Source organism: Mirounga leonina, unplaced genomic scaffold (assembly GCF_011800145.1).
Source record: "Mirounga leonina isolate KUSES-001 unplaced genomic scaffold, KU_Mleo_1.0 Mir_94, whole genome shotgun sequence".
NCBI lineage: Eukaryota > Metazoa > Chordata > Mammalia > Carnivora > Phocidae > Mirounga > Mirounga leonina.
In genome coordinates this window covers 39,009,564-39,066,826 of record NW_023270855.1, presented here as the reverse complement: position 1 = coordinate 39,066,826, position 57,263 = coordinate 39,009,564, and the positions used below count along the sequence as shown (strand labels likewise).

The 57,263-nt window shown below is 58.0% G+C and overlaps 5 protein-coding genes across 11 annotated transcripts; 2 read left to right on the top strand and 3 right to left on the bottom strand.

The window, feature by feature from the left end:
* Positions 1-4,253: 4,253 nt before the first annotated feature.
* Positions 4,254-5,737, top strand: GPR62 (G protein-coupled receptor 62). The gene has a single exon (XM_034998571.1). It carries the CDS (start codon positions 4,254-4,256, stop codon positions 5,343-5,345), a length of 1,092 nt encoding a protein of 363 aa, XP_034854462.1. The 3' UTR covers positions 5,346-5,737.
* Positions 5,738-6,067: 330 nt separating this feature from the next.
* Positions 6,068-17,894, bottom strand: PCBP4 (poly(rC) binding protein 4). 2 transcript variants are annotated; one of them, XM_034998570.1, is made up of 15 exons: positions 17,869-17,894; positions 17,364-17,401; positions 15,998-16,106; positions 9,814-9,954; positions 9,646-9,669; positions 9,505-9,537; positions 9,160-9,276; positions 8,810-8,941; positions 8,516-8,644; positions 8,196-8,270; positions 7,990-8,034; positions 7,849-7,912; positions 7,668-7,720; positions 7,410-7,579; positions 6,068-6,961 (listed from the first exon to the last, which is right to left on the bottom strand). In XM_034998570.1, exons 4-15 carry the CDS (start codon positions 9,892-9,894, stop codon positions 6,673-6,675), a joined length of 1,212 nt encoding a protein of 403 aa, XP_034854461.1. In that variant the 5' UTR covers positions 9,895-9,954; positions 15,998-16,106; positions 17,364-17,401; positions 17,869-17,894; the 3' UTR covers positions 6,068-6,672. The 2 variants fall into 2 exon arrangements, with proteins under 2 accessions (XP_034854461.1, XP_034854460.1); XM_034998569.1 differs by lacking the exons at positions 17,364-17,401; positions 17,869-17,894 and having other exon boundaries at positions 15,998-16,188.
* On the bottom strand, positions 17,179-21,394 carry ABHD14B (abhydrolase domain containing 14B). Its single transcript, XM_034998572.1, has 4 exons — positions 21,294-21,394; positions 20,133-20,368; positions 18,669-18,910; positions 17,179-18,282 (listed from the first exon to the last, which is right to left on the bottom strand). Exons 2-4 carry the CDS (start codon positions 20,341-20,343, stop codon positions 18,103-18,105), a joined length of 633 nt encoding a protein of 210 aa, XP_034854463.1. The 5' UTR covers positions 20,344-20,368; positions 21,294-21,394; the 3' UTR covers positions 17,179-18,102.
* Positions 21,055-33,888, top strand: LOC118006024 (aminoacylase-1). 5 transcript variants are annotated; one of them, XM_034998564.1, is made up of 18 exons: positions 21,055-21,143; positions 24,692-24,903; positions 25,081-25,196; positions 26,322-26,557; positions 29,286-29,397; positions 30,058-30,122; positions 30,194-30,298; positions 30,648-30,742; positions 31,037-31,113; positions 31,207-31,296; positions 31,394-31,450; positions 31,783-31,856; positions 31,942-31,991; positions 32,106-32,250; positions 32,352-32,420; positions 33,272-33,351; positions 33,489-33,549; positions 33,636-33,888. In XM_034998564.1, exons 2-18 carry the CDS (start codon positions 24,710-24,712, stop codon positions 33,798-33,800), a joined length of 1,791 nt encoding a protein of 596 aa, XP_034854455.1. In that variant the 5' UTR covers positions 21,055-21,143; positions 24,692-24,709; the 3' UTR covers positions 33,801-33,888. The 5 variants fall into 5 exon arrangements, with proteins under 5 accessions (XP_034854455.1, XP_034854458.1, XP_034854459.1 ...); XM_034998563.1 differs by lacking the exon at positions 21,055-21,143 and adding an exon at positions 22,336-22,460; XM_034998567.1 differs by lacking the exons at positions 24,692-24,903; positions 25,081-25,196; positions 26,322-26,557.
* A 2,161-nt stretch (positions 33,889-36,049) lies between these two features.
* On the bottom strand, positions 36,050-38,394 carry RPL29 (ribosomal protein L29). Of its 2 annotated transcripts, none has more exons than XM_034996619.1 (4): positions 38,328-38,394; positions 37,917-37,961; positions 37,560-37,624; positions 36,050-36,555 (listed from the first exon to the last, which is right to left on the bottom strand). In XM_034996619.1, the coding sequence occupies exons 2-4, from the start codon at positions 37,951-37,953 to the stop codon at positions 36,166-36,168; spliced, it is 492 nt and encodes a 163-aa protein (XP_034852510.1). In that variant the 5' UTR covers positions 37,954-37,961; positions 38,328-38,394; the 3' UTR covers positions 36,050-36,165. The 2 variants fall into 2 exon arrangements, with proteins under 2 accessions (XP_034852510.1, XP_034852511.1); XM_034996620.1 differs by having other exon boundaries at positions 37,917-38,032; positions 38,328-38,392.
* Positions 38,395-57,263: the final 18,869 nt, after the last annotated feature.

The following is a 57,263-nucleotide window of genomic DNA, read 5'->3' as shown; positions in this document are numbered from 1 at the left end:
GGGGTGCGGGTTCTAGAGAGCAGGTCTGGGTCCGGTCCAGGGTCACACATTGCATTTAGTTGTCATGCCTCATGTGTCTCCTTCAGTCTGCAACCATTCCTCGGCCCTTCTTTTCCCTTCATAACTTTGACATTCTTGATACGGGAGGGGACAGGCCAGTTGTTGTACAGAATATCTCGATTTGGGTTTGTCTGATGCTGTGTCATGATCAGCTTCAGGCATTGCAGTTTGGGCAGGAATATGACCTATGTGATGTGTCCTCCGTGCATTATATCCACAGGGATATGTCTCATTCTCGGTGATGTTAATTTCAATCTCTTGTGTCCACCAGGGGTCTCCACCTGAAAGTCACCATTTTTCCTGTTTGTAATTAATCAGTGAACTGTGGGAAAATATCTTGAGGTGTAAGCGTCCCATCCTTCCTGGACTTTTACCCACTAGCTTTAATATCCATTGATGATTTTTACCTGAAATCAATGACTTAAATCAATTTTTTCTAAGATGGTTGCAAACGACAGTTACCTAATTCTCTCATTTCTTTTATATTTATTAATCACTAGTCCCCTTTCTTTATTATCCGTATGGACTTGTAGATTCTTATCTTATGTGATGGGTTATAATCCATTACTGTAATTATTCTGATCTTCAAAATGTCCCAGATTTTGCCAGCAGAAGGTCTTTCAAGCCAACTCTCAGATCTACATCATTTTTTGAGCACTTCTTTCCTTTCTGGCATCACAAAATGTTCCAAGCTCATCTCGTGCAAACCTGGAATCAGCCATTTCTCCAAGGAGCCCTGGTTCCCTAGAGCAGGAAATGGTATTTAACATCCAAGATTTGGGCAGTAGGTGTGCTCCTTGGTACCGGGGTACCATTGTTTTTAAGTCCTTATAGCAAAGAGAGCCAGAAAATATGTATATGTAAATAAACGAACACATCTATCCATGTCTATTTCTCCAATTCCAATCCAACACCACAGGGTTCTTCCATTCTCCCCCAAATGTATAGTTAAAATGCCTCCTTTCTCTAATGGGAAGAACCTTGGTTTCCATCAACCTTAATATATTTACTTACTGCTTAATCCCACACACAAAGGAGTTTCAGAGTTGCTACACCCATACCATTGTGAAAACCAAACTTTGTAAGTTGAGCTCAAGATGTACTGAATCTTTTTCAAGACTTATCTTTTAGGCTGAGGGTCAATGGTCAAAGGAGCAGTTTGGACAAAGGTTCAAATATCACTTGGTTGAGCTATTTATTTCTCTTCCGCATGGTTGTTATACATTTGAAGTATAGGGAGGTTCATTTGTTTCTGTTTATAATTAACTTTTAGGGGGTTTTCCTCATCTTCGTTGGTTGATTTTTTCAATACATAGAACACTGACATCGTTCCAAAAAGTCCAGTCTTTTGGACAGAAATGTGTGCTCAGAAGAGCCTTTCACTCCATTCCCACCCATTTGCTATAGTTTCTGCTTTATCCTTCCTGTATTTCTTTGTGCAAATTAAGACAAAACAAGACACCAAACCAAACAAAAACCCAAGAAAGATAAGCCACAAAGTGTTCCATTATCCCTCCATTTTTATTTTAGTTGGACTATTTTGGAGGGAGCGTGCACTCTCGGTGATGTTATCATCTCCATCCCTGCCTATCACCTTCCCCCAGTCCACTTTTCTCATTTGCTATTCCCACTTGGCCCTGCTGAGCCTTCCTCAGGCCCAGGTGGCTCAGGCACTGCCCCTGGCGTGCAGGCACAGCTGGGCAGAGAGAAGAGGAGAAGGGAAGGCATTGGACTTCCTCTTATTCTGAACTAAGACCTCAAAAATCCAGCTTCACCTCCTAGAGGCAAAGGCCCATGTTTAAGCTGTGGCCAAGCACAGGAAGTGGTGCCTGTGTAGACCTGGGTTCCAGGCACAATTCAGCTGTGTGATCTGGGACACATTCCTTACTTCTCTGGGCGCCAGTTTTCTCACGTGAATAATGGAGAGTTGGACCAGGCTCTTCAAATTCCAGCAGGAAATGAGTCAACTCAGGAAGCTCATGCTATTGTGGCTACCACCTAGTTCTGTACATTGCTGATCATGTGCCTGGGGTGGGTTCTAGGGGCCCAGACGAAGACAAAATCCCGGGTCTCCTGGAGCTTACAGGCTAGGACAACAGGCTCTGAACAAGCATGTGCAGAGATCTGAAATATATCGAGTAGGAAAAGTGCCAGGAAGAAAAAGAAGGCAGGGTAAAGAATTAGTGATGAAGCAGGGGGATTTTAGGAAAAATGGTCACCAAAGTCCTCTCTCAAGCAGTGCCCAGACTTAGGTGAGGGACCAAGTCCTGGACAGATCCGAGGGAAGTGTGTTCTGACAGAGGAAACAGCACATGAGAAGATCTTGAAGTGGAAACCAGTTTGACATGTTGGAGGACCAGCAAGATGACGGCTATGGTTGGAAGTACGGTCAGCAAGGAGTGTGAGGTCAGAGAGGTGGAGAGAAGGCCACCTGGGCACCAAGGAGCTGAGAGTCTAATCTGATGATGGGAAGCTCTTAGAGGGGGGACAGCAGGGTCATGACATGATGGGATTTGTTTTTAGACCACTTCAGCTGCTGTGTAGAGAGTGGACTGGAGAGTGTGTCAATCAAGATCCAGTCAGTGGGGAGGTGGGTGGGGTGATGGGGTAACTGGATGATGGGCATGAAGGAGGGCACGTGATGTAATAGCACTGGGTGTTATATGCAAACGATGAATCACTGAATTCTACCTCTGAAATTAATAATACACTATATGTTAATTAATTGAATTTAAATAAAGGACATTTAAAAAAAAATCCAGTCAGCAAAGCTGAAATCACCCTCGGGATTCCAGACAAGGAAAATTTTATAGAGAGAAACTGAACTATCAAAGGGGATAGTGAGGCAATCCAAAGATTAGCAACAGTAGGAAGTTGCTACCACCGTTGGGCCGGAGGGATAATGGAAGGAAATAGTATTCCACTGCATAGAGGCCACGATCTCCCTGCAGGCACCCAACCACAGAGGGGGCTGTCCTCCACAGAGGTAGACCCAGAGCCCCAGGCTGAGCATGAGAGAGAAAATACCTTCAGCTTCCTCCCTCCCTCCACCCTCCAGTCTTCCGCTGCTGACTTCTTTTAGCTGAATATACCCCAAAACCAACTGGCAAAGGAGTCTGGGAAGTACAGAATTGTCGAATCACTACATTGTACACCTGAAGTTCTGTAGTATTGTATGTCAACTCTACTTCAATTAAAACAAAAACAGTGGCATGTCTGGGTGGCTCAGTCAGTTAAGCATCTGCCTTCAACTCAGGCCATGGTCCCGGGGTCCTGGGATAGAGCCCCGCGTCGGGCTCCCTGCTCAGCGGGGAGCCTGCTTCTCCCTCTGCCTCTGCCCCTCACCGCTCCCCCACCTCATGTTCAAGCTCTCTCTCAAATAAATCAATAACATCTTTAAAAAATCGAACAAAAACAGTAGTTTCCCCAAGGCCTCCTCTCATTAATTCTACCCACTATCATGAAGCACCTATTCTGCGCCAAGCTAAGCCCAGTCGAGAGCCTACTAAGCGCCAAGTCCTATGATTTTCCCCTCACCTTACCTAGCCTCGTCTGAAAGAACTAGTCCTCCTGGAGCCCTCGCTGCTCCAGCTCTTGTATCACTGGTACCTCAGTTTCCCCTCAGGACAAAGGCTGAATGATCTGATTACCCCCACTAATGGAGATGAGAGGGGAGAGCATGTGGGGGGCTACTTCCCGCCCCAGGGAAAGGCAGAGCAGGGTCGGGCTGACTCCAAAGCCCACATTCTGATGTCCTCAGTCTAGACTCCAGCCTGCGCCTGCTCTGGGCCTCCCTCCAGAGGCACCCGCAGCACGTCCCAGGCACAGCCTCCAGCCGGCAGCCGGCAGCTGCTAGGACCCAGGGGGCTGGTGCCAGGCCCTGCTCCTCCCTTGCCAGCTCTGTGTGTCTCTAAAGGGCAACATCAGAGTGTCAGCCGGTACCATCTCCAGCAGAGGCTGAGTTGCCGGGGCAGAGGAGAGAGCTGAAGTCGCAGCCTTGCACCTCTCCATGGGGCCGGCCAAGCCCCTGTGACAGGATGGCAGCCTGGGCAACGGAGCCGGCGCCAGGGCAGCCTCGGAGGCGAAGGGCCAGAGGAGCAAGGGACAGGTGATGGGAAGGGGGGTGGGGGTGGGGAGAGATGCTCCGTTCCGCTCTCTGCAGCCCAGCACAGGGTGAGGCCTGAAGCGCTCGAATGGCCAACACCACAGGGCCGAACACCTCAGAAGTCGCGGGCTCGGTGGGGTTGATCCTGGCGGCCGTCGTGGAGGCAGCAGCACTGCTGGGCAACGGCGCGCTGCTGGTCGTGGTGCTGCGCACGCCGGGACTGCGCGACGCGCTCTACCTGGTGCACCTGTGCGTCGTGGACCTGCTGGCGGCCGCCTCCATCATGCCGCTGGGCCTGCTGGCCGCGCCGCCGCCGGGCCTGGGCCGCGTGCGCCTGGGCCCCGCCCCGTGCCGCGCGGCGCGCTTCCTGTCGGCGGCGCTGCTGCCCGCCTGCACGCTCGGGGTGGCCGCGCTCGGCCTGGCGCGCTGCCGCCTCATAGTGCACCCGCTGCGGCCCGGCGCGCGGCCTCCGCCCGGCCTGGTGCTCACGGCCGTGTGGGCCGCCGCGGGGCTGCTGGGCGCGCTCTCCCTGCTCGGGCCGCCGCCCGCGCCGCCCCCTGCCCCGGCGCGCTGCTCCGTCCTGGCCGGCGGCCTCGGGCCCTTCCGGCCGCTCTGGGCGCTGCTGGCCTTCGCGCTGCCCGCCCTCCTGCTGCTCGGCGCCTACAGCGGCATCTTCCTCGTGGCGCGCCGCGCGGCCCTGCGGCCCCCGCGGCCCGCGCGCGGCTCCCGGCCGCGCTCCGACTCTCTGGACAGCCGCCTCTCCATCTTGCCGCCCCTCCGGCCTCGCCTGCCTGGGGGCAAAGCAGCCCTGGCCCCAGCGCTGGCCGTGGGCCAGTTTGCCGCCTGCTGGCTGCCTTACGGTTGTGCGTGCCTGGCGCCCGCCGCGCAGGCTGCCCTGGCCGAGGCGCCGGTCACCTGGGTGGCCTACTCGGCCTTCGCGGCTCACCCCTTCCTGTATGGCCTGCTGCAGCGCCCCGTGCGCCGGGCACTGGGTCGCCTCGCCCGCCAGGCGCTGCCCCGGCCCCCGAGGGCGTGCACTCCACGGGCCTGGCACCTGCCCGCACTTCTGCAGCACCTCCAGGGACGTTCAGAGAGCCCTGCCCTAGGCCCTTCTGAGGCACCAGAACAAGCCCCAGATTTGCCAAGAAGGCAGAGCCTGAGTATGCCAGGGGCCACCTGAGAGGAGATCTGTGTCCCATGCTGAGCTGAGACTGGAGAAGGGATGGTGGTATCAGGAGCCCATCCAACCTCCTACACAGTTCCGGGCAGGTGCCCTGCCTGGATTTCTGGCTCTGGAACAGGAGAAGGGGGGCCTGCAGGCTAGTGAGACCAAGAGGATTCTGGGAGCTAGGAATCTTGGGTTCTGGGTCCTACCCTGCATAGTCTTGTATACAGACCTACCCTTCCCTAGGCCCGTTTTCCCATCTGTATCCTGGACCATCTCTAAGGGTTCCTTGGACACTCATGGATAGTCCCCAGACCAAAGAAGGCAAGGAGGTGGCCCAGATCACCAAGAAGAGGGCCCTCAGGGCTTACAGCCAAAGGAATGGACCAAGCAGGGCAAGGCCTAGGTAACAGCCACAGCAGGAGGAACCAGCGGAGAGACACTCAGAAGGACTTCCCTGATATCTGCACCGATATGGAACAACCTACTGGAGGTGGAACAACCTACTGGAACGCCTCTGCCAGCTTCTAAAATGCCCAGAAAGCAACTGGATCAGTGTGGTGCCGGAGGCAGGAGGCTCAACAACATGACCCCAAAGGGCCCTGGAGCCCCAGAACTGGCATGTGGAAGGGCCCAAGACCCAATGGGGACTGTGTGGATTCACAGATGGGGTCCTGCGGGGACTTGGCCACACCCGTTCTCCGGAGGTTTTGCCAACACCCACAATGTTTCACAGCTTCCTGGTCTCTGAGAATATTTATTCAAAAACAGGGATTGAAAAAACTGTACAGAGTGTCTGCTGCTGAGAATTCGGCCCCTGCCTCCATGCCACTCCCCCAGCTGCCCAGCAGGGTCCCCTCTTTGGGTTGCCCTCTGCCAAGCCCAGCCAGTCCATTCCAGTCAAAAGGGTATCAGTGGAAGCAGCGGGAATCTGCAGGGAGGTGGGGAGAGAAGCATGGCCCCCAGCCACCCCCCAGCCCTTCTCCCTGATCCCCATGGGGGGGGGAGGCAGTAGGCTGCAAAGCCCTAAGGGATGGGGAGTACATGAGTGACCCTCTGAAGTGGGGGCACTAAGGATGCTCCCTGCATCCAAGCATAGAGCTAGAGGGGGTGGAGCCCCCTACCCTGGGGCAGCTGCAGCTCCCAGTCCCTGGGCCAGAAACTGCTCCCACTCCGAGAGGAGGAACTCCCACAGACCCGGGTTGGGGGGGGGGTGCATCCATGCGTCTGGGCATTAGTGGCGTTTGGGAGCCCAGGGTGGAGCCTCCTTGGGCAGGTAGGGTGCAGAGGCAGCCCCCTACCGGTGGTCCTGCCTGCCCCTGCGCCTGTGCCTCAGCCGGCCTCAGTAGGGGGAGAATTTCTGCCGCTCAGCTTTCTTGCTCCCATTGGCTGCTGCCATCTTGGCAGTGTAGGCTGCCAAACCCGGCGGCGGCCCTGGGGAGGCAGGTGGTAGGGCCAAGAAGGGCACAGGCTTGAGGCCGATGAAGTTGGAGAGGGAGATGGCATAGGGTGTACCCAGCAGGCCTGGGGGAGCTGTGGGCAGGGCCGTCAGGGGCGGCGAGAAGGGGGCAGGCAGGTCTGTGGGGGCCGAGCCGGGCGTCCCCCCAGAGGTAGACTTGGCCGTTTCTAGACTGGAGAGAGGGATATGGGGGGAGATGAAGGGAACGGTGCAGGTAAGACAAGGGGAAGTGAGGGCAAATATGGGGAGGGGAGATTAGATGAAAGAGAGGAATCGAGAATAATGACATGAGGTGGATATTGGGGAGAGGATGGGAATGGCAGAAGAGTGGGGATAAACAGGGGAAGAATAGATAAGCAGGTATAGTACTCGGTGAGGGGAGATACAGGGAGGCCGAAACCCGGGGGAAAGAGACAGGGAAGGGATAAGGGAAAAGAGGACACAAGGGATGGATGTGGAGGGGAAGATGGGGCCCCATGGAGTGAGTAAGGCAGGGTTCGGGAAGGCAGAGGACACACCCAGACAGAGACAGAGAAGGGAGATCAGCTCTCCCCACCCCAAGTGTGCCTTTCACAGGCACGTAAGCCCTGTGACCTGGGCCACCCCCACCCCACACTCACCAGGCAGTGATGAGGTACTGGGCCAGGGCGATGGAGACAGGGGAACCAGTGATGGTCACGTGCCTCTCGCCAGCACCTTCTGCTTGGTTCCCAATCTTGATATGTGCCCCTGACATCTGCCGAATCTCACTGATCTTGCTGCCCTGGCGCCCGATCACACAGCCAATCAGCTGCAGGGAGAGTGGAATTCAACCCTGGGCCAGGCCCAGACCCCAGGAAGCACCCCCCCACCCTCAAACCACCCCATCCTCCGCTCACGTCATTGGGAACCAAGAACTCCTGTGAGCTGGTCTGCGTGCCAGGATCCAGTCCTGGGAAGGAGGAGAAGAGGAATTGGACATGGTTCCGGGCCTTTCCTGCCTCCCCATGTACATTCCAGGGGGGTGCTGCCTGGCCCCCCAGGGGTGTCGCCCCTGCCTCCTTCTGCAGGGTCTCTCACCTGGCACCATGCTGGGGGAGGCGAAGGGGACCGTGTGGCCTGAAAGCTGCTGGAGCTTGGTGACCTGTGCCAAAGAAGAGGGGTCAGAAGTCAGAGGAGGCCTGGTTTTAGGAAGGGGTCCCTGGGGCTATGGTCACTCACCTCGGCAGGGGTCACAGCCCCATACTGACCCTGGACAGAAAAACCCTGTGGGGACAAAGTGGGGGGAAAGGGGGCTACTGTGACAAGTCAGAGCAATTTGGCCAGTCCTCCCCCCTGCCAGCCCCCAAGTCCTTCTTCCATCCGTCCCCCATCTCAACCCCCCTTCTCCAGGAATGCTTTTTAGCCCTCCTACTGTTTCACCTCACCTGGTTGGCAGAGAGAAGGACGGTACCTAAGGAGAGGCTCGGATGATATGGGATAGTAGCTCCTTTAGGTGGGGACTGGAAGGCACAAGTGGGGGAGGCTCTATCAGACCCCTCTAGGCCCCTCTGACCTCCCCAAGGGCCCTGTGTTCCCAAGGCCCTCCCTATGACCCCCAGGTAAATGCATCCGAGCATCCAGAGCTCCCCGTCCATCCCTGTGGCCCTGCCCTGCCTCCACCTGGTGCCACATGCATAGGGTTAGGGGGCCTGACAAGGAGGCCCAGGGCCCATCCCCATCCCTTCTCCCTGCACCAAGGCATCACCTCCAGGATAACAGCGCAGATCTGGCGCACACACAGGATGATGGCATCAGGCACCCCGGACACGGTGACAGCACGCTCTGTAGAGTTGGGGAGCAGGTCTCCGGCTACCTGCACCTGGGCACCCGTGGTCTGCAAGCAGAGAACAGGGGCCACTTCTGGCTGCCCTCATAACCCAGACTAGAGCTGCCCAGACTCCAAGCTCTCCAGGGGGACAGGAAGCCATAAGCCCAGGTCCCCTCTCTAAAGTGAAGGGTAGGTAGGACTCCCTGCGGGTGATATCCCCCTTCTCCTCACCTCTCGAATCTCCTTGATCTTGGTGCCGGCCTTCCCAATCAGTGAGCCACACTGGCTTGCAGGGATGACGAGGCGCAGGGTCACCGGGGGCCTGGAGACATTTCCACCATTTGCAGGAGCAGCGCAAAGGTCCTGGGCAGGAAGACCGTGGTTTGGCTGTGCATGCGCCTGCTGCTCCCCCACCCCTGGGAGCACCTTGCTGCTGGGGTTTGAAGGAAAGAAGCCCTCCCCAGGTCCTACCCTAATGAAAGAACCCTGCCTCGCCAGGCTTGGCCTTCCTTGCCACCTGCAGCCACTGTGTGGAGTCAGAGCCCTGTTCCCCCGGCCTCCCAGCCCAGCCAGCCACGGACCTCATCCAGCTTGAAGGCAATCATGGAGACCGCATGGAAGACAGCAGCTGTAGACCCGGTGATGGTGGTGATGCGCTCAGGGCAGGAGCCCTCAGAGATGGTGATCCGGGCACTGCTCTGCGGGGACACACAAGGCCGGGCAGTGGGGCTCCTTCTCCACTTCCTTGCCAGGAACCTGTCTGCCTACCCACCCACCAGGCCCCAGCCCACCGCCAGAAACAGCTACCTTCCAAGGGCACTCATTGGTCATCCCAAATGGTGGGGTTCAGGGAAAAGGTGGGGCAGGGATCTCCCCTCCCCTCCAAACCAGATGCCCTGGGCAGCTCTCCCAAACTCCATCCTCACCTGCTCCCGGATTCGCTTTACAGTCTCTCCTTTCTGTGGGACAAAAAATATGGAATGGCTCTTAGCCTGAGCCGTCACTACCTCCTGACCTGGCCTGAGGCCTCAGGTTGAGGTCCACACAGAACAGAACTGGGCACCTACCTTCCCAATTATGCTGCCAACCTCCTGCAAACAAGACAAGAGTGGAGTCAGGGGGGACCAATGCCCCAGGCCCAGCCCGTCCACCAGGACAGGGGAGCTAACAGAGACAGGACACAGGAGCTCAAACTCCTGGCCGGCCACACCAGACCGTGCCCCCCACCCACTCACCTTCCCATGCATCAGCATCCGCAGTGTGAGGGTGATGCTGAGCTCCGGCTCCTCCTCCAGCCCCGCGTCTGAGCCACTCATCCTGTCAAGCGGGGCTGGGGCCACAGCGGCCTAGGAGTGCGCCCACGGTGCCTGGCGGCTCTGGCGGGGGCAGCAAAAGGGGGATTAGAGGGGAGCTCCCGTCTCTTTTGGGTCCCCTGCCCTTACATGGGGACCTCAGAGTCAGACTGACCAAATTCCCACAGAAGAGAGACAGCGTAGACCCCCAGTTTCAAGTGCCACACTGATGGGTACGCTTGTGTGCCACTCACTTGCTGTGTGACCCTGGACAGCTCATTTCACCCACCGGAGCCTCCGCTTCCCCATCGGTAAGAAGAGAGTACCAGGTCCTACCCCCAAAGAGTTATGAGAATTAGAATGAGCTAAGCACATATGTGGTAGGCAGCCAGTCTCCATGGACATCTTTCCCTTTCCCGCGTACATTAGAAGAATTAACCAGGAGACCTATGGGAGTCCAGGGAAGGGGAGCCTCCTCTCTGGCCTCTTAGAAGAGGGGACCCCTGGGGATTGGGCCTTGAAAGTGTGGTTAAGGTTGAAAAGTTACTTCAAATGAGAAGCACTTGCATTCAGGGACCAGAGCCTCCCCACCCCCACACCCCCCGCCCTACGCTGCTGACGAGAGCATGGGGTTGCAGCTGGAGCGGAGGCTGGAGCAGCCATGGGGAGCCGTGGGGAGGCCTCAAAAGGAGGGTAGCAGTGAAAATAGCAAGGGTCCTCTTGCCCCAGCCTTCCCCCTGCCTGGCAAAGGCTTGTGGGGATGGGGCGGCACATGGGCTGGGAGCCCCATGTCCAGAGGTCACTAAAGCAGAGGCTCCCTGCAGACAGCTCTGAGCAGTGTTCATTCAGCACGTGGGGCGAGGGGGGTGGTGTCGGGAGACCAGCAGTCTGCTCTCCTGTGTGCTGCGGAGGTAAGAAGTGGCCACATTCCCAGCCTGGAACGCTTTCTACTGTACCAGAAACAAGTCACTGGGCCCCCAGTCTCAATTTCCTCACCTATAAAATGGGAGAGAATGCTTCCCCTAGGGACTGGGTGATGGGTAAGAAAGGGATTTGGGGGCTGGGAAATGTCAAGGCCGTTAACTGACAGAGGAAGGAGGAGCCAGAGATTAGCTTCTGGGATTAGCCCGGCCGCCAGCCAGCCCTCCCTACCCGACCCCTTTTCATGCCCCAATTTAATCCTGAACCTTAATCCTGCTTGGAAATCCCTCTCCTCCAGCGGCTGTCTCCCACCAAGGCTCAGCTTTGATGGGGAGCTAACTGGGGGGACCAGAACCCAAGAAGGAAAATGGAGTGGGACCAACTGGTGCCAAAACTAAGCGAAGGCCAAGCCCTAATCCTGCAAATTCCTTCTGCCCAGGAGGGTGTGGGAGCCAAGGATGTGTGTGCCTGCCTAGAGCACTCTGGAGACCTCTGGGCACCTTCTTCCTCAGCCCCCTGCCCTATCCTGAAATGAAGGTGAAGGGCATGGAGCACTGTCCAATCCCCTCTTTGGAAGCCCCTTGCTAGCCACAGCTTGGGCATGGAGTAGGAAGGGGGTGCTCCCGGGCTGGCCTTCTCAGGAAGCCCAAGGAAGCCACTGTATGGCATGAAGCCTGCTCCTTCATCTGTACCATTGGGTGACAACGCTGTCCCCTCAAGCCCTCAGTAACTTGTATCCCCAGCACGTGCTCCTCCCTCTGCTTGAATTCTGCCCGTAGGCTCTCCAGAGGTCAGAGGTCAACAGTGGACACAGGCACTGTGCTCTCTGAGCATCCTGGCCAGCCTCATGCTGGCTGCCCTTGCTAACATTCCCCAGCTGCGTGCACTTCCTCCAGCAAAGCACTTGTGGTGACGTGCTTAGTTCTGTCTGCCTGGACAGCCAAGCCTGGGAGCCCCTTAGAGCAGGAGCCAAGGCGGCCACCTTCTCCTTGTGTCCCCAGAGCTCAGGCCAGAGCCGGATTGGAGAAGGTGCTCAGAACCTAATGGTTAGCTGAACAGATGAATTCACCAAACAGAAGGGAACCTGATGCCAACAGACGGTCTATAACCTGCCCAAGGTCATAGAGAGGTGGGGAATGGTGGGGCCAGCATGGTCGTACCTGCTAGCATGGGGCTCTCTATCACAGGCCCTGTCGGCCTCCCCTTTCTGGCTGTCTGGCTGCGTCTGTCAGTCCTCTTCCTGGAGGGAGTTTCTTCAAAGGTGGGGAGCAGGCTTTAGTAGCTCCGGAGACCCCTGCCTGGCTAGTACATGTGGGTCATGTTTGGAAAGGACTGATAACTTGTCCAAAGCCACGGTCTTAAACTCCAGAATATTCTGAGGCTCAGGGAGTCCTCTGGAGTGGTCCCCATACCATTGCCACATCACCTTGGGGGTCATAAGGCTTGAGGGGAAAAGGGCAAAGGGGCTCGAATGTGGCCAGAACTAGAGTTCCTGCCCTGAAAAAGATACCTGGGTCTGCAGCAGAGTCCACTGCCCCAAATTTCATGGGTGACCTTGGCCAGGGCTTCACCTGACCCAGACCTCAGTTTACCCACCTGTGCTATATGTGTATGTGTGGGACTGGAGGGGGCGGTGCTAGTGCTGGTCTCTCTGTGTGAGGGACCCTCAAGATCTCTCCTGTTTTTAGGCGAGAACAGCAGTTCCTGACACAGGGCTCCCGAATTATTCTCCTAGGGGCCCTAAGAACAAGCAGCCCTGTTTGGCATGCTGGCTCCCCTTCTACCCTCACCAGAGTTCTCAGGGAATCATTTGCTGGTGGGCCCTGGGTCCCTGCTGGGCCACCCACACGGCAGCCACACGTCATGCCACACTGACCTCCAGCTCACCTCTGGGGGTGCCCAGCCCCCTCTGGTCAGCAGGGCTCCCTGGCAGAACATACCAAGCTCAGACCAGGCCTCTGCCTCTGACCTCGGGTGTTCCCTCCTGCTCCCCAAGCCCCCTTCCCAGACCCAGTGCCCACTCCTTCTGTCCCTGGCTTCCTGCCACTCAGGCTGGAGGGGGCGGGGGGGGGCGGTGACAGCTGTGTAAGCGATGGCGGCTGCCCCTTCCTGCCCCTCCCCCCCAGCTGTCTCTCTCTCATGACAGCTGCCCAATCAAAGGGCCGGGGGCTTAGCCAGCTCCCCCCCACATGCAGGGATCAAGTGTCCACCCTGGCTTTGTTCTGGAGCAAGAACAATCCGGGGGAGGGGAGGGCTCCTGGGGCCAGGCAACTCAAGTGGACTGGCCCGCCCCTTGGGGGATTCCCTTGGCTCTGTTAGCCAGTGTCTGGACCAACCAGAGCTTATAGACCCACCGGGGCGGGGGGGGGGGGGGGGGGGGGGGGGGGGGCAGTCTCCAAGTTCATCCCCCACCTCATATCCCCTGACATCCCCCTCAGCACCATCAGGCTCCAGCCTAGCAGCCTCCTACTCCTAATCCAAAAGCAGCCATGCTGGCCACACCCAGTGATGCTGGGGAATGGCTCAGGACATCAGACGAAGCAGGGTGTGGCAGGAGGTGGACACTGGACTTGGGGAGATCAGCAGTGAGGGATCCTGACTCCCTTGCCTGTTCCCTTCTCTGGGTATGCTCCCCCTTCCTGATTACCCAGGCCTCCACAGGAAATGCCCTAGTATCCTCTGACCCGTGCAACTAGCCTCTCAGCCTTACAGCCTCCCAGGATGGCCATTCATACCACCTCTTGGGAGAGTCGGGGGAGGAGAGGCCTTCAGGGGAGCAGCGTGAGGTCCATGAATTCCACCCTCTGGTTTCCTGGCCCAAGGCTGTCCTGTAGACTCAGAGCTAAGCAGCAAAGGGAAGCTCTCACAAGTTGGCTGGTGCCAGAAATGCCACAGCCTCCTTAGAGCATCATTTGGCAACCCCCTCAAGAGTCCTCACAGCCAAGGGAAACTGAGGCAGGCCCAGGCCAGACTGGGCTCCAAGAGAAAGGACACAACTTCTTGGTACAGCCCCACCCACTGGATGGTACCCATCCTCTCACTGCTTCACCCAAATTGAGAAAGGTCTCTAGCTTCCATTTTCCATGCTGGAGACTGGCTCATTCTGCTGCTCAACAGCCATCTTTGGCTCCCTAGTACCCAAGGAATAAAGCTTGATCACCACAGACAGGCAGTCAAGGCCCTTTATGATCTGGCCCCTGTCAGCTTTTCTTGTCTCATCTCCACTCCTTCCCCCCCCTACACACCAGGCTGCAAAACATGCCTAGTACCTCCAGGCCTCTGGGCCTTTGCCCAGGCTGATCCCAGCTTGAAATGCCCATCCTCACTCTGTCAAAATCCTTCTCAAATGCCACCTCCTCTGTGAAGTCCTCCCCAACCTTCCAAGTCAAATATAATCACTCAGGCCTCTGTGCCCCAACTCAGCTCAAAGGAGCCCTAATGGGCATTTTCAAGCCTATCTTTCTACTACCCAGGAGGGTAGGAGTTCCTTCAGGAGGGCAGGAGCCAGGACCAGGCTCCATGTGCAGGGAGAAGGGCCTAGAGGCATTAGGGACCAGAGATGGGGCTGAGGATGGGGTCCCAGAGAAGCAGTGAGGATGGGGTGAGAAGATCCAGGGCACAGGGGACCAGCCACATGGGAGAGCCAGGATCTACCTGGACAGAATTCCCAGTTCCCATTCCTCAGCACCCTCAGCCTCTCCTCCTGCTGTTTCTTTGGGTCTAGGGGATTAGTGCTGTCCTTTGAGACTCCTAGGGGCCCGGAATGGGTTTCCCCATGTGGAAGCGAGGCTGGAAGAAGAGCTGGGGAGTGGCATAGGTTTCACAAAGTCAGAACCCAAGGCCCAGAGAGGGAGGCGCTTGTTTATAAGGCTACATGAAAGGCAACTGGCAGAGCTGGGAGAACCAGGGGTCCACCTGTGCCGCTCAGAGCTCTTTCCTCAAGAGGTCAATGCCACCGGGCAATGGTGATGGAGGCTGGAGGGGGGCAGGGATGGGAGTAGGGAGGGTGGATAGAGCCTGTCTGGGGACACAGGGCGGGGCAAAGCCAGCCTCCCTGTGGCCTGGGCCTGCCAGGGTGTGTGGGCCGCCTGCTCCCAGCCCCCCACCCTGAGCATGCAAGAAGAACAATCCCCTTGTGTTTGGGCAGCCTGAGCCTGCATGCTGATGAAGGCTGGGGGGTGGGGGCTGGGATGGGGGTGCTTTGGAGGTTGACGGGGTTCCAGGGCCCAGAGGGAGTAGGGGACCTTCAGATGGGAAAAGGATAGGGTCGCAGGTGCCGGCCCTGAAGCAATGAGGGTAACCTCAAGAAAGAGTGAAGGCTGGAGCTAAGATTTAAGCTCCTGGAGAGTCCCTAGGGTCTAAGAGCTCTTTGTAGGAGAAGGAGGGCCCCTAGGGACACATGCCCTGTTGGTCCAGCATGAAGGTAAACATTGTGGGTTTGGTGGGGACCAAGAGCCCACATTCTGGGAGGAGGAAATGCAGCTGGCCCTGGGTGCATCCCCTTGAAGACCACTCCCCAGGGTGCTGGAGCCGGGCGGAGCACTGGGTGCCACAGGTCTCAAGATGGCGGGCCTGGGACAGGGGAGTGAGGAGGTGGGCATCTCCCTCTCCTGGCCAGGCAGGCATGAGGGCCAGGCTGAAGTGAATATCCAGACACCCCTTGCCCCCCAGGACTTCAGCTAGAAGCTAGGTCAGAGCTGAGGGGCTTAAGAGCCACAGAGCATGAGGGACCACTCTGAGCCCCCAACTGTCATCTCCACACACCCCTGGTCTGGAGGTCTGTCTGCCTCCCCACCCCCCCTCCCCCCCAACCAAGGACTGCAGAGAATGGGAAGGGGTGTGTGCTGAGCCAGGAACTGCAGGGGAATGGCAGATGGGGATAGACATGGAGCAGAACCAGAACCCAAGGCAGGAGGTCGAGAGAAGAGCGGGTCCAAAGAACAGAAACAGCAGGTGGGATGTGGGCCTCAAATCTGGGGTCTCGGGTCCAGGAAGGCCCTCCCTGGTGCTGGGGGCTCCTCTGGCAGAGCAGCGCCCCCAACCTGTGCAGGCCTGGGTCCGTGTGGGACAGGGAAGCGTGTTCCTCTCAGTCTCCCAGTCTCCCAACCCGGGACCCTGGCCTGTAGACTCCGGCGCGGGCTCCCCGCCCCCCGGCCGAACCCCCAAACTTCGCGGCCCGCGGTGCCCCGCCCGGCCCGCACCCTACCTCGCTGGGGCTGTCCTGCGGCGGCGGCGGCGGCGGCGCGGCGGCTGGGCCGCTCAGTCCCACATTGTCCCCGGGAGAGGCGGCCGCTCACAACTGCGAGTGACATCAGCTGCGAACAATGAGGGGTTTGACAGGCGCGGAGCCCGGCCGGCCCGGAGCCCGGCTCCGCGCCCCCCCCCACCCCCCGGCCCGCCCGGCCCGGCCCCTCCCCGCCCCCTCCCCGGATCCGATTACAGCGCGGCGGGCCCGCCCCAGCCGCCCCAGTGCCGCAGCCGCCCGCCCCGCCCCGCGCGCCGCGGTGCGCCCCGAGCGGCGGCCGCTTCCGGGAGGGCTGGGGCGACCCTCCCTCGGCGGCTCGTCCCGGCGCCGGGAGCGGGGGCCGGAGGGAGGGGGGTCGCGCCGCGAGCGCCAGCCCAGCCGCGCTCCCCCCGCGCCTCGCCGGGCCCCGAGCCCCTGCGCTCTCTGCCCGCCAGGGCCGCTTGCCCGGCGCCTCCGCCGAGCCCCCCGCTCCACCCCAGTCCCCGCGCTGCCCGGCCCCGGCTCGGATCTCTCGGAGCGCGGCCTTCGACCCTCCGCCCGGCCCGGTTCCCGGCTCTCCTCGCTTCTGCGCCATCCATCCCCGCGCTGGGCTTTCGTCCACCAAGACCCGCGCCCCTCAGCCACCCACAGCTTCCGCGAGGCCCGGCCCTTGTCCGCCCCGGACAGGTTACCGGACCGGCTGGAGGAGGGGCCTGAGAGCGGTGTGATCCCGTGCACCCCGCCCCGCCATTCCCCCCAAAGCTACCCCCAGAATGCCTTTTTGGGGCTAGGGTCGCAAGGGCCGCGGCGCAGTTGTGTACTCTGCTAGAGAATGGGAGGAGTTGGACGGTCCCCAAGCCCTCTCCTTCCCCCACCGTACCCCCTGGGGAGCCGATCTACCTCCCCCCCTCCCCCCCGCCCCGTAATCGGCTCAGCCTGGTCCCACTGACCTCCACCTCCCCCCACAGCTGAGTCTCTTGGCACCTGGGTGTGTGTGTGTGGGTGGGGAGGGGAATCCAATCTCCCTTCCCCTCCATCTGGCCGGGTGGACAAAGGGCAGGGGGACCATCTGGTCCCGCCAGGGTGGGGGAAGGGCCCACAGTGCCGGTCCCCAGGGGGCGGGGGGAGGGGCGGCGCTCCAGAGACAGTGAGAGCCTGCGGGGTCTAATTGCATCACTTTATTTCACCGACCTCCACTCGCCAGTCTCTGTCTCCCCAACCCCCAAACCTCAGAGCAGGAAACAAGCTTGGCTGAGCAGATCCAGGCCTAATAACCTGGGGAGGTGTGGAGCACGCAGAAAGAGGGGGAAAAGCAGGGAGATCGGAGGTTCCAAAGGGTGGCCCTCACCTTTTGGGTGGCAATTCTGGTCTGGGGCCAGCTGCAACCTGTGGGTGAATGGAGTTCAGGGCTGGCCACTCCTAAACCTGGCAGAGGGCCTCCTGCAAGGGCTGGCCCCTAGGGTCCCCACCTCCCTGGACAGTGGGGTTCTGCATGGTTGGGAGGGTGCATGTGCCCATGTGAATGCTTGTGTGAGAGCGCAAGAATGCATGTGTGTGAATGCATGCAATGCAAAGCTGTAGGGGACTGTGCATGTCAGTCCAGAGTTGTCCGTACCTGTGTGGTTGCTCCCAAGTGAAGGGTCACATCTGGGAACATGGATGGCTCTAAATGTGTAAGCATGCATGTGGGCATGGATGTATCTGTGGTCTAAGAAGCAGGAGTAGGAGGTGTGAGTGCCCTGGAGGGCAGCTGAAGGAAAAGGCTGGAGGCAGGCTGGGGAGGCTGCACAGGGCAGAGTAAGGGGTGGGAGCGGACAGGAAAGCTTATAGGAGAAGCTCATCTAATGGATTACCCTCCACCAGATTACGTCTCTTGCTTCCTGAGGTTTTTCCTCTTGATTTCACCTCCTTAGTCTGTCACTGCAAGAGAAAGAGGAAGAGGAAAAGACAGACCCCAGAGACAAGAACCCAGATAGACAGAGACACACCTGTTGCATGTACCTGATGAGCAGGAACCCATGGAGGGAGGAAGGAGACAGAGAGAGCCCAAGGCAGGCCAGCAGCCACCCCATCAGCAGGGCTGGGTCTCATGCTAGCCCCTGCAGGAAATCCAACAGCCCTGTGTGCCACTCCTCAGGTTTGTCGAGGTAGCAGGGGTGCCCTGCCCCCTCCATGACCAACACCCGGTGGTTGGGCAGCTGCTTCAGGTGCTCAAAGCTGGTCAGACCCATGGGGTCCTGGTCTCCATATACTATAAGAGTTGAGGTCTAGAGAAACGAAAGGGAAACAGTAAACAGGGATCTGCCACACCAGCCCCAACCTCCTAGAGGTCAGGTCTAGCCCCACCACCACTTCAGTCTCTCCCTGGGGCCACCCCAAATGAGGGGGAGAGACAAGCTGGCCCAGTGGGTGATCGAAGAGGCCCCAGCTCCTGAGGGACAGAGGCATGGATTTTGGTCTGCCCCAGCACATGGTTTAGCGCGGGCCAAGGCACGGTAATCTGCTGCTAAGTAAACCAACAGGGCAGCGTTTGGTGGTTTAGCTCCCCCCAGAAGCCACCCCTTGGTTACCCTGCCCTGAGTTGAGGAAAGGCCCCAGGATGGACGCTTTCTTGCCCGTGGCAGGGGCATCTCAGCCTCCCACACAGGGATACCTTCACACTGGCATAGTCCGCAGCACTGATCTTGTCAGTGCAGATGGGGGCCACTGGCACATAGCCCCGGAGCTGGGAGCCAGGGGCCGTGAGGAAGGGCAGGGAGTACATGCCACTCAACGATGGGCTGATCACAACTGGAGAGCCCAGGTCCAACGCATCCACCACAGCTGCCAGGAAGCTGCTGGGGACCAGCTCCCCGATAGGGGCAGGGGCTGCTGCTTCCTTGGAGCGCCCCAGGCCTGCAGGGATTCAGGTGTGAGAAAGACAAGGGCATTGAGTGGGAAAATGGAAGAGACAGTCCCTTCCTCCAGGAAGCCCTCCTAGCTCAATCTCCCTGTGCCAGGTTCCAGCAGCACACAGCGTGCCTAAGTTTATTCCTACAGCAGCCTAGATCTGTCATCTCTTTGGCAAGCATGAGGCATTTCCCTCTATGTCTGTGCCCATCTCTCCCAGCCGTAGAGTGTCCTGGAAAGGATCAGGCTCTGAAGTCCAACACAGCTGGGGCCAAGTCTCAATTTTCCACTTAACTATCTGCATGACCTTAGGAAAGTCTCCTCACCCCTCTCTCAGCTGCTCAGTTTCCCCATCTGTTAAAGGAGACAAAAAAGTATCTGCCATTTCAGATTGTGGTGAAAATTAAGTGAATTAACTGCGTAAGAGGCACCTGTTCCAGGGCTGGCAAGGTGGACAGTGGCCGAGGAGCTGGCTCTGCACATGTACCTCCCCTCCAATTAGTCAGGCCCCACCTTCCCCCAAAAGATCAAGACCTTCACCTGGAAGATCAGTCCAACCCACTGTCCGAACCAATCCCATCTGGGCCTGGAGGCCCACACTTGGGCACTGAAACCATGTCAGCCATGGCCTGTGAGGGGTAGCAGGTCAGTTACAGGGTCATACTTGGCTCCATGGGCTGGGGCCTATCAGTCTGAGCTGGGGCTGCCCCTCCCCTACTCCAGAACCCAGTTCAGGGCTTTGTACCTGGGATCATGACTGGGGGCTCAGCCACCCACCAGGCCCCGCCCCGCCCCCACATGTGTCAGGAGACTCAGTCTCACTCTTTCGGGCTTCCCGCAGAGCCTATGGTTATGGCTCTGTCAAAAGATTTTAATTCCCCTTGGCTGAGCACCGAGTCTTAGGTGTTGGGTACTGGCCACATATGCACGTAATATCAGTCCATTCTCACTAGAGCCAACCCCCGAAATCTGTACCTCCCATCACAGATGAGGAAACAGAGGCTCAGAGGCACTGAGACACTGCCCTGGGCAACCTGGTTAGAAGCAGCTGGACAGTGTCCAGACCACATCCAGATCGAGACCAGAGAAACTGGAAGGCCCTTGCCAAGGGCACTGCACCCTGTCAAGCTGGGGGGGCCTAGCCTGGCTAGGTCCTCCCAGTGCCCCAGTGCCCAGTCCCCCAGTGAGGCCCCCACAACCCTGGTCCGGAAGCCTGCGCCGGAAGTACCTGGCAGGTCCATGGCCACAGCCCGGTAGCCAGCCTGAGCCAGCCTGTGCAGCGTGCCCAGGTTCTGCCAGGTCTCGGAGGAGAAGCGGATTCCGTGCAACAGCAGAACTGAGAAGCAGGCAGCCTGCCCACCGCCTGGCCGAGCCTCTCGGAAGAAGAGGCTCTGGCCCTGCACCTGGATGGTGCCCTCGTGAAGCTCCACTCCTGCCATCCCTGCCGCTGTACTGGTGAAGCACCTGTGGTTCAAGGCCAGACTGATAAGGAGCCACAGAACCCCCTGCCCAGATGGGACGGAGAGGCTGCCACAGAGAGGGCAGGGGTCCCTCCGGGAGCAGCAAGGAGGCCTCCAGGAGGCTACCAGAACTCTCCACGTGCTTTCAGATGAGGAAGGCAGAGGAGTTATTTATGCCTCTGCCACTCAACTGTGTGGCATTGGGCCTCAGTTTCCTCTTCTGGAATAAGGGGCAACAAAACCTACCTCAAGAATTAATGCGTTAAAAAAAAAAAAAAGAATGGACAAGTGAGGGTGCCTGCCCTTAGAACTCAATACATGCAGCTCCCATTATGATTATTGTCCTCACTGTTAATTCTTCTTTTCTACAAATGGGGATAATACAATGGTACTCAGCTCCTAGGTGGCGGATGCGATTAAATGAGCTCACGCACGTACCACGCTGGACACCGCTCCCAGCACACAGTGAGCATAATAAGCGCTCAGTCGACAGTAAGCAGCTCTTTTGCTTATCGACCTCTTTCTCTTCAAGGCACTGTTACAGTTTGTAGGTTGGCCCCGCAGGCCGGAGGGGGTCGGGGTTGGAGTTAAAAACCCATTTTCCGGAGGCGGAAGCCGGAACGCAGAGCTGGGAAAGGCTTTGGAGTTCCGGCCCGCAAGGAATGCGGAGTACCCAGCGCGCTGCCCGCTGGGCCCCAACGCTCTGACGCACGGTCATCGGCGCCGCGGCGGCTCGCTCGGTCCCCTCCGCAGACTTCGGTTCTGGCTCGCTGGGCCCGGTAAGGCGCACGCGGAAAGTGGGGGCGGGGGGGCCAGACCCGAGGAGGGGACCTGGGGAGCCGAGATGGGAAGGGGAGGGACTTGGGCTGGGTGGGGGTGGGATCTCACTGGACAGAAGACGAGAGGGTCTGGGGGCGCAGGGCCGGTACCTGGGGAGCTGCGTAGGCTTGCGCAGATAAGAGGCAGGCGAGTGCTGGCGGCGACTGGGGCCGGGGCGGGGAAGCGGGGAAGTGGCCCGGCCGAGGGCGGAGACCAGGCCGTGCTACGGGACGCCCTCTTGTGGCCACAAGCCGTCGCAGGGCCGGTCGCTGCCGCTAGATCGTTCTTGTCACAGCGGCCTCGGTTTCCCCGAGCCCCTCGGCCCCATGTGCTCCAAGCACCCGGCAGGGTGCGGCCGCAGCAGCCTGCCCCAGATGCACATGATGCGGCTTGCGGAGAAGGGTTCGTAGGGTCTCATCCCCGCTGCTCCCTCCTCCTCCCCACCCTGCCCAGGCCCAGGGTTGTGCGCAGGCACGCGGTGAAGCCAGACAACTTTGAGTGCGAGGTTCTGCCCAAGTCCAGCCAGGTGACCTCGACCGTTTTCACAGCGTCTCCGAGCCTATTTCCTGGCCTGTAGAATGGGTGTGATGTTGCCTATTTGGCAGGGTGTCTATAACGGAGTGAGTCCTGCGTGCCCTGCGCTGCCTTCCTGTACCCGGCCTGGCTGCCACGCCTGGCCTTGGCCACACATCGCCGACCAGGATAGGTGCCATAAGGAGCAGTGAAAGAGTCACAGGCCACCCTGGGCTGTGACCGAGTGTGTGCGCCTGTGTATTTGTAGGGGTTGGGGAAGCGGTTGGACTGAGACCTGGAGTTGCCAAGTGACAATAATATCTGACATTAAACAGCGACGCCTCCTCTCCAGACACTGTGCTAAGGCTTGACCCATCTTTTGTGGTCCTTAAGACAATCCTGATCCTTAACCCTCTGTACAGACGAGGGACTGACCCACCGTAGAGATGGTCTGGCGGGGAGAAGCCGGTGGCTCTCCCCTGGCCCTCGGGCTGAGAACAATCCGGAAAATCTGGATAGTGGGCCGGGCCTACGTGCTTTCGGGCGCCGCCTGGAGTCCCCCCTGCGTGGGTTTAGGAGGCGCGGGGCCTGCGACTGCGGACTGCGCAAGCGCGCCTCCTTGGCTGCGCGCCCCGCCGCCTGGTCCCCGCAGCAGCCTGCAGAGCGGCGGAGGCAGCGCAATGGTCGCGGCGCTGTTTGGCTGCTGGTTCCGCGTGGGCGGGGCCCGCCCTGGGGTGTCCGGCCCGGTCATCCCAGTCGGCCCGGTGAGTGTCCCCGGGGAGTGAAGACTGCAGGGTGCCCGGGGGCGGGCCATCCTGGCTCCGCCCCTTGCCCCGGAGCCCTGGGGCAGAGTCCTGCCAGAGTGGCAGGCGCGAGTGTGCCTGTGTTGGTGTGTGGTGTGTGCGCTCCGGCGTTTGCGTGCGTTCTGCGGGATCTGGATGTGTGTCGATGTGGTGTTTGTCTGTTTCTACGCGCCTCCGTTGAGGGGGAGGTGTCGGTCTGTCTGTACGCTTGTGTCTGTATGCTGTGTGCGTTTCTGTGTACATGTGATTTTGAGGGTGTGTATCTACCTGTGCGTGTGTATTTCTGAGGCTATGTGTGTCTGTTTGCCTGTACGTGTGTGTTTTAGGATTGTGTATATGACTGTGTGCTGGAAATTTGAGGGTCAGCATGATTTTGAAAGCGTGTATGTGTCTGTCCGTCTGCCTTCCTGATGGCTGACTGTGTGCCTGATTTTGAGGGTACGTATTTCAAGGGATCCATTGCTCACAGGCCAAGCAGGGCTGCCTGTACCCGCCGTGCCAGGAATAGCTTGTGCAAAAGAAAAGTATGTGGGGACAAGATTCGATGTTTGTGTGCACGTGTGTACACCTGTGTGTCATTGTCCACACGTATGCCAAGGACCTAAGTTGGGTACAGCTTCCCTGACCGCACGCCTTTTCTCGTATCTGTAGCCAATGCTGGGTTGCTGGCTTGCTGCCCACCACCATGGTCTAGTGCACCAGCTGCCTAGGTTGCCAAGGCAACGGCCAAAGTCCCGCCTCTCCCTTGCAGCAGGCTCCCCACAAGGAAGAGGTCCGCAGGGATTCTTCCACTGTTGGGAGCCTAGGCTCATGCCCAGTGGGAGGTTGCTGTTCATGGTCAGAAGGAAGAGAAGAGCGGCCTCTTCCTCCCTTCAGCTCCTGGCTCTCCATCAGCATCAGAGGGGCTGCCACCACCCACCCACCCCAGGACTGGGAGCCTGGGGGTGGGGGCTTGGGAAACATCCCCAAAGCTCCCAGGAGAGGAGGGTGGTGCCCAATATGGGTTTCCAGCTGGGCCAGCACCCAGTTGGCACTCCATAAAGATGTGTTTGCTGGAATCTGAGAATAAGGCAGGTGTACTCATTCTAGGCCCAAGAAATGATCACAGGACAGCCCTGGGTCAAGTCCACAGTATTCCTGAAATATCACAGGAAACTTGAGAGGGCTGATGCAAAGTGATCCTTTCCCCCATTTTACTGACAAGCTGAAGACACACAGCCAGGAAGTGGCAAAGCAGAATCTCAAAGCCAGGGCTAACTGGGTCCTGGGTCCTGATGTCTGTTGTCTGGACAGGCAAAGGACCCAGACTGCAGGAGTCGGTGAAGCAGGTCATGAAGCTGAGAGCGTGGGGGGAGCATTCATCTCTCCAGCCTCCATTTCTAGGTGTACCATGCCCCTCCCTGGCCCCATTCATTCCCCTCAGCCTTTCTCCATCCCAGATACTCTCCATGAGCCCTCCTCCCACTTAATATCAGCTGAGATAGAGCATTGAATATTTCCATCAATTGGAAAACACATTCTGATTTAAGCACTATTACATGCAATGTGATTTAAAAAGAAGAACCATTTCCAAACATGCTGTCAGTGGGATGGGGCTTTATACATAGTCTTTCACTTTTGATGCTTCTCACTACTCTCCACCAGCAAGGCTCCGGTTCGTCCCTCACCTCCCAGCCCCATGGTTTCTTCCTTGGCAAGCTCAGCGTAGCCTGGTGATTAGCAGCCCAGCTCTGGGTTCAAATCCCAGTTCCTTTACTTGCTATTCTGCATTTTGGGCAAAAGAATTTACCTCTCTGAGCCTGTTTCCTCATCTGCAAGAGAACTATATTCGTATCTGCTCCCCAGTGTTCCTGTGTGGATTCGTGAGCCCTCGTATGTGAAGGGTCAAACACAGGGTCTGGCTCTCATAAGCACCTGATGAACGGAAGTGGTTTTAGCTGGCACAATGATGAGCATGCTGTCTCCAGGGACATCTCAGACGCTCCTTCTCAGGCTGCAGGGTATCTGAGCCCCCACCCCAGCATGCGTGGAGCAGTGGATGTGAACCATCAGACCCCTGCTCAGAGCAGGAGAAAGGGCAAGGGCTGAGCTGTTCCTCTGCTGGGGGCTTCTGGGGGTGGGGCTTGGGGATGGGGTCCAGGGGACCTGGTGGGGACACAGCCCCAGCCTCTTCTTCCTCTCCTCTCCTCCAGACTGTGGTACAGACCTCCATGAGCCGGTCCCAGGTAGCCCTGCTGGGCCTGGGCCTGCTGCTCATGCTGCTACTGTACGTGGGGCTGCCAGGCCCCCCTGAGCAGACCTCCTGGCTCTGGGGAGGCCCCAATGTCACAGTCCTGGCTGGTCTCACCCCTGGCAACTCCCCCATCTTTTACCGCGAGGTGCTGCCACTCCACCGGGCACGCAGGTGGGTGCTGACCTCAGGGCGTAGTGGAAGGCCTGGGTCCAAGGGGAGTCCCTGTGTGGGACCCCAGCTCAACTCAGGGTGCTCAGGGCCTGGGAGGGCAGTGGGAGAAGCCTAGAAAGAAAGAATGGCGGGCCACTTCCAGACCCCGAGGACACACACTCCCCTGTGTGCCCACAGGGTGGAGGTGGTGCTACTCCACGGAAAGGCCTTTAACTCCCACACGTGGGAGCAGCTGGGCACACTGCAGCTGCTGGCGCAGAGGGGCTACCGGGCCCTGGCCCTTGACCTCCCAGGTGAGAGCCCCCACTCCGGGGTCTAGGGAGGCAACATCCAGCAGGTACAAGGGGCAGCTTCCCAGGGGAGGACTTGGAGGGGCAGAAAACCCTTAAGGTATGGCTGGGTTGGGGGGTGGGGATTGGACCGCAATGTCTGGACAAGCCGTGGTAGGTCGCAACACAAGATGGCAATACTAAAAGGTCTGTGTCTTTATTTTCTGCCTTGAAAACTAGAATGTGGACCGTTGCATGTCACAGAGCAAATAGAAACGTGACTCACTTCACAAGTGCTTGCACGGAGAGATCTCAGTGGACATTTTATGACAAACTAGGTAGCTTTTCGGTTTTGTAGCTATGCAAATTATTTATGCTATCATTCTTGTCTTTAAAAATCAAGCAAGAGTGACGCCCTCAGAGACCCATGCCACATTTCTCTCCCAGCAGTTTGGGGGTGTCCGACCCCCTCGGGGCATTTCCGTATATAGAAAGACAGACAATATGCAGGATTGTGTGGTGAGGTTAGAAACATGACTGGTGTCCTGTCTGCTTAGCAGATCTCTCTGCAGCTTGGTTTTTCTCCCCCTACACCACATCTCATAGAGCGGGCCAGTCAATATGAATCTCCCTCTCTGTACTGTGTGCTCTCAGAAGGATGGACAGGTTTGATCTGCCCATTCCTTCACTGATGGATATGTAAGTTGAGTTTTCAGCATCTGTGGAAATGCTTGGGACATGAAGCTGAAGCAACCTTGGACATGTTTCTTTGAGCGTGGAGGCAATAATTTCTGTAGGGTAGCTACCAAGGATAATTGATGGGTCAAAGGATGCACATTTTTAAATGTTGACAAATATTACCTTACCCTCCAAAAATGCCACGTGGATTTATACTCCCATCAGTCATGGATGAAAGTGCCCATTTCCCCACATCTTCCCCAACACTGCATATTGTCAGTCTTTTTAGTTTTGCCACTCTAATGAATGAAAGATGCTTTTCTAGCAGACCTATCCCATTGCAAAAAAGAGCTGCTGGGAAGTTTGGGGGTAGCGCTGCCATGTGCCTCTGCCATTTCCCCCACTGTGGTGGGCAGGAAGTCCTGGGTTCCTTTCCAGCCTCCCTCAGCTGGCGCCTCCTGCTGTTCCCAGGTTTTGGGAACTCGGCACCTTCCAAGGAGGCAAGCACAGAGGCAGGGCGGGCGGAGCTGCTGGAGCGAGTGCTGCGAGACCTGGAGGTGCACAATGCCGTATTGGTGAGCCCCTCTCTGAGTGGCCACTACGCCCTGCCCTTCTTGATCCGAGGCCACCACCAGCTGCGTGGATTTGTGCCCATTGCACCCGCCTCCACGCAGAACTACACCCAGGAACAATTCTGGGCCGTGAAGGTACTGGAAGGAGGGTTTCCAAAGGTCCGGCTTCCTATCCCTGGCTCGAGTCATGGGGGGAAAGGACTCAGGTCTCACTTGGAGGACACATGGCCTCATCTGGATAGAAAGAGATGGGGTGTTTGGGAAAGATTCCCTAAGGAGGTAGCTAGAGGGTCAGTCCCCGTCAGACCCCAGGATCACAGCCCCTTGCCTTGCCCTGCAGACCCCGACTCTCATCCTGTATGGGGAGCTGGACCGTATCCTGGCTCGGGAGTCGCTGCGGCAGCTCCGCCACCTGCCCAACCACTCTGTGGTGAAGCTGCGTGATGCAGGCCACGCCTGCTACCTCCACAAGCCGCAAGACTTCCACCTTGTCCTCCTTGCCTTCCTTGACCACCTGCCTTGAGTTCACCCACTGACCAGGCCCCAGGCCTGGCCTGAGCTTGGAGAGTCTGGACCAGTGCCCCACCAGGGAGGCAGCCCCTGGGATTGGAGGGTGGAGGCCAGAGGGCCAGGCCCAGTCGGGACCTCTCATTTCATCTCACAGGCACAATAAAAAAACACATTTTTGTCATGCCCGGGGAGTGTCAGGTCCTGTTTCCTGGCGTTGCAGCAGGTGGGGTAGGAGTGAGTGGCAAGTTCGGGGCTGCTTTGGGGCTGGGAGCTGGAGGGAGGCTTCAGCAGCCTGGGATGGTCTACTGCCTAGCTGGCTGCCCTCACCATTCTGTGACTTAGTTTCCTCACCTGTAAAATGGGCATGATGGTAATACCTGGCTCAAAATGTGGTTTTAGAATTGACTCAGTCTGGGTAAATGGAGCACTTGGCCTCACAGGGCTTGAGGGGGGTCAGGGCGAGCAGGTGTTACTACTGCTGTGTGACCCTGGGGTTGGTGGGAAATCCAGGGTCTGGCAGTTGAGCCAGTGAGTCAGGAATGCAGGACCTATGGCCTAAGGGATCAGGATGTGTAGGGACGGAAGTGGTTATGTGACTTAACAATTAACATAGCATTGGCGCTGAACTGCCAAGCCTGCTTGCCCCTGGGTATGTGTGGGTCAGCAAGCAGATCAGACTTAAACCCCAGGAGGGTTGGACGGACCCCCCTTCCCCTCCCCTCCCCTCCCCTCCCAGCCTGCCTCCTCTGGGCACAGAGGTTGAAGTTTTCAGCTCTGCCTCTTCCCACGCCGACTCAGCCCCTGTAGCGGGGGGCAGAACTGGCCGAGAGTACAAAGCACAACCAGGCACACAAGTGGGCAGCTACAACCGTGTGCAGCCTGGGGGTGGCCAGTGGGACACCTGTGCCTCTTTATCCCCCCTCTCCGGTGGCTGCGGGAGAGCCAGGGAGCCTGGCGCAGGGTCAGCCAAGAGTATGCCACATGTGTGCTTTTGTGCCATCCCCCCCTCTGACACGGTCATACAGCCTCACGGTGACCTTCACCGTGTCATCCTCTGTCACGCAGACGCTGCCACACCCGGCCACCATCTCACACTCGTATTGTCACACACGCGGTCATACACGCTGATACGCACTGTTGGATTAGCTCCCACAGCGGCACATTTGCTCGATCTCACACGAAGTCACCATGTGCCCCTCTGCCCATTTATCCTCCGCTCCTGGCACGTGTCCAGGCGTCCGCTCTGACACCAATCTGTGCCCCGCCAGCGACAGAATCCTGTGGGTACATGGACCAGCCAGCCTCCTAGAACTTGCAGTCTGAGGGGACAGATATTGACCAATAACCTCTCCACACGGGGGGCTGAGGCGGTCAGGGAGGACCTCCCTGAGGAGCTGAGACACGGAAAGGGGAGAAGTCAGAGACTCGCGGGAGGGGGTGGGGGAGCAGGCAGGGGCCAGCTCTGGCAGGACTTTGCAGCGCTGTACCCCAAGAGTGAAGGGCGCCCGAGGGGGCAGACGCAGCCTCTCGTGTCAAGGGTCTGCTCTCCTCTCTTCCCGCGCAATCTGGAGGTTGCAGGAGGTAGAGCCCTCCGGGGGCGGGACCACCCGGAGCTCGCCGCCCAGGCCTGTGGGGCGGGGCCTGAGGGGCGGGGGCGGGGCCGGCCGCCGGGGCGGAGCAGGCGGCGGCGGTGGCGGCGCCCGAGAGGGATCCCGTAACCCGAGAGGAGGCTGGAACCTGGGGCGGGCGGAGACTCCCTCGCCGTCGCCGCCGCAGAGAGGATGGGTGGCTGGCCCTAACTCGCAGTCTTCGGCCCCGCCCCGCGATCCGGTCCGGCCACGTGGTGGGCGGACCGGGGCGGTTCTGAACCCTCGACCTCGCAGGACCCCGAGCCCCGGCCACAGTCCGGGGCGGGAGCTGAGAGGCAAGCGCGGGCCCAAGACCGGCGGAGAGCGAGGTGGGACCCCGGAGAGGGGTAAAGGGATCTGGGGCTACATGGCATAAAATCCGGGCAGTTGGGAGAATTTTTTTGAGGAGGGTAGGGAGAGTCAATGTCAGGGTTCAGACCCGGCTCAGCTACTCTCTAGCTGTCTCTGAACCTCTCAGCCTCAGCTTTCTCGTCTGGAAACTAGGCATAGACGCACGAACTTCCTGGGGCTCTTTGGCCGATTCAGTACGGAAATGTGTTGAAAGCGGCCAGCCCAGCCCCTGAAACAGAATGGGGGCTCCGAAACGGGGTGTCTTCTCCCTGTGGGACGTACGGGGAACCGCCCTGGGGAAGGGTCGTGGGTAGGTGGAGTCCACTGGGCCCTAGCGGCTGGGAGGGGTAGGTAGCCACTCGCTTTGCCCCTAGATCACCACGCGCAGCGCCATGGCCAGCGAAGGTCGCGAGGGCGAGCACCCGTCCGTGACACTCTTCCGCCAGTACCTGCGCATCCGCACCGTCCAGCCCAAGCCCGACTACGGTGAGAACGCGGCCGTTCCAGGGCCTGCGGTGGGGTCCCGGGGCGGGGACTGCTCTACACCAGACTCCCACCAAACGGGCACCTCCACGCCTCTAGCCATTCCCCAGGCCAGCCGACTGCTCAGCAGCCCCTCCAAGCTGTGTTGCACCCAGAGTTACTTCTGGTGGCTGGTTAAGGAACAACTTCACCTCACTGCCCCGGGGTTTGAGGAGGGGGAGGGGAGACCGGACAGCCTCAAGGAAGAAGCTCCAGAAGCCTACCCGGCAGGACAAAGACCACAGCCCTTAGGGAATCAACCTTGGTGGCTGGGAATGGTGGACATGGGTGCAGACCCCTGCCCTGATTTACCAGCTGGGAGACATCAGGTGAATCTCATGCCTCTGCGCCAGTTTTCCCATCCCTGAGGAAGAGAGCCATCACTCCTGTTTCTAACTATGGACTTTCCACCTGACCTTCCACAAAGGGTCACTGACTGGCCAGACAGAACATTCTTCCTTGGAGACAGAAATGCAGGTGTCCTCGAGCAATGTGGAATTGCACTGAGGAGGCAGCAGCCCCTCTCAGGGTCGGCCTCCCTCTCCGGATGTACCCCCAGCTCTGCCTGGGCCAGTGGGAGGGGTGGGTAGGCAGAAGCAGCCCCAAGACTCTCCGTGTCCCCAGGCGCTGCCGTGGCCTTCCTTGAGGAGAGAGCCCGCCAGCTGGGCCTGGGCTGTCAGAAAGTGGAGGTGAGCCTGGGGCCCGGCATGGGGAGGGGAGGTGGCCCCGGGGCACCTCCTCACCTCCTGGTCCTCTCCAGGTGGCACCTGGCCATGTGGTGACCATTCTGACGTGGCCAGGCACCAACCCCAGACTCTCCTCCATCTTACTCAACTCCCACACTGATGTGGTGCCTGTCTTCAAGGTGTGTGGGGCGCGGGAAGCGGCGCAGGCCTTGGGGTACGCAAAGATGATGCAGACCCCCCATTGGACCCCAGGGAGCCTCAGGGGCTTGTCCTGAAACTGACTCCCGATCTCTTAGGACACTACTCCGTTCAAGCAGCCTTTGCCCAGTGGTCCATTCTGTGCCCAGGGTGGGGGTGGAGGTGGGAGCAGAGATGAGGGATTGCAGTCAGCTGCCCTCTTCAGCCCTCTTCACCACCGCACTTGTCACCCCAACCCTAGGGTAGGCTTCTAGAGCAGGGCCACAGTTAAGCAGAGTAGCTTAATGACTAAATTTGGGGCTTGGGTCCCTCTTCTCCTCTCTGCCCCAGGAGCACTGGAGTCATGACCCCTTTGAGGCCTTCAAGGATGCTGAGGGTTACATCTACGCCAGGGGTGCCCAGGACATGAAGTGTGTCAGCATCCAGTGAGTGTCCTCCATCTCCTGTCCCCCACAATGTCCCTACTGGCCCACTGAATTGACCCAGGACCTGGGGTGGGTGTCATTGGAGAACCTCAAGGCCAAGGAACATCTCGACCCTTTATCTTGGACAGGAATTATCACCATTACATGGATAGGGAGAGTGAAGGACAGAGACTTCCCAGAGTCCCCTGCCAGGCTGTGGCAGAGCAGGCTGCAGGGGCCCATGGCTCCAGCCTGTCCGCCCAAGCATCTGGTGGCTCCCCCAGCCCTGGCTTACACCCTGTCATTGCCCCTCAGGTACCTGGAGGCTGTGAGGAGGCTGAAGGCTGAGGGCCACCATTTCCCCAGAACCATCCACATGACCTTTGTGCCAGGTAGGGGTGGCTTGGGGAGGGACACTTTCAGGGAGGAGGAGGATGTGGTGGCAGGGGCAGCTCCTTCATCTCATGTCCCTGCTGCTTTTACAGATGAGGAGGTTGGAGGTCACCAAGGCATGGAGCTGTTTGTGCAGCGGCCCGAGTTCCAGGCCCTGAGGGCTGGCTTCGCCCTGGATGAAGGTGAGCAGGGTGGCAGGCCCCTGAGCGGCGAGTAGGAGATATGGAGGCTGCTAGTGGCTGGGCCACTCTACCCTCTGAATCCCGTTTCCCTCCCCAGGCCTGGCCAACCCCACCGATGCCTTCACTGTCTTTTACAGTGAGCGGAGCCCCTGGTGTGAGTATGGGCTTGGAGGGGGGGTGTCACTGTGTGGTGGGGTGCTAGGCCAGAAGGGGCAGCCTACCAAGAGTCATGCAGCAGGTCAGGGCCTGAGTAGGCCTTGAACCCAGAGCCTCTGCCTCCCAGCCCCTTCCTACCCGGGCTTCTCCTTCCTGAGCTTCTGAGGGTAGCCCCCCATGGGCAGAAACCAGCTCTCCACCGTGCGTTCTAAGGGAGACCACCCTGCCAGAGGAGCTTGGGATGAGGCGAAGACTGGGGCCCACCCCCAGGCTGATCACTTTTCCAGCCCCTCCCATGCTGAAGACACCCCCTTCTCCCTCACCTCCCAGGGGTGCGGATCTCGAGCACCGGGAAGCCAGGCCACAGCTCATGCTTCATCGAGGACACAGCAGCGGAGAAGCTGGTGCGTGGCACACAGGGAGGGAGTTTGGGAATTCCCGGGGCTCTATCCTGGGGCCACTCTCACATCCCACCTCGCACTCTCCTAGCACAAGGTCGTGAGCTCAATCCTGGCTTTCCGGGAGAAGGAGAGGCAGAGGTGAGCCAGCCTGGGAAAGAGGATGGGGGTCTGGGCGGCCGGCCCTGCAAGAGAGAAGGGAGGCTCTTTATCTGTTGCTCCCCCTGCTGCCCCTACCCTGTCCCCCCACCGCAGGCTGCAGTCAAACCCCCAACTGAAGGCAGGGGCTGTGACCTCCGTGAACCTGACCAAGCTAGAGGGAGGCGTGGCCTATAACGTGGTACCTGCTACTCTGAGCGCCAGCTTTGACTTCCGTGTGGCACCGGATGTGGACCTGAAGGTGCCAGCTCCACCTGGGTTTGGAGCAGGGAGCCGGCTTCTCAGTCCTAGGCTGGAGGCTGAGGGAGAGCCTGAGAGGTCAGCTCATCTCCCTTCTCACAGGCTTTCGAGGAGCAGCTGCAGGGCTGGTGCCGGGCAGCTGGTGAGGGGGTCACCTTCGAGTTTGCTCAGGTATCAGCTGGGACCTACGGTTGGGAGCTGTGGGAGCAGGGGAGACTGGGCTTGCCGGGCGTGTGCCGCCGTGGCAGTGGGTGCTCGGTGTACCTGCATACGTCTGGGCGTTTCTTTGGCTACGAGGGACACATTTTATTCACCGACAGGCGTTCGTTGTGGAGGCCACTGTTGGGTGCCGGGGATACCGTAGGAGTAAAGTTCATGGCCTCATAGTCCTTACGGCATGAAGAGACAAATAGACCTGAATTAAACATTAATATATTACTTTTTTTTTTTTTAAAGATTTTATTCATTTATTTGAGACAGAGAGAATGAGAGACAGAGAGCATGAGAGGGAGGAGGGTCAGAGGGCGAAGCAGACTCCCCGCCGAGCAGGGAGCCCGATGCGGGACTCGATCCCGGGACTCCAGGATCATGACCTGAGCCGAAGGCAGTCGCTTAACCAACTGAGCCACCCGGGCGCCCCTAATATATTACTTTTATATAAGTATGAACACACTTGGTTCAGGAAAAGGTGGGACCCTGCACTCTGAGAACCTGTAACAAGTAGTTGGCCAGTCTGAGAGGTCTGGGAGAGCCATTTTGAGGAAGAGGCCTAGGATGTGAAAGCTGGACAGGAAGTAAGTAGATGAAGGGCAGGGCGAAGTCCCAGACCTGTGGCCTGTAAGGGACTGAAAGAGGGCCTGTGGCTGGACTGGCCAGCTGGCTATCTGGGTAGGTGGGTGGAAGTTGGGGTGGCGGGTGGGGGGAATGGGTGTGTGTCTATGCCAGGCACTGACAGGCCTGTGAAGAATAGGGCAAGCTGTCCAGGCCCTGTCTTGATCCTGCTATCCTTCCCCTCCTTCCAGAAGTGGACGGAGTCCCGAATGACATCAATTGATGACTCAGACCCCTGGTGGGCGGCATTTAGCGGGGCCTGCAAGGACATGTGAGCACACTGGCCCGCCTTTCTCTTCCCCTTTCCTCTCTCCTCCTACCTCCCGTCCATCCTCCTTCACCCTTTCCATGCTCCCCTTGCGCTCTCCCCTCCCTGCCTCCTCATTCACCAGGCTCTTGCCTCCGCAGGAACCTCACGCTGGAGCCAGAGATCTTCCCTGCTGCCACGGATAGCCGCTACCTCCGTGTGGTGAGGGGCTTGCAGTGGGTGGGCAGGGGGGTGGGCTGTCCTGGATGCTGGCTTTCCTCCTGATGGCTTCTCCTTGCCCCCTGCAGGCGGGGGTCCCCGCGCTGGGCTTCTCCCCCATGAACCGCACACATGTGCTGCTGCACGACCACGATGAGCGGTTGCACGAGGCCGTGTTCCTCCGTGGGGTTGACATATACACGCGGCTGCTGCCTGCCCTGGCCAGCGTGCCTGCCCTGCCCAGTGACGGCTGAGTCCCAGGAGCGTCCACCGGACCAGTGTCAAGGACCCCTCTGCCCCCCGCCCAACAATAAAGTCTGTGTGTGGACAGAGGCCAGTTCTCAAGTACTAAGAGCAGGGATTCTGTTCATGGAGTGGGGATTCTGTCATTTCTCTGGGGACATGCGATTCCCATCTCCATTTCAGATGAGAAAACTGAGCCTGGCTCTGGGTGCCTCCCCGCTGCCCCATCCTGCTCTGTGTCCCTCGACACAGTACACTCATCCAGTACCACCCAGCCATGTCTGTGCCCAGCGCCAAGGGACCATAGTTCCTCTTCTCAGTGGCCACTAAGCCTTTATCTGACTTATGAGGTCGGGGACACCACTCTGAGGAGGAGACCAAAGCAAAGATCTCAGGGAAACACTTCTGGGGACCACTCAGGATCCCGAGACGGTACCAGAGCCGGAGGCCAGCTGGGCCCTGCCAGATGTGGGGCAGGTAGGAGAGCTTGCAAGCCACGGCTGCTAGCATGTTCATCTTAGGGTCCCTACACCCTGGGCAGGGATCAGTGTGTGCTGAGTGGGGCTTCAGTCTGTCAGCCCTGCTAGGTAGGGGGCTCCAGGCAGGACCAAGAGTCACTACGGCCTGATTGCTGAGCTTGCTCCTCTAGCTGATCTGATCTAGTCCTGTTTGGACCCCCACGGGCATGGGGTGAGAGACAGGGAGGGCTGGGTTTTGAAGTTCTGTTGTGGCCAGAGGGAAGTCCACAGCCTGGTTCTGTGGCCTGCAGGCTTAGTCCTGATAGTACTAACCCCTGCTCGTGCAGTTCTGCCGAGGAGCCAGGACTTTGGCCCGCTCCATCTGCTTTGAGCCCTCCCAGCAGCCCCTGGATGCAGGTTTCACTGAGCCCCTTTAGCAGCTCTGCTAGAACAGCTTGCCCAAAACCACATAGCTTGTAAGTAATGGGAGTCAAGATTTGAGACTCAAGAACTAGGGAACAAGGGAGGCTCTGTGTGGGAGCTGGAGGCTGACAGCAACCTGGCTGTGACCTTAAGTAAGCCTAGCTGAAGCCCCTGACCTGGGGTCTGGCCTCCCCCTTCAGATTGCAGCAGGATGATGGGAAAGGAGCCTTCATGCCCTGTCCTGGACTAGAACACAGGCCTCACTGGAAGCCACCTGACCGGATGACCTCAGGCTGGGCCAAAGTACCTCCAGCACATAAAACCTGTTCCTGGTCCCTTTCAAGACCCCACCTATCGGACACCCCCTGGTAATGGGCAGTTGGCCCCCCCCCCAGAGCATGCCAGGATGACAGTCATGAACTAGCAGCCCAGCCCTGGTTGGGCAAACTTTCTGGGGTCCTGCATGGGCTGCCTGGGTCCCAATGCTACTTACATCCCAGAGCTCCATGATCTCAAACAATCCTTCCCTGTGAAACAAAAAGAATAATACCTACTTCAGAGGAAGAGGGACCATTTATCATGGGATGTACCTGTTGCCTCTTTAAGATTTGAGAGCGAGCATGTGTGTGCCATGTGCAGGGGGTGGCGAGGGACAGAGGGAGAGAGAGAAGCAAACTCCCTCCTGAGCAGGGAGACCAACTCAGGGCTTGATCCCACAACCCGGAGATCATGACCAGAGCCTGAAATCAAGAGTCAGAACCAAGAGTCCGGATGCTTAACCAACTGAGCCACCCAGGTGCTCTACGAAGTGCAACCCTTTTGGAACCTCCCATGTGCCAAGGTTGGTCCACAAATTACACGACAACCATACTCAAAGACTAGTTTCGAGGACTGCATGCCCAGGAATGGTGACATGCTTGGCAGCTCCTACAGAAAGCCTCCACAATGCCTAGGACCACTGTACCACTTGCCTCACCAGCTGCTGTAACTTTGCAGAGGGAGCAGCTGATCCGGGAGGCACAGTCAGGTCCGGCCCAGCTGTATTAACAAGGCAGTGAGTGCCCCCACTGCCCTGCGTCCTGGGGCCCGAGCACAACCCAGAGTGGTGGATGCTGGCTGTGTACCCTGGACCACCTCGGGCCGGAGCACAGAACTCAGCAGGGTCCTTCTCTTTATCCCCGGGGTAAACTTCAAGACTTATCAGGATATCTGGGAATTCTCCTTCCTTACCAGACCGACCGATCCAGCAGGCTATGTGCCCCAGCCTCCCTGAGGCCCTCCACCATGTCTTTCACTAGGTCCCTTTCTTGTACTCCAAGGCCCCATTTCCCCCGACTCCCACCCATATCCCAGTCTCTGGACCACAGACACAGGCCAACTGACAGAGCCTGCCGCAGGTTTATTTGTACAAAGAGCAAAGGAGGACACCAGCCCCATGCAGACAGAAGCCCAGGGGTCACACCAGTCCTGTCCTCACACTGGCAGACACAAGCCTCTACACTGGAGCCTTTGTGGGGGCCTGGGCACCTTTGGGAGCCTGAGCTGCAGCAGGAACAGGAGCTGGAGCTGGAGCTGGAGCCGGAGCCGCAGCCTGGGCCTTGGTTTGAGCCTTGGCCTTGGCCTTTGGCCGGCAGAGCCTGAGACCCTTGGCAATGCGGGCACGAGCACGTTTCCCGAGCTTGGGGTGAGCGATGTAGGCAAGTCGATTGAGCTTGCGGCTGCCGCCCTTTGGGATCTTGGGCTTGACCTCCTTGGGCTTGACAAGGGCCTTGATAGCCTCGGCACGTGCACTAATGGCCTTGGCGTTGTTGGCCTGCATCTTCTTCAGGCCCTTCTTGTTGTGCTTCTTGGCAAAGCGCATGTTCCTCAAGAACTTGGGGTCTACCTGGAAGGCAAGGAAAGGTACAGGCTGTAAGTGCAGCATGTGGGGCCTCAAGCCACCACTGGTGGCCCTCTCCACAGCTGTACCAGGAGACTACTGGGCTCCAGCCAAGGCCTATTGGGGGCGTAGACAACATCAAGTCAAACTTAAAATGCTGAAATACACACCCCTTACAAACTCCCTGCAGAGAAACATGTACAACCCCCAAAGCCACCACTCCACCCTGCTAATGCTACATACAGACCATATTTCCAGGGCTACATGCCCAGAGCCCAACTGAGCTCAAAGGCCAAGCGCAGAAGGAAAGAACAAATGAAGGCTGCCCCATCAGCCAGGCTTGCAGGGCTGAGGTTTTCCTGAAACCCCTCAGGGCCATCCCCACCTCTTTAAAGGAAGGAGTCAGTTAAGCACCAAGCCTGGTCCAACAGATACACAGCAAATGAGGTTGAAAAACAGACCAAGATGGGGAAACCGAGGTTCAGAGATTTAATGGTTCATTCCACAGACCAGAGACCAAGGGCACAGGGGACAGACAGGACCCCGTTCTCTTGCTTAGACCCTCCAGCCCCAGCCTTCTCAGCTGAGAACTCCTTGGCACAGCAAGGAAAGCTGCCCCCAAGCCCTGCATGAGGTCAGTTCAAGGCCACAGGCTGGTGGAATGCAAGGTTCTCACAGGGTACCTGGTACACAAAGGTAAGGCCGTTTCTCTCCTTGAAGTGTTGTGGATAAGCAAGGGGCACAAACTACCCTCCGGAGGCAGGTTACACCTGACTAGGGAGTTACAATCTGGGCTGGGAAAAGCCAAGCAACGGTTTATTATGGCTTTGGCAGAACTTGAAGTCCAGGCAAAAGCTGGCTGGAGAGAAAAACTGTGGGCTTTGGTAGTCCAGGCAAGACGAGGGACAGTTACTAACAGTCGCTGCTCAGGCAGATGCTGAAGCCGGAAAGAGAGACAGGAGGCGCTCTCGCTGTGCGACGGGGGCCAAACGGACACCTTTCTCACTCACCCCCTTAAGAGATTCGTATCTTTGTGACCGGGGTTTCTTGATGCCATTTCTGTGCCATTTTCGTGCTGTGGGGAAGCAAAGGTATTAGACCAAGCAAGACTTGCTCTAATAAGACCACACAACGTCACAGCGGGCCAGCCTGGGAAAACCATTACTTCCCAGGGCAGGTCTTCTCGAGCTGGAATAGCCCCCATCCCTGAATGCAAAGCACTGTGGGCAGCTCAAGAGGACCCCTGGCTTCTTAAACTACAACCCAGAGGTCATCCTGGCCGAGAACAAAGCCAGCCCCAGGCCCAGAGTGTCCCCAGTCCTTGCCAGGGTCCGAAGTGAGACGGAGGCGGGGCCGGGGGAACTTACACTGGTTGTGCGTGGTGTGGTTCTTGGACTTGGCCATGTCTGCACCTGGGGAAGGAGAGCGGAGATGAGGGCTGGGGGCCCGCCAGGCTGGCTGGGGCTCTCACCGCCGCCCCGATCTGGAAGGACGTGAGGCCAGAAGCCAGAATGAAGCTGCAGCGCAGGGGCCCCGCACCTGCGGCCTGCCCCGGCCTCCACTTACTCAGCACGACCCGACGCCGGTCCCGGCCTCCCGAACTCGGGTAAGAGGGCCCTGAAACCAACCCTCCCTCACCAGACTGCGCTCCACCCCAAATCCGCGTTCTCCCTCCCCCATCCACTCCTTGAGAACCCCTCCCTGTCCTTCCCGGTTTTGCGTCCGGCCGCCGGCTAGGAGCCGCGGATGGTTCCCGATACCGCGCAGCCGATTCTCACCGAAGACCGCGGCTCCCGAGGCACCTCGGGCCGGAAGAGAAAGAGAAAGAGGAAAGCCGCGGTGCAGCACGGGAAAGAGGGTCGTCGAGGCCGGAAGGTACTTCTGGAAAAGCTTCCCCCAGCGCCGGGAAGAAAGGTTCCGAAGCCCGGGAGGGTATAAGCCAGACGCGAGGGCGGTACTATGAGCCTGGCCCTGCTTTCTGCAGGTTTTACGTAGCTTATTCCTCCTGGACCAAGCTCTTGGGACCCAGTTCTCGTGAAAGGTCCCGAAGACGAAGGGAGTCTTTGAGGGATGCATGCTAGGCAGGGAGTGACAGACTCGTGTTCTTGAAAAGTACCCTTGGGGGCACCTGGGGGGCTCAGTCGTTAAGCGTCTGCCTTGGGCTCAGGGCATGATCCTGGGTCCTGGGATTGAGCCCCGCATCGGGCTCCCTGCTCAGCAGGGAGCCTGCTTCTCCGTCTACCCCTCCCCCCTGCTCGTGATCTCTCTCTCAAATAAATAAAATCTTCAAAACAAAACAAAACAAGCATTCATGCTTGGCAGGAAAGAAAAAAGCCCATGGGTTTGGAGAGAAGTGAATGATAGGGAGGGAGTTGCCAGGGCTAGGGGAGGCAGAGTTTATTTCCAAAGGAAGGGAAGGCCTTTGAAGACTTTCAATGACAAGATCTGCCTTGTGTCTTTAACAATGCCCTCAGCCCCCACTGCTGTGTGGAGACTGAACTGGGGGGGGGGGGGGGGGGGTTGTCGGGAGGCAAGGTCTAACTCATTTTGGATGTCCAATAGGCCTATCACATTCAATGCATCTAAGCAGAAACATCTGGATCACTGGCCTCCTCAAAACAAAGCAATAAAAGCCCTGTCCCTCCCAACCTTCCCCATTTCTGTGAACAGTACCAGCATTCACCCAGATGTTCAAGCCCAAAACTCAGGGGCTACTCTGGCCTCCATCCTCTCCCTGATCAGCTGCATCCCAAGTCCAGTACCTATCCACTCTTTTCCACACTCACTGCCCCGGTTCGGTTCCAGGTTCCCCCAGCCTGCTCACAGCTCCCCGGCCTCACCTCTGCCCCCTACAGTCCATTCTCCGCACAGTAGCCAGGGGTACTTTTCTTTTTTCTTTTCTTTTCTTTCTTTCTTTTTCTTGCTTGTTTGTTTTGTAAGATTTTTGTTTATTTATTTGACAGAGAGAGACACAGTGAGAGAAGGAGCACAAGCAGGGGGAAGTGGGAGAGGGAAAAACAGGCTTTCTGGGGAGCAGGGAGCCCGACGCCGGGCTCAATCCAAGGGAGCCTGATACAATGTGATGGGGGGCTCCATTCCAGGACCCTGGGATCATGACCTGAGCCGGAGGCAGACGCTTAACTGACTGAGCCACCCAGGCGCCCATGAATGCTTGTTCTGACTTCAGGGCCTTTGCACTTGCTATCCCCTCCCTCTGGACTACCTTCTCCCTGCTCTTTGGATGGCATGCTTTCTTGGAGAGGCCTCCCTAGGATGCCCTATCTAAAATAGATACACTCCACTCCATCTCCCCAGGTGTTTTCTGTCCTATCATTCTCTTTGCTTCCTTCACAGAACTTTCCAGACTCTAATTCTGTTCTTTATTTACTTGTGTATGTGTCCATTGACACAAGAGTCATGAGTTCAGGACGGTTTGGTCACTTTTCCTTTCCCATTGCTTGACATAGCACTTGATGCAGAACAGGAACTTAGTAGACACCGGCTGCGGGGACATTTCTTTGGCAAGGTGGATTCATGGAGTGACAGGAGCATATTGCAGAGAGTTGGGGAGTGAAGGGGGGAAAGAAGGATGTGGAGGCCAGACATGGCAGTGACGCCTTACCAAAGCATTCCTGAGAAGGGGGAGAGAAATCTGGCAAGTGTGAGTCAGGAGAAGGAAGAGCACGCTTAGACGCTGGCAGGGGGACCTAGGGCCAAGAAGCAGTTGAGGCCAGAGGGAAGGGGTCCAGAGGAGCAGTCCCGAGGGCTGCTGAGAACAGGAGGGGGTGCCAGTGGGCAGAGGGGGGGGCTGTGGGAAGTAGGGGTGGCACAGTCTCTGTTGGGGAGTCAGGGCCTCGGCTCAGGGAATGGGAGAGCTGGGCCCGGAGGGTGGGACAGGGAGAAGAAAGTTTCACTGCTGCACCCTTGAGAAAGAGGAGCAGGCTGGGTAGGGGCCAGCAGAGGGGGCTGGAATGACTTTAAAGGAAGCAGGTTGCTCCACCGCGTGGCCTTCCGGCTGAGCAGTAGCTGCCACAGTGAGCGCCTAAAAAGTGAGCAGTGACACCTGCTTGGGACTCAGTCTTGCCGGGCTCTTACGACAGTGGCAGAGCAAGCAGTGAGCAGAGAGCCATAGTCCAACGACGGAGGCAGATTCAGAGACAGGTGATGGTCGCACATTGACGTTGGAGCTGCTAGAGGGATTGGCCCAGGGTGGAATCCTGGCTGCCAGGCAAAGGGGGAGCAGTGACAAGAGCCAGGAGCTTTGACGGTGATCTGAGGGGACTTGTTCAGGGGCCAAAGGGGAACATGACCTTGGAGACACTGGCCTGCCATGCTTTTCAAGATAGGAAAGATGGTAGGGCCTGCCCTATGTATAGGGAGAGTTTCCTCTCTCTCTTTTCTTCCTTCCTTCCTTCCTTCCTTCCTTCCTTCCTTCCTTCCTTCCTTCCTTCCTTCCTTCCTTCCTTCCATAAAAGCTCTTTTGGGGCACCTGGGTGGCTCAGTCGGTTAAGCGTCTGCCTTCGGCTCAGGTCATGATCTTGGGATCCTGGGATCGAGCCCCGCATCGGGCTCCCTGCTCAGCGGGGGGTCTGCTTCTCCCTCTGCCCACCACCTCCACCCCTGCCCCATTTGTGCTCTTTCTCCCTTGAGCTCTCTCTCTCAAATAAATAAATAAAATCTTTTAAAAAAAAAAAAAGCTCTGTTTTAACCTGATTCTATTCATTCAGTCATAATTCGTGGACATCCTTCCTTGTTCATGAAAATCCTTGGTAATCCTATTTTATTTTACACATTTAAAAACATTATTCTGGGAGCGCCTAGCTGGCTCAGTTGGAAGAGCATGAGACTCTTGATCTTGGGGTCGTGAGTTCGAGCCCCACGTTCGGTGTAGAGATTGCTTTAAATAAACAAACAAACAAGCTCCCCCCCGCCACATACATTTTTCTGAAAGAGGTCAGTAGAAACATCACCAGATGTCAAAGTAGTCTCTGACACAAAAAAGGTGAAAAATTTAACCCTTCCTCCCGGGTTCACACACTTCTACCCTCTGTGAGAGAGCAGCTCTTGCCCCATCTCAGGTCCATGTGGAGGCCTAGGTCCACTTGCCAACCTCTGTGGCCTCGCCGTGGGCAGAGCCACTCGCTGGGCTCAGCAGAGTGTCTATCCACCAGGCCCCTTGCCAGTGTCTTGGGCACAAGATGGAGAGGTGAGGCTCGGAGACCAATGAGCCTTCCACCGGGCAGTATGTGACCCACCCATCCAGGCCTTGTCCAGAGCAACAGCCCAACCGCAGCCCAAGTAGGATCCAGTGGGGCCCACTCAGCAAAGTACCAGGGTCGGAGACATCCGGGGTTGTTTCTGCTGCGCCTAGCACAGCCCCAGGTACATGCAGGGACCTGATAAATATTTGAGGAATTAAATGTACACATTTCACAAATCCAGGCAGATGGCAGAATCAGGAGGCAGGAAGCCAGTCAGCCTGGAGGGATTTCACAGAGATAAGAGTCTGCTCTTCTACCAGGTCGGGTCTCTGCTCTCTAAGCCTCAGTCTGAGCGTAACCTGGGGACAAACACAATAATTGCCTCACGGGGGGCGCCTGGGTGGCTCAGTTGTTAAGCGTCTGCCTTCAGCTCAGGTCATGTTCCCAGGGTCCTGGGATCGAGCCCCGCATCGGGCTCTCTGCTCAGCAAGAAGCCTGCTTCTCCCTCTCCCACTCCCCCTGCTTGTGTTCCCTCTCTGGCTGTCTTTCTCTCTGTCAAATAAATAAAACCTTTAACAAAAAAAAATAATTGCCTCACGGGGTGAAACTGGATACTTGGAGCAAAGCACTGGACACTGGGCTCAGTACACATTAGGTGCTCAATCATTGTCAGTCCCATCCATGCTTTTTCCCTACAAGGCCTCTGGAGAGGGGGACAAGGCTGAGGGAAAGTGTCAGTGGCAAGTGAGTGCTAGAAATGAGGACAGGATCCAAGGGAGGGCCAGGTTGGGGGGAAGTGACAGTCCTCAGGGGTCCTGGGTCCCCCCAGTCCTGCAGTTCCAGAGAGACAGGGACTCCCAGTGTGCCCAAATAAGAGGGACTGTGAGTGGATTATCAGAACTGGGATGCTTTCTTTGTAGAAGACTGGGGGACAGAGAAGAGGAGCCCCTAACCACTGGATTAGAAATGCCCAAGTTGTGAGTGAGGGAGGCAAATACCAGCTCCATGGATGAGGATCATTTATGCAATCAAAATTTCCCCCAAACCACGAAGCAGTGAGTTTCCAGAAGCAGTGAGTTCCCTGAGACAAGAGGCGTGTCAGCAGTGGTTTAATTACTGGGGATGGAGGATGAAGTATGGGATAGAAGGATGGGGAATATAACTCTTAAGTTCGCCTAACTCTGGGAGTCTGGGATTCAAAGCTCCTGGAGAAGGAAAGGTGGTGGGCAGGGTTTGACGCCAGGCTGGGGCTCAGGACCTGGCAGGAAGAGAGCACAGTTCAGGTAGAGGCTTAGAGGCGCGGACCATCCCTCAGGTCACTGGGTATGCCTTCAACAGCCTCAGGCCCTGATTTTCCCTCTGGCGGGGCCTCTGGCCGGGGAGGGATGTGGTGTGGGCAGCCGGGGATGCGAGCCTGTGGTCCACACGGGGGCAGCACAGGCCCGTGGATGGAATGATGCGGCTGCTGGCAGGCCGGAGTGCCCCTCTCCTGGGAACCCTCTGAGCCTCCCCAGTCTCTCTCTCTCTCCCTTTTCACACACACACACATACACCTGCTTCTCCACCCGCTCCCCCACCCCACCTATGGATCAAGCCTCGGTCTGCCCATTCTTGGCAGGTGCTCCGGGGTAGGTTGGGTCCCCCGGCTCCAAGCTCCTGGTGGTGATGGGGGCGGGGGTGGGGTGTTTTCCCCAAAGAGAGCTCAGGGCAGAGAAAGCGAAGCCTGTGGGTACCGCCCCTGCTGGCCCACTTCAGAGTGAGTGGAGGACGTGGTTTTGACATCAGGTGGGCTTGGGTTCAAAGCTGACTGCCACCCACCTGCAGAGTGACTTCACAGCTCTGAGCCTCAGTCTCCTCATCTGTAACAGAGAGGGAGAGCAGCACCCAGTGTTGAGCAGGCGGGAAGCATCCCAGAACCTGGCTGTGCATTCGCGGACCTCACAGCAGCCTTGGAGGGGCGGGGGTGATGGGGTTCTCATTATGTAGTTCACAGATGGAGAGACAAGAGTCCTTGGGCATGACTTGCTAGAGGTCCCACAACCACATGGAGAACTGCTGTGGTCCAGATGCCCACCAGGACCCAGAGGAGCATGGGATGGTGTATGCCCGGTGAGGCCATAGAGGGAGCCCTGTGACACTGACCCTCCTCCCCCCAGGGGACCTGGGAGAAGCCTGTGGCCTCTACGGTCAACAGATGTCCCAAGTGGGGGCATCCTCTGGGCTGCCCCCTGCCTCAGCTCAGACCCACTCACCCAGGACAGGCCTAGAAAGGGGGTGGGGTGGGATGGTGGTGGCAGTGACCCTGGGAGGAGGCAGGGGTCAGTTGGCCTTGGGCGGGCAGGGACTGGCAGGATGGGAATGGAGGAGAGGCTCAGCGGCTCAGAGAACTGACTTGCGGGGTGGGGGGGTGTGGAGTAGGTGCATGTGAGGGGGCTGGACAGGGCAGGACTTCACCCCTGAGTGCCTCCCAAACCCCCCCCCCCGCTTCTGAGGTGGAAGACACAAAACAGCCAAGGGGACTCCTTAACAAAGAGGGTCTGAAAAGGAAGAATGAAGCCGGGGAGCTGGGAAGGACCCTTTCCTTTCCCTCCCCAGCAGTTTCCAGGGAGCCAGGGTGTTACTGCCATGGCACCCACAGCCCTTCCACCTCCCCTTACCCCGTCCTGCCTGGATGCCCACCGTCTGGGTCCAGGCTAAAGAGAGGCCGGGGGTGAGGGGAGGATCTTACTGTCAGACTGAAGGACAGAGAGGCCATGAGGGCCGCAGGAGGGTCGTACCCCATGGGGGTGGGCTGGGGGAGGTCTTGGGAAGGCTCTGGGCTTGCCGTTGTCTCCTCCCCATTTAGTGCTTCAGTAAAACCCCCTGCGAGGTCCCAGCACATCATGGATGGAAAGAGGCAGAAGGAGGCCCAGCCCTGTTTAGGGAGGCACAAGGGACACCAGAAAGAGCAGAGGGGAGCTGGGGATCTGAGGAAGGGCACACTCAGGAAGGCTGGGGACCCTAAAGGGCAAGAAGGGCTTGTGACCACAGGCAATGAGCTTTGGCCCAGGCACTGCCCTATCCAAGCTGTCACTGGGTAAACCCTTCAACTTCCCAGGGGCTGCCCCCCACTCCCCTTCTACCCCACCTCCATGTAATAGGTTCAGCCACTCAGGATGGGGCAGATGCTTGCCATGCAGCAAAGAGAAAGGATGACCTCGGGATCCACCCAAGAGATCTGTGGATGGACCCCAAGCTTGAAACCCCTTATGTTTGCTGGACCTGAGCTGTGGCCACAATCACCAGGAGCATCTCGTGCACAGAGCCTGGAGGGCTGGGAGGAGAGGAAGCTGTAGGCCTAGCACACCAAGATGTGGAACAGAGAGGGTCTATCCCGGCCAAGAGCCTCTGGAGGTTGGAGGAAGAACCTGGAAGTCTCCCTGGCAGAGGAGGCACGCTGTTGGGCTTGAAGGCGGGGAGAACAGGCAGAGGTGGGGAGGAGGCAGGGGGCTCTCTGGCACCAGACCCCAGCTGATCGAGGCCTCCCTGAGCTGTACCCCCAAAGCCCCGAGGCCTGGCCCACAGGGGTTATCCCCACCTTCCCAGCACACAGCCCTAAGTCCAGGGCTCCAGCAGGGAAAGGGGCCCCCTGCTGGGGCCTGGAACCAGGAGGTTTGCCTTGCTCATCCCTGGTCCTCGCCATACCCTCAGAGTGGCTTCTCTCGCTACTCCCATGCTGCAGGTGGGGAAGCCGAGGCTGAGAAAGATGAAATGACTTGCCCAGGGTCACAGCTTCTTCTCAGTCAAAGCCACTTCTGGAAGCTCTTCTGGGCTTGGACGCCACCTGAGACTCTCAAACGGGTGACAGCTTGGGGAAAGGAGGGCGATGCCTCTCCTGAGGGAATGACTCCGGGGTAGAGTGTGCTCTGGACCCCACGGCAAGTGGCCGAGAGTGGGGGGCTTACCTCTTCCTCCCAGGACAACACTGGTGAGTCCTTCCTCTCTGTGCCGGCCCCATGCTTGTTCATTAGCTGGCCATCACATTCCAGCCCAGCCCATCCACTGGGGAAGGTTGGAGAGTACGACCCAGATCCTGCCTGACACTTAGCAGCTGGGTGAGCTGGAGCAAATACTGAACCCCTGTGGCTCAGTGTCCCCTCCTGTAAGACTAGGATGAGGACACTACCTACTTGCCAGGTTGTGGTGAGGCTTCAGGGACCCGTTCCAGCCAAGCACTTACCAGGGCCTCTCCCATGGTCTCTGTCGGACTCAGTAGCCCTCCTGGGACCAGGCTTAAAGCAACCAGAAGGCCAGGCAGGCAGCATAGGGGTCCTTCCCCACCCCCCAAACCTTCTCTGGAAACAGGGGAGCTGCCCTCCCCCAAGGTGCCCTGCCCAGGGAGAGAGAGATGGGAGAGCGGGGCTGCCCTGGGATGCCCTGCTCACTGTAGGCAGGCTGAGGAGCAGCTGCTGAGCAGTGATGGCCGTGAGGGGTGTGTGGAGACCCCCGTCACTCCTGGCAACGAGGCCGCAGCTCTGGGAGCCAGCAGCGAGAGCCCGGCGGGCCTGAATGGGCCTGTCTCTGCACGGCTGCCCGCCTGGCACGGGCCTGGCAGCTCTGGTTTTAATCGTTTTCCACAAGCAGCTCCTGGAGGTGTGGGGGCGGCTTCCCCTTGACTTGCGGCTCCTGGAGGATGAGGCTTGGCTAAATATAACTTGAATTGCTGTGCTCCCACCCTAGCGGGAGGAGGGGCCTGGGGGCTGCGGGGGTGGGAATGTGGCAGCAGCCTGGAGAGGGGGTTCCCTGAGAGGAGATGGAGAAAAGCCGTGCTGGTAGGTGGGCAGGGGTGCAGGATATTGCAGGCAATGTGGCCCTTTCTCACCTCCTTCCCCGACGCCTGCTCCCAGAGCACAGTGCTTACGGAGCAGAGCTAGGGGCCGAGGCTGGCCTGAGCCCTGGGCTCGCATCATGGAGGGGGACCAGCCTGGCTGAGGTGGTGGCAGTGGGCTCCTTCCAGCACAGAGTCTGTGTTAGAGGCGATCCCTTCCACATACTTTTAGGGCAGGAGCCCCCTCCACTCATTCCGGCCTAGACAGGGGCTTGGATCAGGGCTCCTGTCCCCAATTTCTCCCTTCCCTGCCATGAGCCTCATTTGAAAACCGGGTGCAAATGCAAGATGAAGCACTTGACTCCTGGGCCTGCTGAGGCCTCTCCCGATCCCACCTGCTCCATCAGTCTGGTGAGACTGGGCTCCCTCTCACCCCCTCGGTGCAGGACCGACAGGGACTATCCTCAGAGCAGGTGGGACTGTGTCAGGGTCCAGGAGGCAAGATTCTTGATACGCTCAGGTAGGCAGGAGTCAGATAGAGGTGGCACACATGGGAAAATTCCACCCATGAACAACTCTCAAGAGCCCACAGGGTACTGGGCACAATTGATACCGGAGGGGATGCGGCCAGAGCGAGACAGACAGGAATCCCAGGCCTCAGGGAGCTTAGGTCTCGCAAGGCAGAGCTCATTCCTATGCCTGTATTGTGGGGTCGGTCACCGGTGGCCATTATATTATTATACATTGTCACTTCCAGATATTCTTTTACATTAAACAAATATTGTATTTAAACAGATAGATAAGGAATAAACACAAATCGAGTTGATTTCTCCCTCAAAAAAAAAAAAAATCCCAAAGTGGGTGAGCTCGGGAGGCTGACCTCCTCTCTCTGTCTCCTCACCCTGATATTCCATCACATTCATCCAGTAGGAGTCCTAACCCCTGCACCCCTATCACCCCTCCAACCTCCAATCCCAGTGGAACATCCACAAAGTCATTCTCTCACTCATTGGCAGGCAAGGGTCAAATTTGACTTGGGGTTCCAGACTGGTAGGTGGGGCAGGATACCTGACCTCTGGGAGAGCCAGAGCCGGTTGGGAAGATAAAATGCAATAGAGAGGAATGCAGAACCTGGGAAAGATCCCTCCCTTGGCCCAGGGCTCTTGTACTACATTAACAGAAGCAGAGGATGCAGAAGATGGGAGGTTAACATGTTTGCTCTGTCTCAAGCTCTTCATGTCCACTTGGAGGGCTGAGTCTGCTGTCTGTTCGTCCATGCATCCATCCGTACATCTATACATCCATCCAAACAAACATCTATCCATCTATGGTAGGCAGAATAATGGCCCTCAAAAGATGCCTATATTCTAATCTTCAGACCCTGTGAATATGTTACTTAACATGGCAAAGGGGAATTACGATTATGGATGGAATTAAGGTGGCTAATCAGCTGACCTTAAAATAGGGAGATTATCCTAGATTATCTGGGGGGACCCAATGAAATTACAAGGGTCCTTAAGGGTGGAAAAGGGAGAGGCGCCTGGGTGGCTCAGTCGTTAAGCGTCTGCCTTTGGCTCAGGTCATGATCCCAGGGTCCTGGGATGAAGCCCGCATTGGGCTCTCTGCTCCGAGGGAAGCCTGCTTCTCCCTCTTCCACTCCCCCTGTTTGTGTTCCCTCTCTCTCTCTGTCAAATAAATAAATAAATAAATAAATAAATAAATAAATAAATAAATAAATAAATCTTTAAAGAAAGAAAGAAAGAAACTTCAGGAGGAACACAGCCCTGTCAACGCCTTGATTTTCTCTAGGCAGTGAGAGCCATTTCAGATTTCTAACCTCTGGAACTGTAAGATAATAGATTTGTGTTGATTTCTGCCACTAAGTTTGTGGTAATTTGTTAGAGTGGCCAGAGGAAACGGATACATCATCCAATGATCCAATCCATCAGGCAACCATCTATCCATCCATTTATCCACCCGTCTGTCCATCCAACCAACCATCCATTTCTTTAACAAACATTCCCATTAAAGGAGTGTCTCCTTTGTGGCAGCCACCAGACTGTGAAAAAGAACAGTGGCCACCTCCCGGGAGGTCCCCATCCACTGAGGGAGACAGACACAGGGTGACGATCCTGGGGTCCTCAGTATACGGCGGTGGAACACAGAGCATTTGGGAAGGATTATGGGAGGACTCATGCTAGCAGGAACAGGACAGGAAGCACAGCAAAACAACCGTGAGTCGATAGGGGTGGGTGCTTATCTGTGTGCACGCACGTGTGTATGTGCGTGTGTCATGGCGTTCTGGCTCCTGGCAGGAGCCTGGAGGCCCCACATCCCTACAGCGGTGGCCACGCAGCAAATGAAGGTTTAGCAGGAAATGCCTGGGTAGTCGTGGCAATTAGGGTTGTGGAGCACGGAGCAGTCACACCAGAGATTGTCAGCAAGCCCAGGCCCGTGCAAAGGGATGGAGAGGAAGGGGCTTCGGCCCCTTTACTTCTAGACAGTGCTGCCACTTCCGACCTCCAGCCACACTGAGCGTCATGGCAGGGAAGCTCACAAGGCCTTCCAGGCCGCTTCTCCGTGGCTCCCATCTCCTTCTCACGGGACAGATGGGGAAACTGAGGCTCGGGGGAGGGCAGTCTAGGGCACATGCCTAGAATGGAGGCCGCTGGGCCCCCACCCACGTTTGGCTCCAGTGTCCTCTGCAGAGTGAGTGCATCCCCATTTTCCTGGCTTGAAAGATGGTTTCCCACAAGACTAAGAATGGGGCCAGTGAAGGAACAAGGCTCGGGGGAGTCAGGAGACCTGGTTTCAAAGCCGAGGTGAAGGTGGCAAGCCCAGGTTAAGCCCACACCTGGAGTCCCCAGGCCAGGGCTTCACCTATGACCAGACCTCTGACCTGGTCCTGGGTGGCTCCTTGAGGGCCATCCTGATGCTCTCTGTCCCCTGGGCCCTGGCACATAGCACGGCGCCTGCTGGATGGACACACTGTTCCTTGAATGCCCAGCTCTGCTGCTTCCTCATGTGGGGCCTCAGGGAGGTGACTGGCTGGCTGAGCCTCAGTCAGTGCATCTGTAAAGGGGGATGATCACATCAGTTCTCGGGAGGATTCAGCATGTGTGTGAGGGCCCCAGCACATAACACACCATGTGCACTGCCATTATGATTATATGACATATTCTGCTCCTGGGGCCCCTGGCGGGCGGGCTCAGTCGGTGGAATGTGCGACTCTTGATCTCGGGTTTGCGAGTTTGAGCCCCACGTTGGGTGTAGAGAGTACTTTAAAAATAACAGTCTTTTTTTAAAAAAAAAAAAAAAAAGAAGATATATTCTGCTCCTCCACCCTGACACCTGTTCACTCTTTTCTTCCCAAATCTCAGAGCCACCTTCTCCACCAAGACTACCTACATTCCCGCCTTCATGACTCAGCTCACAAAGCTTCCTTCCAGGAATGTCCTTCCTCTGTCCCTGTGCTCATCCAAAGCCTGTTTTGCCTTTTGCTTTCTGCAAGGGCTCCCTCCCTGCCTTCTTTCCTGGCTGCCACTGACCTCCCACCCCAAGTCAGTCTCTCTCTCTCTCTCTTTCACACACACACACACACATACACACACACACGTGCGCGCGACCACACCATGTTCCTCCCCACCCTAGTCCACTCTGCTCCCTCGTTACTGCTACAAGTAGGCTCTGCTTGAACCACAGATCCTTGAGGCCCCGTGGCTCTCGGAGCCTTTCCGCTGCATTCTGGATGTCAGGCCGCCTGCGCCGTGCCGTTCAGAAGCCCAGCATCTGAAGTTCTGGCACATTTCAATGATGCCCAAGGACAGAAAGACAGAACATGGGGAATGAGGATTGCCTCTGACTTTCTGGGCTGTGGGGCCCGTTTCATAGATGGGGAGACAGAAGGATTCGAGGGCAGGTACGGCATGGCTTACCTCCAGGGACTCACATTTTGTCTCATTTTTTCCCCATGGCAACTTGCAAGGGAGGCTTTCTCCATATCCCCCTTTCATAGATGAAGAAAGTCAGGGTCTCAGAGGTGAAGCTCACATAGCTAATTAGTGAGGGAGTCACTAAAAACACCCAGTGAGTCTGTACTTTACAAAAGTAACAACAGCAGAAACTTCTGCCTACAGAGGAATGCTGGGATGTTCTGAGCCTCTCCCGGCTGTCTGCCTTTGGGCCTTTCTGAGCGTGTCCCCTTCCCATCTCATAACCGCCACAGGAGGCAGGCCCCTGGGCTGTCCCACTGCCTGGAAACACACAGGGTCAGGGTCTCTTTAGGATTCTGGTCTCACTACCCTCCCCCCATTTCTTCTCAGGGACGGTTTTGGGGAAAGAAAAATCTGGAGGTGGAGCTAGGCTGGGAGATGGGTTTGGCATAACTTTTGGCAGCCAGGGAAATGAGCTCCCAAATGCAGGGTCCAGCCTCCCCATGTGGTCCTGCCTCCTTCCTGCCTCTCCCCTACCCTGCTGCCGTGGCTCCATCCCCGGCTGGGCCCAGATCTCTACTGGAAGACCAGGGTGGACACCTCTGAGGCCCACTCCAGCCAACTGGCTGGGTGACCTCAGTTTAGCCTCTTGACCTCTCTGGACTGTAATTGGTTCTCTGCGCAGCCAGCATCTTTGGGCCTCCAAGGCCCCCAGGGACACAAGGGAGGGGACTTTCAATCCTAGCACAGAAACCAGGAAAGGAAATATGTCAGGGAGGTAGGCCAGGCACTTCCTGCAAGCTGCCTCAGTGCTACCAAGGAACACTCAGGCTTCCTCCTTCAGGCCCTAGCTGCAAAGATGGTGGCTCCCAGCATGCACCTGCCTCAGCCAACCCCACTGTGTCCATCCTGCTCCCCTGCTCAGGCCCCCGGGGCTGGGCTGCTGTCACCGCCCGGGGCACGCCAGGGCTTTCAGTGGGGAGACATCCACCCCAGGCCCCCACACTTGTTGTTCTCTCTGCTGGGAACAGTGCACCCCTCACCTGGCTCAGCCTAAAGGTCATTGCCTCCGGGAAGATCTCCAGGCCCCAACCGAGCCAGGTCCCCTTTCTCCACACCTCCCCCAACACCATGGGCTTTACTCTGCTTGTGCTTTGTCCAGGTCCATCTTCCCCTCTGAGAAGGGGGACTCCCCAAGGGCAGTTTTGGGCCCCCAGCCTCCCCCAGCCTGGGCCGGGGCTCCCAGGAGAGCTCTCAGCTTTGTCTTCTTGGCCATTTCTATTCCCGAACACAGTCCAGTGTATTTTCCCCAGAGGAACCAGGCAGAAGGGGGAGGTCAGTCATGCCATCACCCCCCAACTCTTGGACTCCCCTTTCTGAGTCTTTGCCCTGCCCCAGCAGCCCACCCATCTTCCCTGAGGACCCCCGGGGCTGCATAGGCATCCATCCCTTTTCTTCCAGGACCACCCTTGTCAGGAGGATTGTGGGTGGGAAGGGTCCAGGGCTGGGGAAGGGGGCTACCGGAGGATCCCTGACAGACAGCTCCCCTGCCTCCCACCACCCCCGCCCGTGTCCACCGCCTGTGATGGATGAGGGCTGGGGGAGGGGCGACACGGCAATGGCTGCTCCTTGGTCCAAATCCAGGTCACTCCCGGCCCGCTCAGCAGCCGTCGGTAATTAGGGGCCAGCAGGACGTGGGCAGGCGGGTGGCAGGAGGCCTAATTGTCTGATTTTTCAGGTAATTAACGGGAGGCTGTCTGGCCTGTCCCCACAGGGCCCAGCATCCGCCACCCCATCCCCTGGGCAGCCCCAGCCGCCTAATGAGGCCAATTACTGAGTGGTGCCCGGGCCCTCATTAGCCACCTGGAAAGGTCATGTGGAATGGCACTGGGGGCGGGGCTCAGCCAGCCGTGGCAGAGGCTGGGCCACCCCTGGAGATCGGGGTGAGGACGCGCTGGCCGTAGGTCCCTGCTGCTGCCCCGTGCAGGGTAGCCCTAGCCTGTCCCACACCTGGGACCTCACTTGTGCCCCTCCTCTCGGGACAGCAGCTTTCGGTCAAATCCTCCCCTGCTGCTTCCCAGCAACGTGGCCTTGGGCATGTCACCCCCGTCTGACTCCGTTTCCCAAATCAGCATTGAGTGCACAGCAGGGTCTCAGTGCATGGCCGCCCACCTTCTTCCAATGATGCCAACTGCCTTACTTTCACTCTCGAGGAAAGGGAACCCGGAGAGGGTTGGGCCTGAGGTCACTGATGTGTCCAGAGCCCGCTCTGCAGGGTTCCCGGAGGCGGCAGGGATGGCCCCCTGGGATTCACCCCAAGGGACTCAGCATGTAGGCAGGCAGTGCTGGGAGGGGTCAAGAGAGGCGGTCAGGTGGAGGAAGGAGGCCTGGGAGGCCTGGAGAAGAAGGAAATCCCCCAAGTCCTCAGGAAATGGGGGGCTTTGAAGGGCCCCCCAGCCCCTGGATGCTGCAGGACACCCAGAGAAAAGTTGATGGGCATGTGCTAGTGCCCCAACCTGCCATCCGAGGCAGGAGGCCATCCTTTCCTGGTTGGGGTGCTCCATTCTTGAACTAGGAGAGCACTGCGCCTTCAGATGTGGAGACTTTGGCTTCTGTGGCTCCTCTGTTTTTAAGAATTCTGTGACCTAATTCCATGCTGACAAATTCCATGCTCTCCCGGCTCCTGTAATCATCAGCTAATGCTACTTTTGGTCCTACTGCCCGCCTAGAATCTAGGTCAAGGGTTTCCAAACTGTGTCCCCCAGGGGCCCTCAGGTGGAAGCAGAGGGAGAAGCTACCCACCTTCCCACTGGAGCATGGGCTTTATCTCTGACGGAAAGTTAGTAGCTGTTCCTGCCACGTGCCAGGCATACCCAGGGATGGCATTTCCTCTTCATAAAAGCCTGTGAAGAAGGTAGCATCACATTCCCATTTTACAGATGAGGATGCTGAGACTATTGGAGGCTGAGCAGCATGTCCTAGGTCTCAGAGCTTATGGGAAGGAGGGCCAGGACGCGGACCCAGTTTCTAGTGCGAGCCATCCGCGATAGGGGTTCCACACTGGAAAGAAAACGAGGTGTAAGGGTTGGAAGGGTGTCGCATTTATCACAGTTAGTTTCCTCCAGGTCAGGGTGTGCAGGCATGCTTGCCTCTCGGCCCCCACCCCGGGGGGGCGTGGTCCCAGCCCCAGGTTACCCAGGGCCCCTGCACCCCACCATGTGGTGTCTGTGTGCGTGAGGGTCCATCTGCCTGGATGCTGCCCTTCCCTCTGCTGTGGGCTCTGCTTTCCCTGCAGTCCAAACCACCAGGATCCAGCCCCGAAATAGCATATGTTTCCAGCTTCTGCTCATCCGAGTCATAAATCGCCGGGTGTGATGTGCTCCTTGCGTCAGCTTGCTTCAAAACGCAGGGTGGGGGTGGCTGAGTGAGTGTAAGGAGCATACAGGGCCTCCTCCACGCTGAGAGACAAAGCTGGGAGCCGGGGTGAGCCCAGGACAGAGGCTCAGGGAGGGAAGTGGGGGGCCAGTCCTCACCAGGCCTGGGCCTGGCCTGGGGGCTCAGCCTGGGGTGGGAGTCAGGGGCTGGTGGCCCAGATTCAACCTGGGCCTAAGGGTTCGGATGAACTGGAGCTGAGGTCAGAGATCAGAGGGTTGGGCCTCAGTCTTAGCAGCCAAAGGTCCAGACTACCTTGGAGTCGTGGGGTCAGAGGGCAAGAGCCATTGCTCAGAACTTGATGAGGCTGGAGAGCCAAGAGCGGTCTGAGGTCAGGGTCAAGACTCAGGCTGATATAAGTTCAGAGGTCAGGATCAGCCTGGTGCTGAGGGCCACAGCTGACTGAGGAGGAGGTCCCCAAAGACCCAGAGAAGCCTTCCGATTTCCTGGAAATGAGCTGGACAGGACTGGTGACAGAAGGATGCCTATGATGAGCAAGACTGGTGTGGGGGGTGCTCCAGGGATTGAACGAGACTCTGAACAGGACTGGGAGCGGATCTAGTGTCCAAAGCTGCTAGGGCAGGGCCGTCCCTGCTCCCAGGATGGGAGCCTCAGCTGTCCGTCGCCACCTGCCCCAGCGGATGGTACTGCCTGTTGCTATCCTCACGACTGTGGCCCCGGTGGGGTGTGGGGGAGCTGCCGGTGAGGATGCGTTGTCGAGGCATCCAGGTGGCATGCCTGCTGTGGATGTGTGTCCCTTCCCTGCCTCCGTGGCAGGGGGGGCCCTCGTGGGCAGAAGTGCGCCAAGGGCCGTGGCCCAGGGCCCTGTGGCTTCCCTGCCTGCCCCACCTGAGCCGCATGCAGACAGTTTTTCCAGGCCTCCATTCTGCCAGCTGGGTTTTCCCGCCTCTTCCCTGTTCTGGGCCCAGCATGGACAGATATTTGGGGACAAGCCCACACAGCAGCCAGCGGGGATCTGGGGGTGGAGCGGGCAAGCAGGAATGAGAGGCCAGCGGGCAGAGGAGAAGGGTGCCAAGGAGGAAGCCTTATCACAGGCCTCTCTGTTCTCATCTCCCACGGGGCCTGGGCACGGACCCGTCTCAGGCTGTTCACCCGGCACTGGGGCCCTGACCCCCGAGGTCCCCCTACCCCAGGGCACCACAGGGAGATTCAACCAAGGTGGCGGGGGCGGGGGGGCATGAGCATGTGGGAAGGGGAGGGAGCTGGAGGGAGTTGAGAGAAACCCTGGGAGATAGGAGTGGTGGAGATCCCACAAAGGCCATGTGGACAACTAGAGGGCTGCCCTGCCCACCCAGGATGCGAGGCCTTCAGGGTTTGGCTGTGAAAGTCCCGGTCACCTCCTCCAGCTGAGCTATTAATACCCAACTACGACCCACGCACCCTTGTTGGGAGGACGCCGAGTTCCTCGGGGGCTAAAAACGGTCTGAGATGGGGGTGAGCCAGGCCTTCTCCCTCTCTTCTTGTCGGAGGAGATGGGGCCAAAGGCCAGGCTGGCCTGGAAGGGGGGTGGAGCCAGGGTGGGGGTGCAGAGGGTGACAGAGCCCTGGGGATGGCCTGAGGATTCCAGCTTGGAGCAGGAAAGTGCTTGGCCAGGCCAGTCCCCCGAAGGCCTTGCTCGGCGACCTAGGACGGGGGCTTGCCACTGGTCCCACCTGCGAGGTGACCGCCACCTAACTCTCCTGGTTCCTTGCCCCCACCCAGGCCTCCTCCTTCCCCCCAAACCTCAGCTTGGTCTGCCCCAGGCTGCAGTGGGGCTGAGGGCTGCCTGTCTGCTCCTGCCAGGAGGGGCCTGGAGGAGAAAGGGGACTCTGGGGGGTGGGGGGGAAAGTTTGGAGACTCTGGTGGGAGCTGGGCCCCCTAAAGCATAGCCATTCATGTTTCAACTTCGTGTGTGAAGTCTCAGTTATTCACAGCATTCTCTGGGCGGGAATTACTGACAGCCCCATTTTATAGATGAAGAAACTGAGGCTCAGTCATTTCCCCGGAGCCTGAGCTGGATAGACCTGGTTTGTCAGACTCCAAATCCTACCCTGTGTTGCCTCCTGTTACATTATTATAAAAGGAGGTTTCTGGTTTGTTTTGGGGATTCACGAAACAGCCGTTTCCTTCAAAACGCCCCAGTTGCCACAGAGTTCCAGGCCCACTGGAGTGGCTGGACCAAGCCCAGGAGCCCGCACGGGTGCCTTTCTCCTGCACTGGTGAAACCCCTCCCGGGGATCGACAGTCACGCCTTCATTCCTGGGGCCCAAGGGCACATCCTGGGTCGTGTGCTGGTTTTCTGGGCTCCAGGCCTCCCAAGGCCACCTTCTCCCTGCTGTGTCCCCCTCCTTTCCCAAGGGAGATGCTCCAGGATCCAGACACAGACCCCAGCAGAGTACAGACTTGGCGGGGGGAGAGTCCAGATGAGAAAGTGGCTGAGAGGCGTCAGCCCCAGAGGCCCCCCGCCGGAAATCCTGACAGCTGCCTGGGTCGCAGGACCTGGGCACTGGGCCCTGACCCCAGGCTGGCCGTGGCCGTGTCAGGTGTCCAGAGAAGTTGGGGGAGGTGATGGCTAGAGCCAGGGGCAGTCTGCCTGTGGTTATGGAAGCTGTTGACACCTCCTGGGCTGCCAAGGCAGAAAGGGGCCAGGGGTGGGGGGAGGCGTCCTGCCCTGGCCTGGAGGGTTTGAGGAGGAGAGATGGGCCCTGTCTGAGGGCGGAGGCAGGCCCCGTCCTGAGCGTCTGGGAAAGGAAGCAACAGTCCTATCCTAGGCTGAAAGAGACCCGCCCTTGCCTGAGAAATCTGAGGAGGGGGAGAGACCTCTAGTCTTGGGGTCTAGTAGAGGGGATATATTTCCTAGCGGCTGATGGGGACTGGGGTACAGGGGGTTGTCTCAGTCTCACAACAGGGAAGGCTGCCTGCCATCTGGGCTGACAGGGGGAGCTCTGCACCTGCCTCCCCGCTGTCCCCACTCGGCTGGCAGGCAGGTGGCTCTGCATTTCCCCAGTGTTTCTCCTAAGCAGCTGAAAGGGCATGGCTCTGCAGGACAAGGCAGGGGCCCTCTGGCCTCGGGCTGACCATACTGACAGCCCCAGGGCCTCCCTTCACCATCCAAGAAAGAAAGGAGATGGACTAGCCCTGCCTGGATTTTCCTGTCCTGAGGGAGGGTCTCTGCCTCTGTCCTGAGTGTCAGGCCAGGTTTAGAAAACTGGTTCTGGGGGAGCCTTTCCCAGAATGGGCCACACCCCTCGCTCATCCTCATGCACCCTCGGCTCTCCTAACGCCCACGTGCTCACTTGTCTGGAACTGCCTCCTCAGGCAGTCTTCCTGGATTAATAGAGA

Excerpts from the sequence above, each read along its gene's own strand:
- GPR62 (XM_034998571.1), top strand. The coding sequence starts at position 4,254 with ATGGCCAACACCACAGGGCCGAACACCTCAGAAGTCGCGGGCTCGGTG.
- PCBP4 (XM_034998570.1), bottom strand. The coding sequence starts at position 9,894 with ATGAGTGGCTCAGACGCGGGGCTGGAGGAGGAGCCGGAGCTCAGCATC. Across the intron at positions 7,913-7,989 it reads GGGCTGTGACCCCTGCCGAG|GTCACCAAGCTCCAGCAGCT; the intron begins GTGAGTGACCAT and ends TCTTTGGCACAG. Across the intron at positions 7,721-7,848 it reads CTCCCCCAGCATGGTGCCAG|GACTGGATCCTGGCACGCAG; the intron begins GTGAGAGACCCT and ends CCTCCTTCCCAG.
- ABHD14B (XM_034998572.1), bottom strand. The coding sequence starts at position 20,343 with ATGGCAGGAGTGGAGCTTCACGAGGGCACCATCCAGGTGCAGGGCCAG. Across the intron at positions 18,911-20,132 it reads TGTGGCCATGGACCTGCCAG|GCCTGGGGCGCTCCAAGGAA; the intron begins GTACTTCCGGCG and ends GAATCCCTGCAG. Across the intron at positions 18,283-18,668 it reads CGGACTATGCCAGTGTGAAG|ACCTCAACTCTTATAGTATA; the intron begins GTATCCCTGTGT and ends TCGTTTCTCTAG.
- LOC118006024 (XM_034998563.1), top strand. The coding sequence starts at position 22,377 with ATGGTCGCGGCGCTGTTTGGCTGCTGGTTCCGCGTGGGCGGGGCCCGC. Across the intron at positions 30,743-31,036 it reads ATGAAGTGTGTCAGCATCCA|GTACCTGGAGGCTGTGAGGA; the intron begins GTGAGTGTCCTC and ends ATTGCCCCTCAG. Across the intron at positions 33,352-33,488 it reads AGCGGGGCCTGCAAGGACAT|GAACCTCACGCTGGAGCCAG; the intron begins GTGAGCACACTG and ends TTGCCTCCGCAG.
- RPL29 (XM_034996619.1), bottom strand. The coding sequence starts at position 37,953 with ATGGCCAAGTCCAAGAACCACACCACGCACAACCAGT. Across the intron at positions 37,625-37,916 it reads CCACACCACGCACAACCAGT|CACGAAAATGGCACAGAAAT; the intron begins GTAAGTTCCCCC and ends GCTTCCCCACAG. Across the intron at positions 36,556-37,559 it reads GATACGAATCTCTTAAGGGG|GTAGACCCCAAGTTCTTGAG; the intron begins GTGAGTGAGAAA and ends CTTGCCTTCCAG.